General features: G+C 45.5%; 1 protein-coding gene across 1 annotated transcript; it reads right to left on the bottom strand.

Moving 5' to 3' along the window:
* Positions 1 to 1,378: 1,378 nt before the first annotated feature.
* CCDC92B (coiled-coil domain containing 92B) lies at positions 1,379 to 35,309 on the bottom strand. The gene is made up of 3 exons (XM_032216121.1): positions 35,172 to 35,309; positions 20,922 to 20,969; positions 1,379 to 2,133 (listed from the first exon to the last, which is right to left on the bottom strand). The coding sequence occupies exons 1-3, from the start codon at positions 35,299 to 35,301 to the stop codon at positions 1,379 to 1,381; spliced, it is 933 nt and encodes a 310-aa protein (XP_032072012.1). The 5' UTR covers positions 35,302 to 35,309.
* Between the last annotated feature and the right edge of the window lie 25,639 nt (positions 35,310 to 60,948).

Here is a 60,948-nt window from a genome sequence, read left to right as displayed (position 1 = left end):
GTATGACCGTTTTTTTTTTCACCCTTACAACTGTTGCAGCATCCTCATTTTGATCCTATGATCAAAATCGGCAACGGGTTCGTATTTATGACGGTTGCAGTGTCATGCAATCCCCTTTTGCAACCTTCTGACGAGCCAAGTCAGTGGGGCAGCGGGATTCATTTAACAACCGTGGGGCTAACATAACAACGGCAGTGGTTCACTTAACAACCGTGGCAAGGAAGGCCGTAAAACGGGGCAAAACTCGCTTAGCAAATCTCACACCGAACAACAGAAATTTGGCGCTCAATTATGGCCGTAAGTCGAGGACTACCTGTATTTTGCTAGAAATTAGGGATGCCCAATAGTTTTTGGTCCAGTGGCTGCCCTTCGTTTTTGAATGTGGCTGCATTGCAAAAAAAAAAGGCGGGGGGAGAGAATCAAAAACTGGAGTGTTGGGGGAGGCAAATCCCCCCCAAGTCAAATCCACTTAGATAAATTTATATTCAGCTTTCGGCTAATTTTAATTTACGGCGTTACACACAATTTGTACGATTTTTCTCCATGGCTTTAATCATTTCCCATTTCAGCCGCTGTAAGAATTGCAACCTGTTGACAAGTTTGAGCATCTCAAGCAGTGACATTGAAGGTTTTCACAACTATTGTAACCTTGGGCCTAAGATCGCACGCCCCTGCTTTGCTCAAAACAGAGATTCCAAAATACCCAATCCTTTCTTTCTATTTATTTGCAGCCTGGACTTGTTTCGTTATGAGATGGGCTGCAAATAAATTCAATCAACCAATCAATCAACCTCATTAGAAAAAGCCATCTTTTTTCCTCCTCCAGACACTCACATTCACCCTTCCTGGCCATTTTCTCCCGCAATGGTTGGTATTCTGCGCATAGGAATATCAAATTAAACCAAGCCACACCCAACAGAGAAGGGACCCATTGGGCTTAGGGGGCAACCCGACACTCGTTCCTGTTGATGAAAGGCAGATACCCGAATGCTGAGGGCAAAGCTTCCATCGGAGTTAAAAAATAAAAACGAAAACGAAAAACACAACGAGCAAGCAAGGCACAAAAACGTGACGTCCTCTTTTCGGAACCCTTTTCCGCCAAATGAGGGAGCAAGGTCGCTTATCGTAACTACAGCCAATAACTCCTGGGCCCTCCTGGGGTTGGGTCAGACCACTCCTGACTGACGCCATTCCCAGGGGATGCACAGCTACAAGCTCGTTGGTCTTTGAAGCAAAGGTAACAGTCCAAGATGATGGCTTTAGGAGTGGAGCATTCCCTGCCCCGTAGCTCTTGATGGACAGGTGTGTGCTCAAGACGGGGTCGGCTCCTGTAGACAAACTACTTCAAAAAGGGTGCCACAACTTTCTCTCCGGCCCTTCAGTCTTTTGCGGGGTGAGCGCTGGCGCTCTTTTGCTTCTGCGCTTCCCTTTTGGAAGATGGTGGCCGGCGGTGAGCCAAAGTCCTGATGTTATTTGCGGCTCCGGCAGGTTCTTCGGCGAGCTGCGGAAAAGATTTTTTCCAACTGCTCTTCCGGTTGCCCTGCTCGGGGCCTTCCTTGGAGGACAAATCCGATGTGCTATGCTCTGTTTTGTGACGACGGGACGGAGGCCGGGGCCGTGTGGTGTACAAAAAAAGAGCCGGGTCGGGCATGGGTTCGAGGTCTTCTAAACTGCTGAGCCGCTCGCGAGCCACAATGTCCTTGAAGGCGCCTTTGCATTGGAAAGCGGTGCTTGCCTGCCGACGGGTGTGAGACTTCTGAGTCCTTTTTTTGGGCCTGGTCTCAGCGCTGGGTTGGGGGACGGAGGGTTTGTCTGGGGGTCTCTCGGGCAGGTCGGTGCTTTTCTGACGGGTACCGTGAAGTTTCTGTTTGGTTGAATGAAGCTGGAAGGAGAGGTAAGCGGCCGCCTCGGTCTGTTTCTGCAGCTCCGTGTTGAGGACGGTCACTCGGTGGCTTCGCCTCTTGAGCTCTTCCAAGAACTTCCTTTCTTTGTTCCTCAGGTTGGATCGGAGGGCGGCCACCAAGCTCTCTTTATGCCTCAGCTCCTTGTGCAATTCCAAATTGTTCTTCTCTTTCTCTTTCAACCGGGCTTCCATGATTTTGCACTTTTCTTCCAGTTCCTGGTCTATGACGTCTAATGCAAGAGACAAACGAAAAGACAAAAGAACAGATTTGAGTTCAAAATTCACCACCAGCGTTCACCGAATAGGGTCTCAGGTAAGGACTGACAATCTCTAACACTGAGTACAGATAGCCCTGGACTTACGACCATTCGTTTAGTGACCATTCAGTGACAACGGCACTGAAAAAAGTGATTTATGACTTTGACATTTTTCATACGACTGTCGCAGAATCCTTGTGGTCCCTGTGATCAAAATTCAGATGCTTGGCAACTGGCATGTACTTATGATGGGTTGCAGTGTTCCGGGGACACGTGATCACCTTTTACGACTTTCTGACAAGCAAAGTCATAGGGGAAGCCAAAGTCACTTAACTACTGGGGCTACCCTTGAAGAGCACCCGGAGGCTTCAACTGGTCCAGAATGCGGCTGCGCAGGTTATCATGGGGGCACCTATGTGCTCCCATGTTACACCCCTTTTAGGCGGCCTGCACTGGTTGCCGGTTGTCTTCCGGGTGCGATTCAAGGTACTAATTATGACCTTTAAAGCGCTCCATGGCTTAGGGCCAGGATACCTGCGAGACCACCTACTGCCACCGGTAGCCTCCCACCGTCCACTGCGATCCCACAGAGTTGGCCTCCTCAGGGTGCCGTCGGCCAGACAGTGTCGGCTAGCGACCCCCAGGGGGAGACCCTTCTCTATAGGAGCGCCTTCCCTCTGGAATGAGCTGCCCCCGGAGCTTCGCATAATCCCCGACCTCTGGTCCTTCCGACGCGCCCTAAAAAGTTGGCTTTTGCAGCAAGCCAGCCTGGCCTGAACAAAACAAAATTAATTATTGATCATTGTTAATTTTAATTCGATTTTTTTAAAAATGTTATTGTTAATTCTAATTGGGTTTGTTTGGGATATTATGTGTTTCTTTTACTGTTGTACGGCGCCCTGAGTCCTTGGGAGAAGGGCGGCATATAAATATAATAAAGCAAACCACACTGTGTTTACTAATTTTACAACCGCAGCTTTTTGCTTAACAACTGTCTTGCTTAGCGACAGAAATGTTGTCCTCTGTTGTGCTCAGGACTACCTGATTTTTAAAAGAATCATATGATCAAAACTCAACCTTTTAAAATAGCTCCTTGATGCATTTCTCCTGTTTGTACCACAGTGTTGTTGGTAGTCCTCCATTTTTTCCCCTCTCCTTCAAAAAAACGTATTTAGAAGTTCTGTTAAGCCTATTTAGAAGTAGAGTCTCCCTCTTAATTCTGAAACATTTAAAGCAGGGTTCTCCAACATTGGCCATTTTATGACTAATGGACTTTGACTCCCAGAATTCCTCAGCTAACATGGCTGGCTGGAAAATTCTGGGAGCTGAAGTCCACAAGTCATAAAGTTCCCAAAGTTGGAGCCCCCAGAAAAACTGTTTCATGTATAATATAAAAGTTAAGCTGGAACATGTCCTGACTGCAGATAACAGTTCCAAGAGCTAGGTAGAGATCTATCATGCTACCATTTTTTTCATTTTTTTAGAAAAGGCTTTCTAATCCACGGGTCACATTTCTGCATTTATACCCATGCCTCAGAATTTACCTTTGCTCAAACTTGCCCAAATGGTAACCTCCCTTCTTCCTTTCTTAACATGTTCTTGTTCACCCAACCGCATAATGACATCATTTCTTCCCTTATGAAGTAGGGACCCATACATGAATGATTTCAACAATTGTACAAAGCAATGGTGGGATTCAATTTTTTTTTACTACAGGTTCTGTGGGTGTCGCTTGGTGGTTGTGGCATGTCTTGGTGGGCGTGACAGGGGAAGGACACTGCAAAATCCCCATTTCCTCCAGCTGGGACTCGGGAGGCAGAGAATAGATATGGGCGGGGCCAGCCAGAGGTGGTATTTACCGCTTCTCCGAACTACTCAAAATTTCCGCTACCGGTTCTCCAGAATTGGTCAGAAACTGCTGAAAACCACCTCTGGTACAAAGGCACCTTTCACTGTGTCAGAATAAAACAGGCAAGCAAGGCCCGAAGAAACGATGTAGGTTAAGAAACCACAGAGCTGTTAAGGGTGGAAGATAAAAACTCTTCCCAAGGGAAGGCTTGTCCAGTGAGTCAGCCATTTCTAAAGATGTCAGCAAAAGAATCAAGATGCTGATTCATCCTTTATTCTCCTTTCTTTTTCAGCCTACCAGGCCCAATTTAGGAACTTGAAGCAATGCTGAGTCATTCTGTCATCATAGGCCCAAGATACCGTGACAAAATAACAAGAGTTGGAAGGGACCTTGGAGGTCTTCTAGTCTAACCCCCTGCTCAAGCAGGAAACCCTAAAACATATCAGACAAATGGTTGTCCAATCTCTTCTTAAAAACATCCAGAGTACAAGCACCCACGACATCTGGAAGCAAGCTAAATTGTTCTCACGGTCAGGAAATTATTTCTAGGTTGGTCCTCTCCTATATAGTTTCCATCCATTGCTTCTTATTCTGCCTTCAGATACTTTGAAGAATAGGTTGACTCCCTTTTCTTTGTGGCACCCCCGCCCCCCCCCCCAATATTGGAACACTGCTATCATGACACACCTAGTCCTCCTTTTCATTAAACTAGACATACCCAGTTCCTGCAACCAGTCTTCATATGTTTTAGTTTCAAGTTATTTATCCTATTTTTTGGAGTATAAGACGCACCAAAGTTTTGAAGAGGCAAATTTTAAAAAAAAGTTTCTTCACTCTGCAAACACCCCCAAAATGACCCATTTTTTTGCAAAAACAGGCTGCTTTTTTTTAAAAAAAGGGGGGCATGAATAGCCCTTAGGATGCTTGTAGAGTGCTCCTGGGGGCTGGGGAGGGGGAATTGAGAAAAAATGGCCTTTTTTCTGCTCATTTCCACCCTCCCCAGCCCCCAGGAGCTCTCTGTAAGCCTCCTAAAGACTATGCACGGCAATTTTGGTGAAGGGGGCGGGATTTCGGGAGGCAAAAAATGCTGTATTCAATGTATAAGATGCACCCAGATTTTCAGCCTCTTTTTTGGGGGAAACAGGTACGTCTTATACTCTGAAAAATACGGTAATCATCTCTATTGCTCTTCTCTGCACTCTTTTTCTAGTGTCTCAACATCATTTTTTATATAGTGGTAACCAAAACTGGACGCAGTATTCCAAATGTGGCCTTACCAAGGCTTTATAAAGTAGTAGCAACACTTCATGTGATGTGGATTCTATCCAGAGGTGGATTCCTATAGGTTCGGACTGATTCGGCTGAGTAGGTAGTAACTCGGCCTGCCACACCCCCGAACCGATTCTCTCGGTGATACCATAGCCGCCACCATCTTGTTTTTTGCTTCTGCGCATGCACAGAATCATTTTTTTTAGAATTGCGTGTCCGTGCAGCGTGCCAGCAAAAGCAGCAACCGGAACCCACCCCTGATTCTATCCACACCTCTGCACACACATTCTGGAGAGAGAGAAGTTTGGTCCTGGTGACCGACCCAGATTAGATTCTGGGAAACATATATCTGCCTTCATTCAATTCTATACCTCTGTGGAGGCAACCTAGAACTGTCTTGGCTTTTCTGGCAGCTGCGGCACACTGCTGGCTCACATTTAAGCAGTTGTCCACTAGATCTCCAAGATCCTTCTCACAATTACTGCCATTGAACCAGGTACAGGAGCTTGAAGAATGGCATCTCAAGGATCAGACACTTGAGATGGCAATCTATAGTCCAATTTCTACCACTTCTGGAAGTCAGCAACCTGGAACTAAGGAGAAACTTCCCAAGAGTGAGAACAATTAACCAATGGCTGGCCTTCAGAGGTTGTGGGTGGAATGGCTTGTAGGGGAAGCCACCGTCCCTCCTGGAAGAATGAAATATTTTGAGGAATATTGAAAAGGCAGGATAAAATATTTCCCCTAAAATAGAAATCTTAAGGGAGACAGAAACGCAGAGGTTCAGCTCCCTGGCCCCGGCAGATATTTTGTGCCCATTAAGAAAGACTGGGCCAGCCTATCTACAAAACAGAAAACCTTCAGCTGCAGGATGATGGGATTATCTTTCAAGACATAATAGGATTTGCCCACTACCATTTAGCAGAAGAAACAGAGCTCACTACATTGCACAATCTCCTAAGGGTCTTTCCTTCATTGCATCACCCCCAGCAAACGTCAACCAAACCTGGGAGCTCAGACAACCTACAGAGCCAGCTGTGACCCCACGTAATCCCTACATGGCCCCATGGGAGTCTGACAACAACCAACAGAATACATGTTCTTGCACAGGAACAGGAAGCTCAATTGCAAAGCCCAAGAGAAGGTATAAGTACCCCCCCACTCTCAACTCCATGTAGTCACCTGCCCAGAATGATCCATGAGCTTCTGCTTCATCAATAAATGGACCCTCTTTCCAATCAGCCTCCAGCCCCCATTTTGTCTCCAGTACCTTTCTCCCGGGTTGGAACTGGACCTGAATATTTCTTCCAACACTTGCCTTCAGAAGTTGTGGGTGCCTCCAACACTGGAGGCTTTCAAGAAGAGACTGGACAGCCACTTGTCTGGAATGGTATAGGGTCTCCTGCTTGAACAGGGGATTGAATTTGAAGACTTCCAAGGCAGTGGTGGGTTCCTACCGGTTCGGAGTGGTTCGGCTGAACCGGTAGTGGCTGCGTGGCCTGGGTCACTGGAACCGGTTCTCTTGGCGGTGCCGTGCGTGGCGCCATCTTGTTTTTGGCTTCTGCACATGTGCAGAAACATTTTCATAGTACTGTGCATGCGCGCACAGCGTGCATCAAGTACACATGCGCATGACCACGAGCGACCCAGCTGTAGCGGTTGCCAGAACCCAACCCTGCTCCAAGGTCCCTTTCCACTCTGTTATTCTCTCCTGCTCTGACCCAAGAAGCTAAAAAGAGAAGCTGAAGATAGCAGCTGGATATGTTTTTATGACCCAGGCGTGTTCTCCCAGGCGTGGCCAGAGGTAGCTGCCTTGGGATGCTGCCATTTCTCTTGCAGAGACTGTCTTCCATCAGCATTCCATTCATCTGATGCTCTCCACACTTCCTTTGCTGCACTAACAGCCTCGCCTTTTTGCCCCGAGGCTGCGGGTGTAACCTTGCATGCCCAAATAAAACCACGGCTTTGCGGAGTGCAGTCGAAACCTCGAGGCCCCATCGTTCAGATCCCCTCCTCCCGAGTTTATTAGCTTTGATCTCTCATTTGATTTCTAGTTCTTACAACAGAAAACAGAAATACCACAATACAGGAATGTGCAGAGCAGTGTTTCTCAATTTTAGCAACTTTTAAGATGCGTGGACTTCAATTCCCAGAATTCCCCAGCCAACTTGCTGGTTGGGGAATTCTGGGAGTTGAAGTCCACACATCTTAAAGCTGAAATCCACATGTCTTAAAGTTGCCAAGCTTGGTCCTAGAAGTGGAGCTCTCGCCTCACAATCAGGAGGTTGTGAGTTCGATCCTAGGTAGAGGCAAATGAAGGGTCTCCTGCTTGGGCAGGGGGTTGGACTAAATGACCCGCAAGGTCCCTTCCAACTCGGTTAACCTGTTAATGATCTTCTGATGCATTGGGCGTGGTTCCTAATTTTTTGTGACCCAGGAGGGGAAAAAAAATGACTGACTACATGACTGGAGGGCTTACCATTTCGTGAAATGTAATTTGAAGATAATGCAAATGTAACAGGAAATGGGATTCAGTTTTAGTTTTTTGCTCCGAGCTGCTCCCTGTTTGTTGGGAGAGCAAGAGAGAGAGAGAAAGAGAGAGAGAGAGGGAGAGGGAGAGAGAGAGACAGAGACAGACAGACAGATAGACGGACGGATGTTCTGGATGGTTGCCCACCTTCAAAAAGAGGTTTACAATTAAGAATCTTCCTGCATCTGGCAGTGACATTGGAGCTGTGCAGAACAACTATGGTGTGTGTGTGTGTGTATATGTACGTGTGTGTGTGTGTGTGTGTGTGTGTGTGTGTGTGTGCGCATGGTTTGATTGCAGCTTTGCCTGATAGATTTGGGATATCTCTACCTGGAAGAGAAATTCCTTGCTTTAATGTGTAGGTAACCTCAAGCATAGACTTTCCAATATCTGCCACAAAGAAGAGGGAGTCAAGCTATTCTCCAAAGCTCCTGAGGGTAGGACAAGAAGCAATGGGTGGAAACTAATCAAGGAGAGAAGCAACTTAGAACTAAGGAGAAATTTCCTGACAGTTAGAACAATGAATCAGTGGAACAACTTGACTCTAGAAGTTGTGAATGCCCCAACACTGGAAGTCTTCAACAAGATGTTGGATAGCCATTTGTCTGAAACGGTACAGGGTTTCCTGCCTAGGCAGGGGGTTGGACTAGAGGAATCCAAGGTCCCTTCCCTCTCTGGAATTGCGAAGTGTTTTTGTGTTTAGCCCTTGAATAGCAATAGCAATACCACTTAACGTATATACTGCTTCACAGTGCTTTACAGCCCTCTCTATGTGGTTTACAGAGTCAGCCTATTGCCCGCAACAATCTGGGTCCTCATTTTACCGACCCTGGAAGGATGGAAGGCTGAGTCAACCTTGAGCCTGGTGGGATTCGAACTGCCAAATTGCAGTCAGCCGGCAGTCAGCAGAAGTACTGCATTCCCATCACTGCGCCACTGCAGCTCATGCATACATACAATACCTTAAGTACAGGTAGTCCTTGGCTTACGACCACAATTGAGCCCCAAATTTCTGTGGCTAGGTGAAACATTTGTTAAACAAATTTTGTCCCATTTTACAACCTTTCTTGCCACATGCGTAACGTGAATCACTGCAGTTGTTAAGTTAGTAACATGGTTATTAAATGAATCTGGCTTCCCCATTGACTTTGCTTGTCTGAAGGTTGTAAAAGGGGATCGCATGACCCCAGGACACTGCAACCATCGTAAATATGAGTCAGTTGCTAAGCTTCTGAATTTTGATCATGTGACCAAGGGTCGTAAGTCTGAAAATTGGCCATGTCACTTTTTTCTCTGCCGTTGTAACTTTGAATGCTCACAAAATGAACTGTTGTATGTTAAGGACTATTTGTATTTATTTTGAAACAAATGACCATTGTAAACTGACCAAGTTTCCTTCTTCCTTCAGTTTAAAATTACTTATTTAACTTCTATATTATGTCTGTTATGATTTTGGGTCTGCCTGAATGGATGTTTCTATTGTACTGTGAGCTCTCCAGACCCATTAAGGGATTGAACACTTTATAATCCCAACCAGCTGAGGTGGCGCAGTGGTTAGAGTGCAGTACTGCAGTCACTTCAGCTGACTGCTAAGCTGCAGTTCGGCGGCTCAAATCTCACCGACTCAAGGTTGACTCAGCCTTCCATCCTTCCGAGGTGGGTGAAATGAGGACCCAGACTGTGGGGGCGATATGCTGACTCTGTAAACCACTTAGAGAGGGCTGAAAGCCCTATGAAGCGGTATATAAGTCTAACTGCTATTGCTATTGCTATAAATCTTGCAAATGAATCTACAAATGAATAAATAAATGCGCTGTTAACAAAAACTTAATTTTGTTTGTTTTTCTTTGGACAGGAAGATAAGTTTTAGGGCGCTGCTTATGAATGCTGTACGGCTTGAGTCAAAATATTTATTCTTCCTTTGAAGAATAATAAAAATGATTTATTTATTTACATATGGCATTTATATGGCGAATCAGCTCAGACAAATGTGACTTTGGAGGACATACAGCCACAGAAAAAGAGCCAGAAGTTAAATACAATTAAAATTACCCCAACTGCATTTAATAGATGATTGGAAACTCTCAATGTGGCATCCTTGGTGCTCCCTGAACTTTGGGGTTGGCTTCAGGGCTGGGTTCCTACCGGTTCGCACCGGATCGCACGATCCGGTTCGTCGGTGAACCCGGAAGTAAGGAACTTCCGGGAACGCCGGTACCGGTCCTGGGCCCAGTCGCGCGCTCCCCCGCCCGTCTGGACTAAGCGCAGCCTGCCGTTCACTGTTTGGCTGGAGTCCAGCCAATCAGTGAGCGGGCTGGCTTCGTTTAAAAGTGTGGCGCCAACGGCTAACATTCCTCTTTTGAAAAGAATCTTTCTCTCAAAGAGTCTTTTCCAAAGGGTTTGTTTGTTGCCGAGACGCCTCGTTTCGCGCTTCACGCCTTCCCTTCGCCTTCCAGGAGCTTGCTGCTTTCCCCACAGGTAAGCAACCAAGCCCTGGCGGCAAGACTCGGGACGCTAGCGACGGGACTTCGGGTGGGCGGTGGCGACGGCAGCGGTGGTAGCGGCAGTAGGAAGCTGGGGGGGGGATAGGGGTGGCAACGGTAGCGGCCTAGGTTTCGCCAGGGAAGGCCTCCAGGCCTTCCCTCGTGAAAGCCGCGGCGTCGCGTAGGCCACGTGGCTGCCTCCGGGTGGTGGGGGCGGCGGCCTTGCTTGCGAAAGCCGCGGCCTCGAGTAGGCCACGTGGCCGCTTTCGGGTGGGGGGGCCGCCGGTAGCCGCCTAGCTTTCGCGAGGGAAGTCCTCCAGGCCTTCCCTCGTGAAAGCCGCGGCGTCGCGTACTACGCGTGGCCGTCTTCTGGTCGTTGGGGGGGGGCGGCCTCACTTTCGAAAGCCGCGGCCTCGCGTAGGCCGCGTGGCCGCCTCCGTGTGGTGCGGGCGGCGGCGGCGGCCTCGCTTGCGAAAGGGAAGTCCTCCAGGCCTTCCCTCGTGAAAGCTGCGGCGTCGCGTACTACGCGTGGCCGTCTTCTGGTCGTTGGGGGGGGGCGGCCTCACTTTCGAAAGCCACGGCCTCGCGTAGGCCGCGTGGCCGCCTCCGTGTGGTGCGGGCGGCGGCGGCGGCGCGGCCTCGCTTGCGAAAGGGAAGTCCTCCAGGCCTTCCCTTGCAAAAGCCGCGGCCTCGCGTACTACGCGTGGCCGCCTCCGTGTGGTGCGGGCGGCGCCGCCGCCGCCGCGGCCTCGCTTGCGAAAGGGAAGTCCTCCAGGCCCTCCCTTGCAAAAGCCGCGGCCTCGCGTACTACGCGTGGCCGCCTCCATGTGGTGCGGGCGGCGCCGGCGCCGCCGCGGCCTCGCTTGCGAAAGGGAAGTCCTCCAGGCCTTCCCCTGCAAAAGCCGCGGTCTCGCGTACTACGCGTGGCCGTGGCTGCGACCGTCTAGTTTTCGCTAGGGAAGCAAGCCCCCCACCTCCCCTCTACCCTCGCCTGGCTTGCTAAGCATGCCAGGCAACCTAAGTGACTTTACCTAGCCTTGTCCCTCCAGTCAGGTTTCTTACCTGTTCCTGCTGCCTGCCATCGCGACCAGGATCCATCCATCGCATCGGAGTGCTGCTGATTCTGCCTGCTGCTGGTAAGTGGCCCGGTTTTATTTAATTATTATTTTAATGTATTTTAAAATATTTTATTTAATGCATAGAATTTTTTATAATAGTTTTACATATAAGTATTGAGTGTAGAATACTTTAAAATGGTTTACTTTAATTTATTTTGGATATAATATTTTTTTAAATCGTCTTAGACGATTTAAAAAAAGATTCTATCCAAAATAAATTAAAATAAACCTTTTTAAAGTATTCTTCACTCAATACTTTGAAATGTATTGTGCATTGAATTTTTTATAATAGTTTTATTGTAACTTATTGTGTGTGGAATATTAGTAATGGTTTCATTTATGTTATTGTGTGTTGGCATAGTTTGAAATGAAATATGAATTATTGCTTGTGCTTTGAAATAATCCTAATGCATGAAACTAATTATGATTGAATAGTTTTACTGAAACCTTGGGATCTAACATCAAAATTTTGATCGCGTGGCCATGAGAATGCTGCAACGGTCGCTAAGTGTGAAAATGGTCGCTAAGTGTGAAACATGGTCATCAGTCACTGTTTTCAATGCCATTGTAACTTTGGTCACTATACCACCTTTCTGGCCACAGTTCTTAAGTGAATAACTGCAGCTGACAAGTTACTAACATAAGTAAGTGAATCTGGTTTCCCCATTTGACTTTGTCAAAAGGTCACAAAAGGCAATTACAGGACCCCAGGACACTGAAGCCAGCATAAATACGAATCTGTTGCCAAGCATCAAAATTTTGATCGCGTGGCCATGAAAATGCTGCAACGGTCGCTAAGTGTGAAAATGGTCGCTAAGTGTGAAACATGGTCGCTAAGTGTATGTATCCTAGAAAATCAGATTTAGTGTGTTTCACCCTCATTGTTTAGGTAATTCTGAGGTGGTTGATGGTTCTGTGAATGCCTGTCCTTTAAAATTGCCCGCAATGCCTTGATGGTTTTTATTCCAGTGGCTTTGTCTTTCCTGTCCTTAGGCTTAGGGAAAAAAAACCTGGTTTCATTCGCAGTCTTGGGGGGGGGGTTTGTTCTTATTTTTTTGTGTTTTCCATCATAGTTTGTGTGTGTGTGTGTGTGTAATGTCCCACAGTTATCTACGCATTAATAATGATCTAGTAATATTTCCTTATACATTTTAGGGACCTTTCTTTACATAATTGGTCTTTTCTTTCATACTTTTGGCTTTCTAATTCCTGTTTCCGTTAGTTGGCAATAGCTAAAACCAATCCCACGTGAAAAAGTATTCAAAGCCTTCTTGATTTTAATTGTCAATTTATTTATTCCTGCACATTGTAATATTTATTCATTTACATATCTCTGTTTTTCCACTGTTGTGCAAACACATCCCACGTAATCTACCTTTACGATTGCTCTTCTAACCACTAACTTCTGAATAGCTTCTTGGACCGACCTAAGTACTAATTCATAATTTCATATGCATTCATATATTCCTGTCTTTTGGAACTGAGAACTAAATTTCAGAAAAAGGAAATCTGTATTGCTCTGGGAATATGACATTCATTCTTGAACTATCTTCTTGGATGAAAGACTATATCTTTCCTGTTTGTTTATATGGCGCCATCGGAGCAGAAAGCGATTAAGTTCTTCCGTAGATATTCGGTGGTGAATCCAACTTTGTGCAAGCTTTCCATTGCTGCGGAATATATGGTCTCCGCATCTTGTCTCTCTAATTCCAGAAGCTCAACGAAGATGGTTGCTGGGCATTCTGGATCCTCAACTCTAACAAAAACTATCAGCACTGCTGTCATTGAAAGTGTTGAGGCTTCATCAATTATTAGGCACACCTTTCGATTATTTGCAATAATCGTTGAAAACACGGTGGTCTTGATCTGTTTCGCAATGAAGTCAATAATTTTTACTGCAGTTCTTCGTGAATGCAAGCCAACTCCAACATCCACTCCAAGCGTATTCAGCAAATTTACTTGCGCTTCGATGTCTGAGAATGGATTACATCTCTGCGCCAGATCGTAAACGGTGGAAAATATTGTGCAGGTACTGGATAAATGTTTCTCAGTTGACTTATCCAGGGATTTGGTGAAAGCTTCCTGCTCCTGTTGCCTAGATGTAATACGGTGGTGTGCAGAAGACCGGCAAGCCAGAGATGCTTCCCCTGTAAGTACCTGTCTTTATTGCTGGGTGTGGTGTGCTCTGTCTTGTCTTCCTCCTTGAGATAGTGAAGTGCCAGCAATTAAGGCGTTTCTTTCCGTGTCTGTCCTTTGTGCAGGTATTTGGAGCCAAGCAAAGCCAATCAGCCTAGATGTAATACGGTGGTGTGCAGAAGACCGGCAAGCCAGAGATGCTTCCCCTGTAAGTACCTGTCTTTATTGCTGGGTGTGGTGTGCTCTGTCTTGTCTTCCTCCTTGAGATAGTGAAGTGCCAGCAATTAAGGCGTTTCTTTCCGTGTCTGTCCTTTGTGCAGGTATTTGGAGCCAAGCAAAGCCAATCAGCCTAGATGTAATACGGTGGTGTGCAGAAGACCGGCAAGCCAGAGATGCTTCCCCTGTAAGTACCTGTCTTTATTGCTGGGTGTGGTGTGCTCTGTCTTGTCTTCCTCCTTGAGATAGTGAAGTGCCAGCAATTAAGGCGTTTCTTTCTGTGTCTGTCCTTTGTGCAGGTTTTTGGAGCAAGATGGTGAGGTGGTGGTGCAGAAGACGCAAAAAAGGAGAGTAATTTTCCTTTTCTATTATTTTGTGTGCTGGTTTCATCCCAATGCAGTGCATGCAATTAAGGCGTTTCTTTCTGTGTCTGTCCTTTGTGCAGGTTTTTGGAGCAAGATGGTGAGGTGGTGGTGCAGAAGACGCAAAAAAGGAGAGTAATTTTCCTTTTCTATTATTTTGTGTGCTGGTTTCATCCCAATGCAGTCCATGCAATTAAAGTCTTGCTTTCTGTGTCTCTTCTTTGTGCAGCCCATTCATTGGAGTCCGTGATTCTGAAGACTGGCAAGAACAGGCATCTTCCATCTGTAAGTAGCTCTTTTATTGTTTTTGTACTTATTTTAATCATATTGTAGTTGGGGGAAAGAATTCAGTGACATCGTCTTGGACACTCCCATCCGGTCACATGGGTGGCAAGCCACTCCCATCCGGTCACATGGGCGGCAAGCCACTCCCATCCGGTCACATGGGCAGCAAGCCACTCCCATCCGGTCACATGGGCGGCAAGCCACTCCCATCCGGTCACATGGGCGGCAAGCCACTCCCATCCGGTCACATGGGCGGCAAGCCACTCCCATCCGGTCACATGGGTGGCAAGCCACTCCCATCCGGTCACATGGGCGGCAAGCCACTCCCCAAAGGAGGCCACGCCCACGGAGGTGGTTCGAACAATTTTTGAAACCCACCCCTGGTTGGCTTGCAGATGTTTCATTACCCAACTAGATAACATCATCAGTGCTAGTCGGGGCGGGCTCTGCCTCCTGTTTATATGCTGCGGCTTTTGTATGATTCCTGAACTGCTTGATGATCATATGTGGTTCCAATAGAAGAAAATGTACTGTATGTAGCTCAGGATTGGTCTGTGGAGTCCTTGATGAGCAACACTTTTTAGCAGATGGGTTCTCCTATGATCCTGGCCCCAGAGGACCACGTTTTTAATAGCTCCTTAAATCCAACAGGGTCAGGGCTAACCACATATAGGGCGAGAGATCATTCCAGAGAGCAGGTAGCAATAGCAATAGCAGTTAGACTTATATACCGCTTCATAGGGCTTTCAGCCCTCTCTAAGCGGTTTACAGAGTCAGCATATTGCCCCCAACAACAATCCGTGTCCTCATTTTACCCACCTCGGAAGGATGGAAGGCTGAGTCAACCCTGAGCCAGTGAGATTTGAACAGCCGAACTGCAGAACTGCAGTCAGCTGAAGTAGCCTGCAGTGCTGCATTTAACCACTGCGCCACCTCGGCTCTTCAGGTGATGCAACTGAAAATGCATTAAGGGAAGAGGGAGAAATGGAATGGAATAGCAATACAATAGCGCTTACACATATACTGCTTCATAGTGTTTTACAACACTCTCTAAATGGTTTGCAATGTAAGCATATTGCCCCCCAATTATCTGGGTCCTCATTTTACAGACTCTCGGAAGGATGGAAGGCTGAGTCAACTTTCTAAGCACTGCGTCACCAGGGCAGAATAGAATGGAATGGAAATAGGAAATAATAATAGAATAGAATAGAATAGGAATTGAAATAAAATAGGAATGGAATAGAATAGAATAGAATTGGAATGGAATAAAATAGGAATGGTGTTCTGTCCCCCTCCTCCGTCCAGTAAAGAATGCCGAGACAAGCTTAACTGGAATGTCACAGCACTTTATTAGCAAGAAACCGAAACCTCGGTGGCTGAAAGCCAAGCATAACAAACAGATAAGAACCTTGGCAGCAACTCAGACTTCGACAGATAACAGCTTCTCTAGCGTTAGGAATGATGTTGAATCCTGCAAAACCAGGTTCCTCCCAGTCTCTCTTTAAATACTATCTTGAGAGGAGCCTAATTACAATCACCTGGGTCCAATTATCTTTGGTAACTGCGTAGCTGCTCTCTATGTCGATCTGCCCGGCGTTGGCGGGCATCCAGGAACAACTCCCTTGGCTCCTCCCCACTGCTCCAATGCATGATGTCTGGATCATACTCCCTTGTCACCTCCCCACTGGTCCAAGGTTCAGGCGCCTCCTGGTGGCCAACCAGCCTCTCTGCGCCTGCTCGGAGTCGGAACCCTGTCCAGGGTCCTCCACATCCTCCAGAGCCAACTCATAGGGCTCCTCGCTGTTGGAGTCTGGTGGCAGCTCCAACGGCTCCTGCTGGGCCACACAGAATGGAATGGAATATAATAGAATAGAATTGGAATTGAAATGGAATGGAATGGAATAAAATAGGAATGGAATGGAGTGGAATAGAATAGAAATGGAATGGAACAAAAATAGGAAATAATAATAGAACAGAACAGAACAGGCTGGAAGGGACTTTGGAGGTGTCCCAACCCCTTGCTCAAGCAGGAGAACCTGTACAATCTCAGTCAAGTGTCTATCCAGTCTCTTCTTAAAAGCCTCCAGTGATGATGAAGCACCCACAATTCCGAGAGGCAAGCTATTTCATTGGTTAATTGCTCTCACTATCAGGAAACTTCTCATTAGTTCCAGAAGGAGAAAAAGGAAAAGATGGAGAGTAGTAGTAGTAGTAGTAGTAGTAGTAGTAGTAGTAGTAGTAGTAGTACAGGTATAGAGAGTAGTTTGCACTGGGATTGTTGCACAGGTGAACAGGTCTGACTCCAATGCCATGTGACCTAATGTTAAACACCTTCTTTCTATGATCCTTCACTTTCTTGGTAGCTATGAGTACTGATAAATATGATGGAAGTGATAGAACAGTGGTGGCAAACCTTTTCGGCACCAAGTGCCAAAAAGGGAGCACTTCACGCGCAAAGGCCAGCTGATCATCACATGCGTATATGCACCAGAAACCCAGAAGAGGAACGGGCGATGCTGTACATGCTGGGCGACATGGCTCCATGTGCCACTTGGGGCACGCATGCCATAGATTCGCCATCACGGTGATAGAAAATACGTTAGATGCTTTGAAGGTGGAGAAAGAGAGGAAGCTGAATGCTAAGGACAAAGAGACGGGGGGAGGGGGGGAATGAAATGAAGAAATGGAGAAATTCAATGGAGATGAAGAAAGAGAGAGAAAAGGATTTGCTGGAAGTTGCAAGACAGAGGAAGTATCAAAAAGAGAGAAAAGGGCCACCACATTTTGTTTCCTATGAAGTAAGCATCTCCCAGGCCACCCTCAGAGTCCTGGATTCTAGGACTCACCCAAAATAGCATTTAATCAATAATAGTTCCTCAAATTACCCTCAATGGATCATGGACCTGGGCAACATTTCCTCCTCGCCCCTAATAACACTATAACAGGAGGGAAGCTTTTGAGATGATTTCGAAAGCTGCAATGCCACCTTTCAGACTAGGTCACAATTTCACGCCACTGGAAAAACATGAAAGTAGACAAAACCAGATGCAGAACAGGACAATATTCAACTGGGAATCCTTCCAAGTCTGGAAGATGCTGTGAGCAAAGGCGCCAGCTGAACAATATCACTCATGCCTGGTCAATTGGCACCCTCTACCGGCTCCTTTCAATTGGAGACTTGAATGAAAGGGATCATTCAGAGGAAGGAGAAAAGCAATTGGGAGCCAGACCAAGAATCCAGTAAACAATACCCCAATTAAGAAATTGCCAAAGAAGCTGGAATTTCACCCTGAAAATCCATTGGAGTGAAGAAGAAAATAAGCAAGGGCAACAACGGAAGAAGGGAGAAAGAGGAAGGAAAAGAAGAAAGGGTAAAGGAGAGGAAGTAAGGGAGGGGTAGTAAGAGCGGGAGAGAGGGTAAGAAGGAGAAGAAGGGAGCAGGAGTGGGGGAGAGGGAGGGGAAGAAGAAAAGAGGAAGGAGGGGAGGAAAGAAGAAGACAGAGAAGGGAGGCCGGGAAGAAAGAAGGAGTAGGGTTGTTGCAAAGTAAGATAGATATATGGGGTGCAGGGATGGGTTCCTGCCAGTTCTAAGCTCTTCTATAGAAGAGGTTCCACAAATCTACCATGCCATTTAGAACTGGTTCCAGCTCCACCCCTCCACCCATCCGCACCACACTTGCCCTGCCTGCCGCTCACTGATTGGCTGGCTCATCAATCGCCCCACCCGCCTCTAAGAGTCCTATTCAAGTCTTAAAGCTGTCAAGTTTGAACATCCCTGGGTTTTTTTTCTAAAGGGTTAGGGGTGCAAGGGTCTTGACACTTTTAAGACTTGTGTGTTTCAAATGCCAGAGTCCCTGAGCCAACATTTTGGTTGCTAAGCAAGAGCGTTGTTAAGTGAGTTTCACCACATTTTACAAGTTGGCCACCCCCGCCCAGTCACATGACTGCCAAGCCACCCCCACCTGGTCACATGGCTGGCAAGCCACTCCCACCTGGTCACATGGCTGGCAAGCCACTCCCACCTGGTCACATGGCTGGCAAGCCACTTCCACAAAGCAGGCCACACCTACAGAAGAGGTTCTCAAAAAATTTGAAACCCACCACTGATGGGGTGGCAAGAAAGCGACCCCGATTGTGCTTTTTATATCCTTAAGCAGATTGTAATAAATGCTAGAAGTCAACAGATAAATGTTAACAGTACCTATGAGAATGTGTATTTGTATATGGAAAGAAAAAATAAAACTTTTTTTTAAAAAAGAAGCCAACAGTAAAAAACCCAACCAAAGAATCTCTAAGACCACAACCACAGCACCAATAGGCCAAGCCACTAGAACAGGGTTGTCAAACTCAAGGACTGGACCGGATCCAGCCAGCGGGGTGTTTAGAACTGGCTCACGGGACGGCCCTGGAAACAACAAAAGATTGGCCCAGGGTGCCTCTGCCAGTGAAAACACAGCTCCATTTCCACTGGCAGAGGGTTGCAAGAGGCTGCTGTAGCCGAAACGGAACCTGGGAACCCGTTTTTGATGGCAGAACGCTAGGGGCCACCACAGACGCCCCCAACACAAGTGATGTCGAGCTGGCCACACCCACCCTGGCCATCCTCCTCTGCCCCCCAAGGTCATACACCAGAGGTGGGTTGCTGCCGGCATTACTGCTGGTTTGGTTCTCACACGTGCACAGTTGCCCATAAATAGATCTGTGCATGCACAGAACATTAAAAAAGGAAAAACAAATGCCACGCCGACCAGGGAACTGGTTCCAGCAACCCAGGCCAACAAACCACTGAACTGGGCCGAACTGGTAGGAACTCTCCTCTGTCATACACAACCTTGATGCGGCCCTCAATGAAATCAAGTTTGACACCCCTGCGCTAGAATAGACTGTGACAGCAAAACTTCACTTCTTACTAGCACTGATGATGTTACCTAGTTTGGGTAATAAAATGTCTGCAAGAATACAAGCAAGCTCAGAGAACACCAGGGATTCCTCAATCTGACTTCCTTAAACAATTCATTTCCTCCAGAGGTGGGATTCAGCAGGTTCTGAACAGTTCTGGAGAGCTGGTAGCGGAAATTTTGAGTAGTTTGGAGAACCGGTAAATACCACCTTTGATTGGCCCCGCCCCGATCGAGGTGGCGCAGTGGTTAAATGCAGCACTGCAGCTGACTGCAGTTCTGCAGTTCGGCTGTTCAAATCTCACCAGCTCAAGGTTGACTCAGCCTTCCATCCTTCCGAGGTGGGTAAAATGAGCACCCAGACTGTTGGGGGCAATATGCTGAGTCTGTAAACTGCTTAGAGAGGGCTGAAAGCCCTATGAAGCGGTATATAAGTCTAACTGCTATTGCTAACTGCTATTCACTGCCTCCTGAGTCCCAGCTGATCAGGAGGAAATTGAGATTTTACAGAATCCTTCCTCTGCCACGCCCACCAAGCCATGGCACACCCACCAAGCCACGCCCACAGAACTGGTAGTAATTTTTTTTGAATCCCACCGATTTGCTCCCCTTATTCTACTAAAATGTATTTTAAAAAAAGAAATCAAGTTGGTTAACAAAAAATCCTTTACTGTTATATCTATTTTCTTCTCATCAAACCAACATATATGTATACCTTATTGCCCTTATCTATTATTTATTTATTTAACATAACCATCTATAAGTTACTAAATTACTACTTACTAATTATAAAACTTGGTTAATTTTTTTGTTATCTACTTTTATATATCCAATAACACTACACCTTTATAACACATTCAAGGTAAGAATTAATTAATTAAATTAATTAAAAAATGGAATGATAAGGATAAGGGATACAGTTAATGATATATATATGTACTACCATAACTGGACACAAATTGTAAACAGTGATTTTGGGGGGAAGGACTTAGAAATTTTGTCAACTAATTTTTGTTTAGAATATGTTATAAAGGTTTAAGGCTATTGGATGACTCTGTAATAATTAATGAAATGCCATTAGGTGGTTGTGTTTTTAACTATGGATTATTCTAGGCAAAAGGACACGAAAACAATTTCAGCCAAATGAGAACTATGATATGTTGAACGTAAGATTCATTAAGAACTTTGACATTTGATATGAATGTAAGTAATGACTGTGGAAGAGATGCACGAAAGCTAATTATTACCAATCAACACACTTTCTACAAGATGTAATGTAAGATGATTATTTTGTGTGTGTGTTGTTTGTTTAATAAAAATAAAAAATAATTTGTAAAAAAAAAAGAAATCAAGCTGGAACTACTTTTGCTCTTACAATTTACTGAACATCCAAGTTCTCTCTTTTCCATCTTCACATCCACCTTGTTAGATTAAGAGGGAGTATAGTAGACAGCTCAACTGCTAGCATAATCTCAAGAAGAACCATGCTGGATCCCATCAAACTTTAAATATCTTTTCCATAATGGATCCAATGCATGTGTAGATCATAATATATTATCCCTAGTTTATGTTTGTTATTTCAGTTAAAAAGAGGGAAAATTATCTTCTGACTTACCTTGCTGTTTGGCTTCCAACTCTTTCACTTCCAGATCATGGGTCAATTCTAAAAGAAGAGAAGAACGAAGCAGGAAGGTTAAACATAACCATTGTTTATTATTTGACAGATCAATGCAAAGGCTTGTCAGATCGGCCACAACTTAAACCTCTAAATAAAACCGATCCTTTGCTCCGTTAATTGAGAAAGGTAGACAATTTATTAGAGATCAAGTATATCGCAGGAGTGCAAAACCAGAACTAAAAATCGTGCACCCAAATCCCTAAATTCTATTATGAATTTGCTGAACTGGCAAAATTGACTGTTTGGTCAGGGATAGGAAAACAAATACGTTTATAAAAGACTGGGAAATTCATACGGATTTTATTTTTTATTTTTTGCTGAAAATGGGGGGGAAATGTGATTTATGGATGTACTGATTAAAAGGATTGAATATAAGGAGAAAACGTATGTAGTCTTAAAGAGACAATAAGTTTGTAATTACCACTGTATAAACCAGCTTGGAAGTACCGTAGTTTATTTATATATCTTTTATTTGCTATCTATATTACTTTCAGCACTTTCTTCTTTTATGTTTTCTTTTTCTTGTGTTAAAAATTAAATAATTTTGTGTGTGTGTGTGTGTGTGTGTGTGAGTGAGTGAGAGAGAGGGAGAGAGAGAGGGGGGGGGAGAGAGAGATTTTTCTGAGAAGGGATCTGATCAATTTCATTTGACTCTGAATGAAATCCATGGTACAAAAAAATCAGGATCTGCTGTTCTAAACAGAAATTAAATCTGTTACTACCTGGTTTGTGTTACGTCAAAACCCGGATGGTAATGCTGTTTATGTTCTGAGTTGCAAAGTTTTTATGGCTTCAAATGCAAAATTTTAGGGATTCTGTTGACGTAGTCAGGTCGGTTTTATTAGGTTTATTTAACGGGTTTAATTAAGACCTTTTAATTAAATGGTTTCAGTGGGCTGCTGCAAACAGGTTTTAATTAAGAGCTTTTAATTGAGTGGCTTCACATTAGAGGTTTGTAAACTGGTTTTAATTAAGGGCTTTTAATAGAGAGGTTTCTAGGAGGGGATTGTTTCCACTTTGGCACTGTAAAAATAACAATGAAACAAGACAGGCAGACATGTTGTAAATATGCACGAAATTAAATCAATCAATCAATCAATCAGGGTTTTGTTCAAAAAGTCAGACTGAAAACGAATGGTGAGACAGTAAGATTCAATCCAGTCCAATCCTTTGTTTTGACCTAATGGACAGAATCTTGCTAGACTAAAGCTGTAACATGCACACTTTCATGGCTAAGATGGGACTTGAACTCATGGTCTCTTGCTTTCCAGCCTGGTGCCTTAATCACTAGACCAAACGTGTTCTCCATGATCATGCATTTTTATGGTTAAGTGTCATGTCTGATGACTGAACACAAAAGTGGGATAAACTTGAAAGCCCAAAGATCTCCAATAGGTAATCAAACTCAAGAATCATCATAACTCTAACCTAAAAGCTGTAAAAAAGGTTTGGGTATATATTATTATAATATATAAGGTACTAGTTGGTAATCTATGACTTTTCAGAGTTTGGATTTCAATTGTTCATTGAAATGCAAGGTTTTCGTTGCAATATTCACTTTGGTTCTCAATTTCCCACATTTTTTAACATTGTCTTTTTTAATTAGTTTGTAATATAAAATACAAAAAAAAATAGGGAATTAGGGGAAGGAGGAGGGAAGAGAAAAGTGTGGGAAAAAGAAAGAAAAGGCATTGATTTCTGACTCCCTTTCATGCAGCAAAATAAAATAATAATATCACATCTCAACTTTTTACTTTTACATAATAGTATAAACAAGCCATTTCTAGAACTTTGGGTGAAACCCAAAGTCAAACTTTCATTTTTTTTCCACCACAAGCACAAAGTCCAGAAGTGGTTTCCAAGTAGAAAAAAAAAGTAATTGGTTTTTTTAAATAACCAAAGCAGTCAAATTTAGCCATCTCTGCTAACCCCCCATATTTCCAAGGCCATTAACAGTTTCTTTTTTTTTTTCACTTTGTGCTTTTCTTTTGAAAATCAATAAAGTTATATGAAAATAGGGCATTGGCAGATTATGATTTTTTTTTGAAGAGTTCATTTAATTCTATTTAGAAAGAGAAAGCTACCAAAAGCTTAAAAGGAAAAAGAAAAAAACCCAGTGAATCATTGCAGAAATCATTGCGTTTTCTGTTTTTTTAAATAAATGTTCACACTGAGTCCAGTCTCAGCAGGGACAATAAGAAGTCTTCGGTCCTGCCTCTTATAAACTTATAAATCAAGTACAGGTAGTCCTCGATTTACAACAGTTCATTTAGTGTCGGTTTTGAAGTTACAACGGCACTGAAAAAAGAGACATGACCCTTTTTCACACTTAACGACCGTCGCAGCATCCCCATGGACACGTGATTTACATTTGGATGCTTGACCGTTGACTCACATTTATGACGGTCACGGTGCCCCAGGGTCACATGATCCCCCTTCTGTGACCTTCTGACAAGCAAAGCCAATGGGGAAGCCAGATTTACTTAACGACCTTGTTACTAATTTAAGAACTGCAATGATTCACTTAACAACGGTGGCAAGAAAAACCGTCAAATGGGGCACAACTCACTGAACCCTTTCTCACTTAAGCAACATAAAATTTGGGCTCAATTGTGGTCATAAGTTGAGGACTACTTGTAATAGAATTTTCTCAGGGATCTTTCATCCCCAATCTTCTAACATTCTCACCAAAGTATTCAGGGCTTGAAGCGAGAGCAAAGCTCCTCACAGCTTCTGTTTCTGCAAGTGAAGGCTAAATTAACAAACCCCTGATGTTAAATTAGGCTTAACGTTCCTGCTCCTGGTTGTAACAAAGCTGGTGTGTTCTTTAAAAAGCAGCGCTTCTTTCTATTTTGCAGAGGCTGGGAAATTTGTTCCCCCGAGACACAAGAGGATGTCTTTATTTGTAGGGAAAAAAACATTGCTAAGGAAGACAAAAAAAAAGAACAAATAATTCTGTATGACTTAGGGAAGAACCAATCCCCCTTACCAGAAAAAGCCCACTTGCCTTTTTTTTTAAAGAACCAATCCGCCTTACCAGAGGGAGCCCTCTTGTGGAGTACCGTGAAACCGTTACCATGGCAACTGTGCTGTACAGTAGAAGCCATTTTAAGGCACAACAGGCTGTATCTTAACAGACCTCGAATCCAAAATGCACACCATCACTGTCAAAAGTACTGTGATTTGACACTATAGATATAATTCATTCCTTTTCATTTCAGCAGCCCAGACATTCCAGAGTTATGCTGGAACACACACCCACAGACACCCACACACCCCAAGGAGTGTTAGGGGCGTCTTACCCCCACAGTATTTTTTTCCAGAGAGTAAGTCATCTGTGCACCAAGTTTGGTTGAAATTGCTCAAGGCATTCCAGAGTTATGCTGTAACACACACACACACACACACACACACACAGAGAGAGAGAGAGAGAGAGAGAGAGAGAGAGAGAGAGAGAGAGAGAGAGAGAGAGAGATTTATATATATAGAAGAAGAAGATAGAATAACAGGTTAGAAGGGCCTCGGGAGTCTTCTGGTCCAGCCTCTGCTGAAACAGGAGACCCTGTATCATTATAGAAAAATAGTTGTCCAATCTCTTCTTGAAAACCTCCAGTGATGGACCATCCACAATTTCTGGATGCAAGTTGTCCCATTAATTAATTGCTCTAATTATAAGGAAATTTCTCCTTAGTTCTAGATTGAATCTCGCTTCTGTTACTTCTTGTCCTGCCCTCTGGTGCTTTGGGGAATAGGTTGACCCCTTCTTCTCTGCGGCAGTCCCTCAAATGTTGGAAGACTGCTATCATGTCACCCCTAGTCCTTCTCTTTGTGAGACCAGAAATACTTAGTTCCTACAACCATCCATCGTACAATTAGCACAAGCCTTCGCCGTTTATTTGTTCCTAAAATATCAAGCGTGCCAATTGTTTCCTGGTGGAAAAAAAACAGTCTTGTGATTCATGAGCCAAGACTTTCATTTTTCTTTGTACGGGGGCAACAATTAATGTACACTAATTACCCCACTGAGACTGCATCGTCTAGACTCATCCAGCATCTCAGAAATAATGGGATAAAAAGAAACAGTAAAGCGAGAATATTCTGCATCCCTTTATGGAGAATGGGAGCTGAGCCAAATTCTTTCCTGCGAAATGTCAGATTAATTTGCACCAAAAGCCTCATTCCAACATGGGTTAATAGTGCTTTCATCCCTGTAAAACAGGTAGCTGGAGATATCAGAACGATAAAAAGCTTGGTGCCCTTGTAATTTATGCGTTTATTTTATTCTTTTGGGTGGGGGGGAGCATTGGAAGGAAATTATGTAAACTGGGTTGGTTCTGCCTGATTGTTGGTGCAGTATCTTCCAGAAGACTGGCTAGAATTCAGTGAGTCCTTAATTTACAACCATTTCATTTAGCAACTGTTCAAAGTAATGATGGGGCTGAAAAATGTGACTTACAACCTGTCCTCGCATTTACCATTGTTGCAACCTCCCTATAGTTATAGATGTGTGCCTATCAGTGGTGGGATTCAAAACATTTTTTACTACCGGTTCTGTGGGCGTAGCATGGCTTGGTGGGCGTGGCTATAGAAGAATACTATAAAATCTCCATTTCCACCCCATTCCTGGGCAAGGATGCTGTAAAATCTCCATTTCCACCTCACTCCAGGGAAAGGATACTATAAAATCTGAATTTCCACCTCACTCCAGGGCAAGGATACTATAAAATCTGAATTTCCACCCCATTCCAGGGCAAGGATCAGTGGTTTCAAATTTTTTTAGAACCTCTTCTGTAGGTGTGGCCTGCTTTGTGGGAGTGGCTTGCCAGTCACGGGACTGGGTGGGCATGGCCAACTTGTAAAATGTGGTGAAACTCACTTAACAACGCTCTTGCTTAGCAGCCAAAATGTTGGCTCAAAAACTCTGGCATTTGAAGCACGCAAGTCTTAAAGCTGTCAAGTTACAAGACCCTTGCACCCCTAACCCTTTAGGAAAAAAAACCCAGGGGTGTTCAAACTTGACAGCTTTAAGACTTGTGGACTTCAACTCCCAGAATTCCTCCTCTCGTTCTTCATCTTGATGATGTGCGGACGGGCGGGGGGAGGGAGCTGGAACCGGTTCTGAATGGCACTGTAGATTTGTGGAACCTCTTATATAGAAGAGGTTAGAACTGGCAGGAACCCACCCCTGAAAGGGAGGCACCACTTCAAACGATCCTTGAAGCATTTCCTTAGCAACCTGTTTAGGTCTGTGATTATTTCAAGGGCATTTCACTTTTCCTATAAGGAGCTGTAGAGCCAATGCGGAAGACCATTGTCATCCTCAGCAATTTAGGGACCCTTTGTGACTTTTCCTTCATATTCAGAAAATGGAGCTTGCTCGATTTCACTTTTATTAAAGGGAAATAAATGTATTTGTTTACTAAACAAAGGAGAAAGGGAGGGAATATATTCATGCTGGTAGTCCTTGAATTACAACAGTTCGTTTAGTCCCTTTCAAAGTTACAACTGCACTGAAAAAAGGGACTTATGACCAGTTTTCACACTTACGACTATTGCAGCACCCCTCTGGTCACATGATCAAAATTCGGGTGCTTGGCAACTGGCGTGTATTTATGACGGTTCCAGTGTCCCAGAGTCATGTGATCAGCGTTTGTCATCTTGCCAGCTGGTTTCTGACAAGTGAAATCAATGGGGGAATTCATTGACTTTCCTTAAGATCCCCTTTCCTTAACTGATTTTAATAATTGGCTTTAATTCATTGACTTTACTTAAAATTCTCTTTACTTAATTGACTTTAATAATCTGAAATGCAGGGACAGATGCGTTACGTGCTGGCTCCGCCACCACCCAGCTTAGCGAAGGGGGGGAAAGTCCCGATATGTCACGTGACGCCGCGAGTTTGACCCGCTGCTATAGGGTTTCCTGCCGAAGCAGGGGGTTGGACTAGAAGACCTCCAAGGTCCCTTCCAACTCTGTTATTCGATTCTTATTTTAAATTGACTTTAATCCGTTGACTTTACTTAAGGCTTGCTAAACAACTGCACAATTCACTTAAGCACTGCGGCGATTCGCTTAACAACGTTGGCAAGAAAGGTCGTAAAATGAGGCGCAACTCATTCAGCAACTGCCTCACTTAGCAACAGAAATTTTGAGGTCAGTTGGGGGTCATAAACCGAGGACAATTTGTATTGTGGAAACTGGCCACACTTGGGATATTTTTGCTGTCGTTAGTAAGGAGTTCCTGGCAGCTTATAAGAAATTTGAGCATCCTCTCGGCTTAGTATGTACCCTTTTTATGTTATGCTTTTAAATCTATCTGCTAACAAGGAGCAATGGGTGGAAACTAATCAAGGAGAGAAGCAACATAGAAGTAAGGAGAAATTTCATGACAGTTAGAACAATCCATCAGTGGAATAGCTTGCCTCCAGAAGTTGTGAATGCCCCAACACTGGAAGTCTTTAAGAAGATGCTGGATAACCATCTGTCTGAAATGGTATAGGGTTTCCTGCTTAGGCAGGGGGTTGGACTAGAAGACCTCCAAGGTCCCTTCCAACTCTGCTATTGTATTGTATTGTTTGAACTCACAATAAAATCCCTTCTGCTGTGCTTTTTGTCTCTGAATCCAAAAATTACCAATTGCCCGGCCACCTGATCACTGCCCTGACCCTTGGCAAAACAGGAGCTCAGAGCATTTTTTTGCTTGTCCACAATCTTCCAATTCCACTATTTCGAAAAGCTATATTTCCAAATGAACGGATGAGTCACACTTATTATAAGATCTCATGCAGAAGAGTACAAAGATGGCGGTTAGCATATTGCTGCGGTATGAAATCTGTGGCTTCGAACGAATGGGAAAGCATCAGGAAGGTGTGTATTTTCTTTTCCTTCCTTTATTTTTCACACTGGAAACATCTTTCTGCATCACGAGTTGGATTGGGTCAGCAAATACTTAGCTTGTCAGGTCCAGGAAAAGAAACTGCAGATGGGCAAAATGCCCTGAGTAAGGGGGAAATGGCACACACACACACACCCCGCCTCATTTTTCAAAGAACGGCACCTGCATCCGGTTGGAAATACAGGTAGTCCTCGACGTACGACCACAATTGAGCCCGAAATTTCTGTGGCAAAGTGAGACAGTTGTTCAGTGAGTTTTGCCCCATTTTAGGGCCTTTCTTGCAGTTGTTAAGTGAATCACTGCCATGGTTAAGTTAGCAACATGGTTGTTAAGTGATGCTGGTTTTCCCCATTGGCTTTGCATGTCAGAAGGCTGCGAAAGATGATCACATGAGCATGGGACACTGCAACTGTCACTTGCTAAGCATCCAAAGTTTGATCATGGGGTCGTGGGAAGGCTGCAATGGTTGTTAAGTGTGAAAAACAGTCATGCCACCTTTTTTTTTACTTCCATTATAATTTGAACAGTCACTAAACAAACTGTTGTAAGTTGAGGACTACTATCCATCCATCTAATCTCTCTATCTCTTTCTATTTATCCATCTATCCATCCATCCATCCATCATCCTATCCATCCATCTAATCTCTCTCTATCTATTTATCTATCTCTATTCATCCATCTACCCGCCTATCTATCTATCTATCTATCTATCTATCTATCTATCTATCTATCTATCTATCTATCTATCTATCTATCTACTATCTATCTATCTATCTATCTATCTATCAATCATCTATCTATCTATCTATCTATCTATCTATCTATCTATCTATCTATCATCTATCTATCTAGCTATCTATCTAGCTATCTATCTATCATCTCTATCTATCTATCTATCTATCTATCTATCTATCTATCTATCTATCTAATATCTCTCTCTCTATCCATCCATCTATCCATCTGTCCCTCCATCCCTCCCTCCCTCCCTCCCTCCATCTATCATCCATCCATCTATCTAATCTCTCCCTCTCTCCCTCCCCCTACCTACCTACCTACCTATCATCCATCTAATCTCTCTCTCTCTCTCTCTCTCTCCATCCATCCATCGATCCATCCATCGATCCATCCATCCATCTAATCTCTATCCATTCATCCATACAACCATCCATCTTCTCTCTCTCTCTCTCTCTCCCTCTCCCTCTCCCTCTCCCTCTCTCTCTCTCTCTCTCTCTCTCCATCCATTGCTTTAGTCCATTTATGCAATGAAACTTCTAAGTGGCAGAGGAAAAACACATGCCTACAATTTTCCCTAATGGGTAATTTTCTTCCCTAGCTTTTATCCTAACGTTTTTGTTCATGTACTGTACTTAGAAGCTAAAAGGAGCACAACATCTAAATCTCGTAATTCATGTGGTAATATACCCTCGTCAAAAGGTCTTGTAGGAATAAGGTCGGGAAACTAGCATTTTCTAAGAACCATCCTGGGTCCTATTGTGGTCTATCTTACATGGTATATGAGTGGTCCTTGACCTATGGCTACCGTTGGGACCAGAATTGCCACCGCTAAGCAAGGCAATTGGTAAAGGTGTCATGCCTGGTTTTACAACTTTCTTTGCCATGGCAGTTGAGCAAAAACTGTGAATATGCAGTCGTTAAATGAACCCGACTTTCCACATTGACTTGGCTTATCAGACGTGAACTGGGAAGGTCGCAAATGGTGATCACATGATCCTGGAATGCCACAAAATACATGCCAGTTGCCAAGCGCCCAAATGATGGTCATGTGACCATAGGGATTCTGTGGTGGAGGACCGTCTCTTGCTGGTCCCATCTACCTGACTCACTAGAGCAGGAAGGCAAGGAATGTTGTGGGTCCCGTCCCCTAAGGAGATACATCTGGTGGGCCTTAGAAGAAGGGCCTTCTTCGTGGTGGCTCCCTCTCTCTGGAACATCATCCTCCCCCCTCTTTCGATAGCTCCTGTTGACGTAGTTCTGTCAGGAGTGGGATGGAGCCCATTAAATGGCTAGTATGAATGTGTGTTGTCGGTGGGGTAGGGTGGGTGAAGGTTATTATTTTATTATTTTATTATTTTTCTTTTTATTTTATTTTATTGCATTCTGTTTTTATATGCTTGTAAGCCACCTTGAGTCCCCAAGTGTGAGTAGGCGGCATTTTCTAAATAAACAAACAAACAAACAAATAAAAATGCTGGCTGGGGAATTCTGGGAGTTGAAGTTCACAGGTCTTAAAAGTTGCCAAAGTTGGATGGTCCTGTCTTAAGGTACCGTATTTTTTGGACTATAAGACGCACCGGTGTATAAGACACGCCAAGCTTTTGAAGAGGTAAGTAAAAAAAAAAGGTTTTGCCTTTCCTCAGCCCCCAGCAGCACTCTGCAGGCTTCAGCAGAGCTGAGGGAAAAAATGCCCCAGTTTTTGCGAAAAATGGGCAGAAAACAGGCTGTTTTTCACAAAAATGGGGGCATTTTTGCCTTTCCTCAGCCCTACAGAAGCCTGCTGAGTGCTTCTGGGGGAAGGCAAAAATGCCTCCGTTTTTGTGAAAAATTCTTTTTTGCAAAAATGGGATGTGGGGGTGGGGCTTTGGGAGGCCAAAAATGGTTGTATTCAGTGTATAAGACACACCAACATTTCCAGGCTCTTTTCGGGGGGGGGGGGGAAGGTGCATCTTATACTCCGAAAAATACGGTATGTTTTTTTTCCCCTTTGTCACTTTCCTTGATGGATTTTACCTGTCTCCCTCAAGCTCATCTTCCTTTATAAAAGCTACTTCAATTACTAATTAGCCCCTAATTAGCATCTATTCTTTTTTTGAGATTTGTTGGGATTAAAACTAGCCTGATTGTGAATCCACAGAGATAGGACTCTGGGAAACATAATACATAATGTTAAGCAAGATGCCACGGCATACCAAGCCCGTTGATTGAGTGCACAGGTTGTATCAGTGTGTTTGTTTCTTACTTAGAATAATATATGGGAACCTACCTAGCATCATGGGGGCCACTTTCATATAGTAGTTAAGGTGTTAAACCAATTTGGTGTAGTGAGGGTGCTGATCCAGAGTTCTAGTTCCATTTTAGGCATGAAAACTGACTGGGTGACTTTGGGTCAATCACTGAGAGACTCTGAGTTCTAGTCCCATCTTAGGCACGAAAGCCAGTTGGGTGACTGTGGGTCAATCACCAGGAGATGGAGAACCTTAAAAGTCCATGTGCTCCTATACAATCTGAAGTGAAAACTAGTTTTATGTAGTGATTAAGGTGCTAGCCTATAAACCAGGAGCCTGTGAATTCTAGTACTTCTTTGGGCATGAAAGCCGACTGGATGGCTTTGAGCCAATCACCGGAAGACGGAGAGTTCTAGTCCCACCTTAGACATGAAAGACAGCTGGGTGATTTTGGGCCAATCAACATGAGACAGTGAGTTTTATTCCCGCCTTAGACATGATATCCAGTTGCATGACCAATCACCAGGAGAAGGTGCTGAGTTCTAGTCCCACTTTAGGCATAAAATCCAGCTGGGTGATTTTGAGGCAATCACACTCTTAACTCAACCCATCTCACAAGGCTGTTGTGGGGAAAATAGGGAATAGGAAATTTAGGTATACTCACTGCCTTGAGTTGAATGAAAAAATATAAAAAACAGGATAAAAATCTAATAACAATGATCAAGACATCTTCAGGCATGACCAAACGAAGAACTTCAGCACCCTGGACAGCACTGAGCAGATTTTACTGGCCCGGGGATCTACTTTCATGGAAGAAACTATTCAGAACAATTGCTTCATCATGCATAGAACTGCAGAATCTCATTAAAGCAGTCACTTCCTTTTTCAGCTTTCCGTGTGAGCCTGAACATCTCTTAAATTATGGCTGTCTAATGAATCAACTAATGGTAACTTAGCCACCAGAACTCCTTTCTGATTGCAACTGCAAAAAGTGGGTGGAATAATAATTTTTAAAAATCATTTTGAGGTGGGAAGCATAAGGAAACATTATGCAAATCTGTTTAAAAGGATGAATTAAACCAGCGTTTCTCAACTTCAGCTGCTTTAAGATGTGTGGACTTCAACTCCCAGAATTCCCCAGTCAGCCTTGCTGGCTGGGGAATTCTGGGAGTTGAAGTCCACACATCTTAAAAGCTGCTGAGGTTGAGAAACACGGAAATAAACCAAATCCCTAAAAATAAGCAACCAATATGTGTCACATGACCTGACTATTTTCTATCTCATGCTGGCTGGGGAATTCTGGGAGTTGAAGTCTGCAGGTCTTAAAGTTGCCAAGACTGGGCACCCCCTGCTCTAGGAATTCTGACTTGCCCAAATGTTGTCTAGTTTTATAATGAAATGTTTGCAAGAAATCAACCAAACTCAGAAAGCATCAAGGACCCCCAACAATCCTGACCTGCTTCGCAAGGTCTGGTTAATGGACCAGTTCTAATATTAGACAAAAAGTAGGTTATTTTTGGAAATAAAGTGTCAGCTCCTGGAAATTCTGGAAATAAATCATTAATGTTGAAATTAAAAGCTTCGGGGCCGTTTTCTCAACACTCCCAGTTCTATGGAATGCAAGCCAGTGTTTCTTTCCCATCATTAGCTGCTGTAGCAGTAATGAAGATGTGTTGAATCCAACCCATGAGCCTTACATTGATTGCATTCCTCCTTAATATGGTCAGGGAAAACTTAAATCCAATTGATGCAGTACGGGGGCGTGTATACAACACGTGGAAGGCAGTGGTGGGATTTATTTATTTTTTTATTACCGGTTCTGTGGGCGTAGCTTGGTGGGCGTGCCATGGCTTGGTGGGCATGGCAGGCGAAGGATACTGTAAAGTCTCCATTCCCTCCCCACTCCAGGGGAAAGTTACTGCAAAATCCCCATTCCCTCCTGATCAGCTGGGACTTGGGAGGTCTAGAATAGATGGGGACGGGGCCAGTCAGAGGTGGTATTTACTGGTTCTCCAGTAAACTACTCAAAATTCAAACTACTCAAAACTTCTGCTACCGGTTCTCTGGAACTGGTCAGAACCTGCTGAATACCACCTCGGATGGAAAGATAAACTAACCAAATGGCTTGGATTTTTATAACATGCTGATCAACCAATCCCTTTGGTTAAACTTTAATACTCACCCCATGTTCTGCAAGTGTAACTGCTAGGCCTTTAACTGACTTGGCATGTTACGGGAACACAGCATATGTTGGCGGATTGCAATGGCTTATTGGACAAAGCTGGAATATTGTGGCACCAATGTCGAGAATCCAACTCCCCCTGCAGTGAAGGCCTTAGGGCAGGGGATGGGGGCGTGGCCAGGGGTGTGGCCAGATCAACGTCACTTGTGTCGGGGGTGCCTGTGGTGGCCCAAGTGCTCTGCCAACGAAAATGGGCTCCCGAGCTCCATTTTTAGCTGTGATGGCCTCCTGCAATTCACTGCCAGCAAAAACGGACCTTGGTGTGTGTGTGTGTGTGTGTGTGTGTGTGTGTGTGTGTGTGTGTGTGCCGTCCTGAGTTCCATTTTCACTGGCAGAAGCACCACGGGCTGGTTCTTTGCCTTTTCCAGGGTGGCCCTGCGGGCAGATCTAAGCACCCCACAGACTGGATCCAACCCCCGGGCCTTCAGTTCGACACCTCTGCCTTAGAGGGTTATTATGTTAAAAACAAGAAGCCCCCCTTCTACAGTGTAATGGTATGTGGGAGTAAGCTTGGGAGAAAGGAGGAAGAGTCACAGACTAGGGAATGGTCAGATAAGAGGTAGCTGAGCCCACAGAAGGAATCAGGCATGGGGTTCTGACCCAGCGATGTAGATTGGCTGGGGCAGTGGTTTAACTCCACGCTTAGGACATTCTTTCCGACCAAGTTTATTATCAGGCATCCTTAATAGCAAAACTTACAATTCAGTGTTAAGATTCTTCTGACTTTCCATAATCTGTCCCATCACGTAGTGTAAAAATCTGTGGTCTTTCTATTCCCTTGGTAAGCAATTGGCTGCCATCCCAGTTAACAAAGGGCGATTCAAAGAGTGACCAGTAATAAATCACTTTTCCCGGGCAGAGTAACCTAATGCCCAATCAGGGAACACAGATGTGGTCACATGTTATGGAACTACATTTCCCACAAGGCAGTTCTACCTACATTTCCCATGAGGTGGCTACATTTCCCATGAAGTAGTTTCTTAAAGGAGACAGTTCTTAATTCCTACACATTAGCTATATACTGTTGGGGCAGCACACATGGCAAACATCTTAGAGCAGGGGTCTCCAACCTTGGCAACTTTAAGACTTGTGGACTGCAATCCCAGAGTTCCTTATCCAGCTGCCTGAGGAATTCTGGGAATTGCAGTCCACAAGTCTTAAAGTTGCCAAGGTTGGAGACCCCTGTCTTAGAAAGAACCCTCCCTAGCTTCTTGGATTGTGAAGATGAGGGGGAGAGCTGTCCTTTCAAATTTGCAAGCTTTTGTTAACGTCATCTTACAATAAAGACAGAACTAGTATTTTGGGAGGGGCTTCTTGTCTGGATTAGGAGGCTGGCATCATCTAAGTTTGGGAGACTCAAGATAGAGCAGGACTGACCTTAGTTTATTAATGCTACGCTCAGGGGTGTCCTTCAAAAAATTCAGCAATGGGTTCTCTGCCTGGTTGCTGGGTGGGCATGACCATGATGGGCATGGCCTAGTCGGCCTCCTGCACCATGGCTGGGGAGGGGGGCACATTTTTGCTTTCCTCAGGCTCTGGAGGCCCTCCTGAGGCTCATTTTTTCCCCTCCTCCTCCTCAGGAGGAGAACCGGTAGCAGAAATTTTGAGTAGTTCAGAGAACCGGTAGCAGAAATTTTGAGTAGTTCAGAGAACCGGTAGCAGAAATTTTGAGTAGTTCAGAGAACTGGTAGCAGAAATTTTGAATAGTTCAGAGAACCGGTAGCGGAAATTTTGAGTAGTTCGGAAAACCAGCAAATGCCACCTCTGGCTGGCCCCAGAGTGAGGTGGGAATGGAGATTTTGCAGTATCCTCCCCCTGCCACCCCCACCAAGCCACGCCCACAGAACCGGTAATAAAAAAATTGAATTTCACCACTGCAGCCAGGGGTGGGATTTGTAGGTTCTTCAAACCGGCCATAATGTGAGCTACAGATTCTCCCAAACCCGGGCGAACCCATAGTGGCCCACCCTTGGCTATGCTGACCCTCTCCGCATGGGGCTCCCCCTTTTCAAGTTACCTATCAGTCCATGGAGCGGAAGGCTTCCGATCTCTGCCTCCTTGGAGGATACTGTAGATGCGGGACTCACCTGTGCAGTATTTTTGTAAGCGCAGGATCTCCAGATGCAAATCGTGGAGAAGTTTCATCTGCTCCTTTTTGAGGAAGGCGATGTGTCTTTGCACGCTTTGGATCTGATGCTCCAGGGACAGAGTATCCATCGCAACACAGTGAAGAGTCTAAGCCTGGAGGGAACAGAGGTGAACTTGTGAACTGCCGGTTCTGCAGCAGTGGGGGCATGGCCCTGTAGCCGTTGCTGATTTTCACCTTGCCTTATCCATCAACATATAGCAATAGCACTTAGACATATGCCGCTTCACAGTACTTTTACAGCTCTCTCTAAGCGGTTTACAGAGTCAGCCTATTGCCTACAACAATCTAGCTCCTCACTTTACCCACCACAGAAGGATGGGGGCCTTAGTCATCCATGAGCTGGTCAGGATTGAACTCCTGACTGTGGGCAGAGTTAGCCTGCAATACTGCATTCTAACCCCTGCATTTTCAGAGAAGGAGGGAGGAAGGAAGGAAGGAAGGCAGAACAATAACAATAGCACTTACATACCACTTTACAGTGTTTTTACAGCCGTCTTTAAGCGGTTTGCAGAGTCAGCCTATTTCCCCCAACAATCTGGGTCCTCATTTTACCGACCTCGGAAGGATGGAAGGCTGAGTCAACCCTGAGCCTGGTGAGATTCGAACTGCCAAATTGCAGGCAGCCAGCAGTCAGCAGAGTTAGCCTGCAGTACTGCACTCTAACCACTGCGCCACCTCAGCTCCTATTGATTGATTATCAGCATCAATCAATCATAATAGAGCTGGAAGGGACCTCGGAGGTCTTCTAGTCCAACCCCCTGCTCAAGCAGGAGACCCTATACCGTTTCAGACAAGTGGAAGTGCCCAGGCCCTTCCTAAAAAAACCTCCAGTGATGAAGCATCTACGACTTCTTCTTTTACATTCGTAGTTTTAATAATTTCTAATATGACATACAAAAGGAATACCAAAGCAAATCTTAGGTAAATTAGGAAAGGAAAAAGGGAAGTGGATAGTGGGGGAAAGCAAGGGAAAAAGGGGGGGGGGAAAGGCATTGATTTTGAAAGGAGGCATTGACTCAGCAAAATAGGGAATTAAGATCCACCCTCAACTTTTTACGTTTTCATAATAATATAAACTAGCCATCTACAGCTTCTGAAGGCAACTTCTGTTCCACTGGTTAATTGTCCTCATTGATAGGAGGTTTCTCCTGAATTCCGGCCTGCTTCTCTCCTTGATTGGTTTCTATCCTTTGTTTCTTGTCCTGCCCTCTGGTGCTTTGGAAAAAAATGTTGATTCTCTCCTCTTTGTGGCAGCCTCTCAAGTACTGGAATACTGCTATGATGTCTATCAAGCATTCCTACCAAGCCTTTTCTTTCCCGGAACGCCTCCATCACTGGGCCAGAGCCACAGGCTATTTCTGTTTCTGCTTTGAGGCTTAAAATCTAGGCTGCTGATCTTTGCATGGATAAGTTTTAGTTTTGAGTGGAAAAAAAATACATCCTGGCACCTCAAAGTGAAGTTCTAAGTTTTCATGGACTGCCAACCCTTTCATCCAACCTACGATGAAGCGGGTTACACACGCCATGAAAGCTTCTTCTGGAATTGATGTGTTAATTTTTTTTTCCAAAAGACAACAAGATTTTGAGTTATTTGTGCTGCAAGAGATTTAAACAGAGCTGCCGTTCTGGAAATGAATGGGAGGAAGATAAAAATAGTGGAAGGAGATCAGCCCACTCAGGTCTGGGGACGTCTAGAATCATGGCATTAAATTTTATTGATTTCACTTGATGTTCACAGCACTACCCAAATCTTTCAGGGGTTTGCAACAAAGAGACCTTTAAAACGGGGACATGTTGAAGCTAATAACAAAATAGTCATGGAAAAAACTAGCAAAAGCCACTAAGAGCTGCGGTGGCACAGTGGTTAGAGTGCAGTACTGCAGGCTACTTCTGCTGACTGCCGGCTGCCTGCAATTTGGCAGTTCGAATCTCACCAGGCTCAAGGTTGACTCAGCCTTCCATCCTTGCAAGGTGGGCAAAACGAGGACCCAGATTGTTGGGAGCAATAGGCTGACTCTGTTAAAAAAAACCACTTGGAAAGGGCTGTAAAGTATTGTGAAGTGGTATAAAGAGCCGAGGTGGCGCAGTGGTTAGAGTGCAGCACTGCAGGCTACTTCAGCTGACTGCAGTTCTGCAGTTCGGCTGTTCAAATCTCACCGGCTCAAGGTTGACTCAGCCTTCCATCCTTCCGAGGTAGGTAAAATGAGGACCCGGATTGTTGGGGGCAATATGCTGACTCTGTAAACTGCTTAGAGAGGGCTAAAAGCCCTATGAAGTGGTATATAAGTCTAACTGCTATTGCTATTGCTATATAAAGTCTAAGTGCCAAAATAGGAGTTCATTATTAAAATGAGCAGCTAAAACTGGTGGTTGAAACCCTGTACAAAAGAACATAGAATTCTAAGTTTGGAAGGGACCTTGGAGTCCCTCTGCTTGGACAGGAGACCCTGTTCTATTCCCTAGAAATGGCTGCGTGGTCTCTTTTGAAAACCTCCAATGTTGGAGCACCCGCAACCTCTGGTGGCCAGCCATTCCACTGATTAATTGTTTTAACTGTCAGAAAATTCCTCCTTAGTTCTAGGTTGGGCCTCTCTACATCCTGATGGTTTCATCCAACTGTACCAATTTACTTATATATATTTTTATAAATTAGAAAGAACTGTCTGTTTCAGGGAGTCCTGGATGAGCTAACATTAGTATTAGGGATGGGATTCTACCGGTTCGGGCGTACTGGTAGCTCCGAAGATCACCTGAAAGTGAACTGGTTCACTCCGACCTTCAGGTGGCCCACCTGCCCGCCCCTGGGCTATACTCACCTATATTTCCTTCTTTTTTAGACCAGCTGATAGGCCGGCAGAGCTGATTGTCGTGCGTCAGCTCTTTTGCTGTGCCTCAGCTGCCGTAGAAGGTACCGTATTTTTCGGAGTGTAAGATGTACCTTTCCCCCCCTAAAAAAATGTTGGTGCGTCTTATACACCGAATACAGACAATTTTGGCCTCCCGAAGTCCTGCCCCCGCATCCCATTTTTGCGAAAAATGGGCTGTTTTTCGCAAAAACAGAGGCATTTTTGCCTTCCCCCAGCCCCCAGCAGCACTCTGCAGTCTTCAGCCTCTTATTTACCTCTTCGAAATCTTGGTGCGTCTTATATTCTGAAAAATAGGATACATTTTTTAGCTTTGTTTCAACCCACTGTGTGAGTGCTCAGCGAACCGGTTGAATCACAACATTGATTAGTATGTCTAGTTTAATGAAAAGAAGGACTAGGGGAGACATGATAGCAGTCTTCCAATATCTCAGGGGTTGCCACAAAGAAGAGGGAGTCAAACTATTCTCCAAGGCACCTGAATGCAGAACAAGAAGCAATGGGTGGAAACTAATCAAGGAGAGAAGCAACTTAGAACTGAGGAGAAATTTCCTGACAGTTAGAACAATTAATCAGTGGAACAGAAGTTGCCTCCAGAAGTTGTGAATGCCCCAACAGTGGAAGTCTTCAAGAAGATGTTGGATAGCCATTTGTCTGAAACGATATAGGGTTTCCTGCCTAGGCAGGGGGTTGGACTAGAAGACCTCCAAGGTCCCTTCCAACTCTGCTATTGTATTGTATTGTTCTGGATCTTCTTCACTTCAGAGTACTTCGGGAATAGTATACCTATACCTAGTATACCTATAAAGAGTGCAGAGAAGAGCAACAAAGATGATTAGGGGACTGGAGGCTAAAACATGAAGAACGGTTGCAGGAACTGGGGATGTCTAGTTTAATAGAAAGAAGAAATAAGGGAGACATGATAGCAGTGTTCCAATATCTCAGGGGCTGCCACAAAGAAGAGGGAGTCAAACTATTCTCCAAGGGACCTGACGGCAGAACAAGAAGCAATGGGTGGAAACTAATCAAGGAGAGAAGCAACCTAGAACTAAGGAGAAATTTCCTGACAGTCAGAACAATTAATCAGTGGAACAACTTGCCTCCAGAAGTTGTGAATGCTCCAACACTGGAGGTATTTAAAAAGAGATTGAATACCATTTGTCTGAAAATGGTATAGGTCAGTGATGGCAAAGTTTTTCTAAAAGCATGCCAAAATTGCCCCAAGAGGGTGGGGGGAGTTCGACCTTCCTGGGCTCCTGAGGCTTTCCTGAAGCCTGGGGAGGGAGAAAACGGCCTCCCCCATCCCTCTAGAAGGCCGAAAATCAGCCGGGCGGTGTGCGCATGTGCGCCGGAGCTGAGGGCTGCTATGCTGGCAAATATGGCTCCATGTGCCTCCCGTGGCATGCATGCCATAGGTTCGCCATCACAGGTATAGGTTTTCTTGCTTGAGCAGGGGTTGGACTAGAAGACCTCCATGGTCCCATCCAACGCTGTTGTTCCCTTAATAGACCTCCAAGACACCGAAACTTGGCCCTTGCAGAAATGGGTTGCAGCCCCCCTTGTCAAAATTCAGGATATTTGGTTAGTTCAATTATCCCAATGAGGGATATTGGTATGGGGAGCATTCTTTAATTTTATTGGACTCAGTAGGCAAGGCGATGGGATTTCTACACTTCTGAATCTGAATGAGGAGCTGTCTCACCCAAATAGGAGGGGTTCCATTCACTCCAGCAGAACAGGCATAGTAGGGGTCCCATTGGTCAAATAGTTTTGGCTGGTGTGGTCCAGCAGAAGAGCCTTTTCTGCTGTGGCCCCTGCCCTGTGGAATATTCTCCGGCTGGAGGTGAGGTTGACCTCCGCTTTCCTGGCCTTCTGGAAGAGCCTTAAAACCTTGTAGGAAGAGAAGAGACTGAACTGGAAGGCGGGGTTAAATGTGTCATCAGCTTAGAGTCATTGCGTTGTCACAAGAGACTTAAGTTCAACCCATATATTCCGTTGACCCTTATCTAGCATCAATTGAGCTTTGGCCATTCGTTGATTAGGCTCTTGTATTGGAGGTAGCAATAACAGACTCTTTCTGGGCTTTGAACTCTATGAATGCTCTTGGGTGCTTGTGCCTGACCAACCTGACTTGGCCAACTGACCTGGATTCCAGTGATGCTGCTCCACCTGCTAGGAGTGGCTGATGGGGCAAAGAGAAGATTCCCCACCTTTGTGTCACCCATCCTCCCTTAGTCTCTATTCTACCTCTCTTAATTTAAAAGGTGTTTAGTCCTTATTTAAGGGAGGAGATGGCTCAGTGGCTAAGATGCTGAGCTTGTTGATCAGAAAGGTCGGCAGTTTGGTAGTTCGAATCCCTATACCACCACGTAACGGACTGAGCTCCTGTTCCTTGTCCCAGCTTCTGCCAACCTAGCAGTTTGAAAGCATGTAAAAATGCAAGTAGAAAAATAGGAACCACCTTTGGTGGGAAGGTAACAGCTTCTGTGCGCCTTTGGCATTTAGTCATGCCGGCCACATGACCACGGAGACGTCTTCGGACAGTGCTGGCTCTTTGGCTTTGAAACAGAGATGAGCACCATCCCCTAGAGTCAGGAACGACTAGCACATATGTGCAAGGGGAACTTTTACCTTTACCTGGTCCTTATTTACTTCTTCTTAATTTTAATTATTTTATACTATCTTTTATCACTTGGTAAGCTGCCCAGAATTGCTTCCTCAGTGAGAGGGGTGGAATATACATCAAACAAACAAACAAAGAAAGAAATATAAATTGAGCAGTTTCCTCACAAATTAGGCTTCCGTTGGATTCCAGCAGGAATTTCTATTGTATTTGTGGGACAAAATTGCCAGTGAATTTGGTACCCCCGAGGTCTCTTGGAACCACACACCTGTAGACCCATGCACACTAGTGGTGGATTCCTACTGGTTCAGACTGGTTCGGCTGAACCGGTAGTGGTTTGGCAGCCTGGGTAGCTGGAACCGGCAGCAACCCAGGCCTGCCATGGCCCCAAACTGGTTCTCTGGTGGGGCCAGAGGTGCCGGCATCTTGTTTTTTTGCTTCTGCACATGGACAGAACAATTTGTATTGCACTGTGCATGAGTGCGCAATGCGCATCAAGCACACACACTTGCGGGCAGTAGTGCCCACCCATGAACAAACAGACAGTAGTGCCTGCCGGGACCCACCCAGAGGCACAAATGCACTAATAAACACACACACACCACGGATGCCCTCAAAGGTTTTTAAGCCTTACTGTTGCAACTCCTTGCATTCCTGCTCACTGGTTATGCATCAGCTTCTGAAAGATTCCAGGTTTTGTACTCCTGGGTATAGGGCAGGCTCAAGTGACTCAATTAAAATAATCTTAGAGCTATATTGAAGCTCAGCACTTCAACTGTTTGCCTGAAACTGGGCAGGTCTGGTGGAAAATACTTGGAAGAAATCAACATAGAAGCAGGCCAGCCCTTGGGATATTCTCATTATTGCATTAAATTCTGTATTGTATGCAAAAATGGCAAAAAACCCAACAACCCCACAACCCTCTGAGGACATACAGGTAATCCTCGAGTTACGAACACAATTGAGCCCAACACTTATGTTGTTAAGTGAGTTTTGCCTCATTTTACGACCTTTCTCGCCACAAGTGTTAAGTGAATCATTGCACTTGTTAAGTGAGTAACCTGGTTGTTAAGTGGCGTCCCCACTGATCTTAGCTTGTCAGAAGGTCGCAAAAGTTGATCATCTATGACTCCAGCACACTGCAACCGGGTTAAACATGAACCAGGATACTGCAACGGTTGTAAGTGTGAAAAAAAAACCGGTCATAAGTCACTATATTTCAGTGCTGTTGTAACTTTGAACGGTCGCTAAATGAACTGTTGTAAATTGAGGATTACTTGTACAAACCACGTCCTTTCAAGGTAGCCAACTAATCCCCAGAGGGTGAAATTTAACTTCCAAATAGACCAAATCCTTCATACCAAGGGTCACCAAGCTTTTGGACCTCAGATACTACTAAAGGCATAATTTTAAATCCCATGGACCACTTATAAGATCTGCCTAATAACTGGCTGGGTAGGCGTGGCTAAATAGTCGTGTGACTGGGTGGGCGTGGCCAACTCGGTGTCACTCATGTTGAGGGGCACCTCACTGGCCTCTACTCGCTCCTCCCCTCCCAGCCACTCCTTGCCTCCCCACCTGGGCTCCTTAGGGCCCCAACAGGAAGCAGTTGTTGGAGCTAAGCAGCCACCATGAGAAAGAGTTGGCAAAACAGCTCAGTTCAAATTGGATCTGCCTGAGGCTCGGCAGAAGCACCTCACTTAGGACTATAAGCATAGGCTTTCCAAGCAGAGGGAAGACCTTGTGGGAGTTCAAGGCCAAGTACCGGGCGCCTGGAGGCTCAGTGGGCTGAGATGGTCAGCCAGTTCCAGGCCATGATGCAGTCCCACTGGAACAAGGCCCTCCAGCTCTTCGCCACAAGCGGCACTTCCCTCCAGCCTTCGCCCAAAGCCCCGCACCAGGAGCCTGAAGCAGACCCCAAGTCGGAATTTCTGTCCCCCTCCGACCCACACAAAAAGACCCCAAAGGGGAGACTCTGCAGCAACACAAACAATCATTGCAATTGTCCAGTCTAGGGGCCGTAGTTTGAGGACCCCTGATTTAGTGCAATATAAAAAATGCAAATAATTTTTCTGTGGACCACCAGCATTTTCTCGCAGACTACCAGTGGTCCACGGACAAGCAGTTGGTGACCACTGCTTTATAAGACTACACAAACTCTACGTAGGCCCTTGCATCGTGTTTATTGATACCTCCAGGAAAAAGAGATGCCGAGAGAGAGCGGCTGAAAAAGAAGGTCTCTCCATTACAGAACACTCTGTCAAGAACTCTCGGAACAGCACATTTCTCAAACCCCAGGGGGCTGCAATAACCAAGCTACCCTTAACTGCTGTTTCCCTAACGAATGATGAAGAAGCTAATGATGTCATTAGGCCTTGTGGATGTTGTCCTCACAGACAAAAAAATCAAGAGGCATTCTGGGAAAAACATGGTTCCAACAGAACCAAGAAAGTGGTTTTTCGATCCATCAATTTTTTGCGTCCCGCTGGAATTGCTCATTAAAAACACGGAATAATAGCTTGTAAGGGACCTTGGAGATCTTCTAGTCCCATGATGGCAAACCTATGCCACGCATGACACAGGTAGCATGCGGAGCCCTCCCTCTGCTGCACCGTGAGCGCCTCCCACTGGCCAGCTGATTTTGGGGTCCCTGCCACGCATGCACGGGGGACACATGTGGAAGATGCGTGTGCATGCTCAAGGAAGCGTGCATGCATGCACGGCGGGTGATGTGGCGTGGTCCCCCATGGCTCGTTTTTGCTCCCAGTTGGCTGCAGTGAGGCCTACTAGGCCCAAAACGGGGCACCGGTGGGGGTCACATGCCCATGCGCGGGGGGGAGGAGGAGCACAGGAGGGGTTGTGTGTGTATACGCGGGGGCCGGAGGGTCACACACGCATGCATAGGGGAGTGGGGCAAACAGGGGGGTCGCGAGGGCACTGCTTTCGGCACGGGACAACGAAAAGGTTAACCACACCTGTTCTAGTCTGCTCAAGCAGGAGATTTGACCTGATTGACTAGGTAACTAATAAGTTAAGCAGGTTATAATCAAAGGGCCGTAGAGTCCCCTTGTTTTGCCATTAGACTACGGAGGGTTGCTTTGACATGAAGGGGAAATATACAGTAGATCAGGGGTGTCAGGCTCACGGCCCGCGGGCCGGATTTGGCCCACGGGGTGTTCAGATCTGGCCCTGCAGGGCCACCCTGGAAACAGTGAAGGACTGGTCCTCAGTGCCTCTGCCAGGGAAAACAGGGCTGGGGAGGCTGAGACGGCCTCCTGCAACCTTCTGCCAGCAAAAACAGTGCTCGGGAGGGCCGCGCGCGCGGCCCTCCCGAGCACTGTTTTTGCTGGCAGAAGGTTGCAGGAGGCCGTCTCAGCCTCCCCAGCCCCGTTTTCCTTGGCACAGTGCTTGGGCCACCACAGCTGCCCCTGACACGGTTGACGACAAGCTGGCCATGCCCACCCTGGCCACGCCTACCCAGGCCCCAAGATCAAACACAACCCTGACGCGGCCCTCAACGAAATTGAGTTTGACACAGTAGATGAACCCTTGTGTACCGTACGCGTGCCTACCTTCAAGGCGTTTTTCACTTCAGGAGACTCACCGCCTAGACCCGCGATGGTGAACATATGGCATGCGTGCCCGCCTCCCACCGGCCTTTTGGGGCCTGTGCCACGCATGCGCAGGGCCCGGGGTGCATGTGAGAGATGATACACACGCATGAGCAGGGGTGGGGATGTCACATACACATGTGCACGGTTGGGGGGTGTAAACACACGCATGTGCAGGGGTGGGAGAGCATGGCACGGCAATACCGCGCTGGTCAAAATCGCGGCGATAAAATCGCGGCGCTAAAGCCGTGACATCATCACCACGTGTCATCGCTTCCGCGACAACAGTGCGGCAACAGAAGGGAGCTTTAAAACGGCGCCACGGCAGAAAGCCGACTTCAATTAAGGTAAGCGTTAGGATTAGGTTTAGGGGTTTGTTTTAGGGTTAGGTTTAGGTTTAGGGTTAGGTTTAGGGTTAGGTTTAGGGTTAGGTTTAGGGTTAGGTTTAGCGTTAGGGTTAGGTTTAGGGTTAGGTTTAGCGTTAGGGTTAGGTTTAGGGTTAGGTTTAGGGTTAGGGTTAGGTTTAGGGTACTGAGTGCTTGGGAATGCGCGATTTTGCCCTCCGCGATTATGTCATTGCGGTAGGGTCGCGTTTTTCCCTAGCGCTTAGAACGGCGTGAATTAGTCTTCGCGCTTATGTCTCCGCGGATTTGTGGTGGGGGAGAATATGGGGGGTGCAGTGCACCCTGCCGCACCCCATTTTTGGTGCCAAGTGGCTTCAGCATGCTGCACTTCTTCCAAAAAGCAACATCAAGTGAAAAAAAGTGTCGTAGGAAGGTCGAAATAATTTTTTAAAAACGGATAATCAAGTAGATGAGAGGAATGTCTATGGAAATTCTCAGCCATCCAGGTGATGGTTCTCCCAAAGGTGCTTTTTTGAGGCACCTGGACTTTCTTCTTTTTCTTTTTGAAGACGTTTCTCTTCTCATCCAAGAAGCTTCTTCAGCTCTGACTGGATGTTGGGAATGGAAGGATTCATCTTCCCTGCAGACAGCTGGACATTTGCAGCTGACCTGGACCCCCAGGGACCCAGATAAACCTCCAAGTGCTTCCCTCCTTCTCTAAAAGAATGCAAATTCTTCAGAGCTGAAGCAGCTTCTTTGAAGGTCTTCAAAGACAAACCAGAAAGTCCAGTGGCCTCTCTTGAAATAAAGCACCTTTGGGGGATAGATCAAAGAAAGAGCAACTTCTGTGATTCAGAAATGCAGATTTTTGTTGCCCGTAGTCAGACTTGACGTGGGCTGTAAAATGACACGGGTCTCCAGGGAGATGTCAGTTTCGAGGGGTGTGTGTGTAAAAGTAAAAAAAAAAAAAAGGACTCCGTTTCCCCTCTACTTTCTCTAGGCAGGCAAATCCTAGAAGCGGTGGGTGGTTGAATGGCTTTGCTGCAGCAAAGAGAGAGAGAGAGAGAGACTGACGAGGAAGGTTGAAAGATGGAGAGATTGCTCATCGCCTCGGATGCGCTGTGGATCAGCGTCTCCGTTCTTTAGATCCACCAGGGGTTTCCTTTCCCAGAATTTGAAATGCAGCTGCTCCTCACAGGAAGGCGGGGTGGATGTGGGTGGGGGGGAGGAGGGGGGGGAGCCCAACGAGCCCATCGCGCATCATTATGGAGCCTTCCCCCGGCCATGGCAACTCAACCAGATAGTTCCCTTGAGGCTTGCAGCCTCTTCTCCAACAGCAAAGAGGTTCATCTGCCCAGCCAAACTTCTATTGGACCGGTGTGCATTTATATAAACAGGAATACAGAATGCCGACATCCCAAATCAGGATAGTTTGGATCTCCAAGCCAGGATAGGCAGCTGGACAAGAGAGCCTGCGTTTGCTTCCCCGTAGTTGAGCTCTTTCCGGGAGGGGAAGGGGGAAGGGGTGATGAATGGAAAATTGAACCTACAGATCCAGGCAGGTAAAGGTGATTTTCCTCCCTTCACTAGAAGCCTGCTGTTTTCCGCCACCCCCTCCAAAGTTGGTGCTAAATCCACGCAACCCACTAGGGGAGGACACAGACTAGTTTCAGTCTGGCCAGTACAGGTAGTCCTCGACTAACGACTCAGAGCTGATCCCAATATTCCTGTGGCTAAGTGAGACCTCTGCGAAGTGAGTTCTGCCCCGTTTGACGACCTTTCTTGCCTAAGGGAATCACCGCAGTGGGTTTAAGTCAGTGGAACATGGTTGTTAAGCAAATCTGACTCCCCCCCCTCCTTTGACTTTGCTCGTCAGACCCATCACAAAAGAGGATCGCGTGACCCCCAGGAACACCACACCCGTCATAGGTGTGAGTCCATTGCCGAGAGGCTGGGTTTTGGTCACGTGACCATGGGGGTGCTCCAAAGGTCGTAAGTGTGAAAAATGGCTCTCAGTCCCCTTTTTTTAGTGCCGCCGGAACTTCGGTCACTAAATGAACTGTTGTAAGTCGAGGACTACTTTTACCTGTGACCCCTCTCTAAAAAAAGCTACTCTTCTTTTGGGATATGGACTCAGCCCACTCATTTGGGTTTTCCTGGAAGCAAAAACTGAGCCTAACTAGGTGGCTCAGTGGCTAAGGCACTGAGCTTATCGACGGCAGTTCGGCGGTTCGAATCCCTAGTACAGATCTCCTGCAGGGGGTTGGACTAGATGACCTCCAAGGTCCCTTCCAACTCTATTGTGGTTTTACTGTTTAAAAGTACCAATTGTTACCGTAACCCTTCCTTGGCAGAAATCAAGGAGGACTTCCAGAACTGATTCAAACCAAACTTCCCCATTCCTATGTTCACCCCCTACATTGGGACCAGAATTCCAGGGAATCCCTACCTTTAGACTGACCCAGGCTGAAACTCTAGCTTTGGTACTTCAGAGGGAGTTGATGACCTCCAAAGCCCCTCCTCCCATCCCCGTCTGTAGCTCTGGGGTGGCTCTCCTAGATCAGGAAGCACAACGTCGCCTCCTGAACCCCTTCACTTCCCTTCCAAAACAGATGTCCGATCTAGTGGGTCTTCTTTTCCGCGCCCCCCCCCCCCGCTGAATCTGCTCTTCTCCCCCTCCCTTCCAAATCCCAAATTATCCACCCCTCTCTCCCCTCCCGCTCTTCCCTGGGGCTTACCTGTGCAAAATCAAGAGGCGGCAGCAAGAGGCGAGGGGCAGAACTTGGGGGTCATCAAAGCATCAAAGCCTTCAGGACAGCCCAGGGTGACTTCCGGAGATCCTCCAAGGGCCATCCAAGCACCTTCTCTCTAGACGCCAAGATTGAGAATCCGGGAAGGGGGGGGAGCAGGAGGGTGAACACAGAGGGAGGCAGAGGGAGACAGGACCCCCCCCCCACCCGCCTGATGCTGGTATGCTCGGCTTTTTCTCTCTCTCTCCCTCCCTCCCCCTTCCTCAAAGCATCCTGCTGCAACGGGGAAAAGGACAGCGGGTTGAAAGTTGCGGCCTCTCAGCTGATGGTTGGTTGGCCAGCCCCCCCCTGTCTCCCCCCCTCGGCGAGGATGGGGTGGGAAAGACGGAGGCGGCGGCGGGTCGAGGTGCTTTGCAGCCGGCCTTGCTCGGTTGAAGGAGAAGCAGATGAGAGAGAGAGAGAGATGGAGCAAAGGCGTAAACACAGAATAACGTGACCGGAACTGGTGAGATCAGCCCCCCAGTTGGTTTGAGCAGCAGCAGCAGCAGCAAACTGGAAAGGAGGGAGGAGTTGAATGGAGAGAGAGAGAGGAAAAAAAAAAGAGAGAGAGAGAGATGGATTCGCTTGACAAGACAGAGACGATGAGATCATCTCTCTCTTTTTTTTCCTCTTTCTCTCTCCATTCAACTCCTCCCTCCTTTCTCCCTCTCTCTTCCTCTCTGCCTCTCCCGACGTGATACCGATTCAGCTCAGAGCTGGGAAAGAGCCTGGTTTAGTGAAAAGCATCTGGGAATGCCCATATCCAACCTTCTTCCTCTCTCTTTCTCAGGTTTTTGTTCACACAGCACAATTAAGCCGGCCTGCTCAATCTGTCCACTTTCCAGATTCACACTTTTTTGAGTGGGTTGACTCAACCCATTTAAACCTGGTTGCTGAACTGCCCCTCCCCCCTTCCTGGTTTTGCATAACCTGATGAACAAAATAGGCTGAATTTGCACTAGCTCCCATCTCTTTCCTCCCACCCTCCCTCTACCTATCCCCCCCCCCCTCACACACACAAAACTCTAACCAACCAAGACCGACACTAGCCAAGTTTTCTATGATGTGGGAATGCAACCGACTCGGTAAAAAGTCCTGCAAGAACAAAGCCTATAAATTGCTTAAAGTCAGAACCTGTGCATTGTATAATACTCTTTTTAATCTTTCCATCTGATCAGTCAAAATGTCACGGTTCCAAATAGCATCCAAAAATAAATCAGAGTTCAAGACAAAGTATTGCTCAAAGTTCCAATTGATTTAAGAGAGCCATGTTGGTACATCTGGGAAAACCCGAATCTGAAAGGTTCCCGGTTTTCCCCACCCAAGTTCAAGATCTTGCCCCCACACCCACAAATCCATCACATGGTCCAATCTTCCGCTGCTATGCTGGCAGTTCCACCCATGCAGCTCTGGTCAGGTGCAGAGGTGCAGAGACAAAGGATGACCTTGGCTTTCTAGAAAGAATTTTGTTATGGCTACATAGCATCCAACTCTGTACAATCCCCCCTCCCATTTTCCCACAATAGAAAAAAGGCATAGTAAAATAATAGAAAGTGTAGCAGGCCAAAGATCCAAACGAAAAGATGGCTGCAGGCCTGACTCAAATAACAATAGGAAATCTTTTTCTTCCAGATGCCCCCAAAGCAGAGAACAGTGGCAGACTATTTGCTAAAAAGAACCCGAGTTGTAAACTGGCACCCATTGGCATGAAAATCCCTCCTAATCAAATCTCCATCTAATGGGCATGACATATTTGATACCAGTGCAAGATGGGGGGAAATCACCTATGCGATTGGTATTGATGGGTGGCATGCTGGCTTCAGAGGGTAAAGGCATCCAAAATTGAATCACATCTTTGTTAAAAAGGAAGATGAAAGGTTTGGCATTGTGGATCAATAAAAAAAGTGTGTAAGCCCAGAAACTTACACAATCGTCTGTAAAAATAGAAGTAACTTGAGCACAAATGCAATTGAAGTCAGTAAGATGTCCTTTTGAGAGACATCTGCGGAATTCTGCTGGGCATCAATTGTAGTCAATCTTACTCCATTTGAGGAGTGTAAAATGATCACCATCATCGTTGTAATTTAGTGATAAGGAACTCAGTTCACTTTCCTCTTTCACAGGGGCAGGGGGGAAGGGAACAACTCTTCCTGTCAGGGTTCAAATAGCATCCAAAAGTACATCCAAGGCAAACTATTGCTCAAAGTTCCAATTGATTAAGAGAGCCATGTTGGCATACCTGGGAAAACCCGAATCTGAAAGCTTCCCAGTTTTCCCCACCTAGTTGAAAGTTCAAGATCTTTCCCCTCACACCCACAAGTCCCTCACATGGTCCAATCTCCCACTGCCATGCTGGCAGTTCCACCCATCCAGTTCCAGTCAGGTGCAGAGGTGCAGAGACAAAGGATGACCTTGGCTTTCTAGAAAGAATTTTGTTATGGCTACACATTAAGTAACTCCGTACAATCCCCGCTCCCATTTTCCCACAATAGAAAAAAGGCATAGTAAAATAATAGAAAGTATGGCATGCCAAAGACCCAAAAGAAAACTGCAGGCCTGACACTTCCCTCTTTCAACCTAGCCAACTTTCATGTCAGCTGTGGTGAAGAGTACGGCTTCCTTCTTAATTTTGTTCACCCAACCTTTCAGAGTAGTTGCCATGCAGGGAATAAAACAAGCCAGTTCCTTCCCCGAAGCTTTTTTTATATTATAGAAGTGGGTGGGAACGAAGAACAGAAACACAAATGCATCCACCACTTCTGCAAAAGGTGTGGCATCTCTCCTAAAGGCCAACTGGAATGGAAATCCTCTTTGGCATCCAATCAAACAAAGGCGATGGAAAGGTTGCTTCCAAATGACGAACGCTATTCTGAGCTTCTTGGAGGAAAAGGAGAAAACATAGCAAAGGGAGAAAAAAATAGCCCAATAACAGATTATAACACCCCAAAACAGCAAGGATAAGAATATCTCATCTTTCAGCTGATGTCCAAAACTGGCTATGGTCTAACGGGAGCTGTCTATGGTACTGAAAACATTCCCCTCATCTGCAGCCTTCCAGATTCATTACAGTAGACCAGTATTTCTCAACCTGGGCCATTTGAAGATGCGTGGACTTCAACTCCCAGAATTCCAAGCTAGCATAGCTGAATGACAGGAGTTGTAGTCTACTGATGGGAGTTGTAGTCTACTGCAGTGTTTCTCAACCTGGGCAGTTTGAAGATGTGTGGACTTCAATTCCCAGAATTCCCCAGCTAGCATAGTTGAATGACAGGAGTTGTAGTCTACTGATGGGAGTTGTAGTCTACTGCAGTGTTTCTTAACCTGGGCAGTTTGAAGATGTGTGGACTTCAACTCCCAGAATTCCCCAGCTAGCATAGTTGAATGACAGGAGTTGTAGTCTACTGATGGGAGTTGTGGTTTCCTGCAGTGTTTCTCAACCTGGGCTGTTTGAAGATGTATGGACTTCAACTCCCAGCATTCCCCAGCTTGCATAGCTGAATGACTGGAGTTGTAGTCTACTGAATTCCCCAGCCAGCATAGTTGGGGAAGCTTCTGGGAGTTGAAGTCTGCACATCTTCGAATGGCCCAGGTTGAGGAACACTGCAGTAGACTACAATGCCTGTCATTCAGGGTGTGGCCAAGCCAGTTTTGAATGATGAGAGATGTAGTATCAGATAGCTGGATGATATCAGGTTCAGGAGGACAAGCCATTCTACCTGTTTTGCCTTGAATTTTGGACAAAGCTTCCATAACTACATTGACACACTATACAAAAAGTGGCCTTCACTTTCTGCTTTGCTTTGTATATTGTGACTTGGAAACACTCTAGGGTAAATAAAGACATCATGCTAGGACAAAATGACAGAAACACACCTTTAGATTCCCACATGAGTGGCAGCTATTACCTCCAGCTGATAGAAGACTTTAAAAAGACAGCATTATTACTAGTAACAAAAACACACAAATACTTTCCCAGCTTGCAGGATATGAAATGCACCCATTAGTGCGATGACATCCATGGGAAAAATGGGGGTTAACGAGGAAAGAGCAACCGGGATTTTTGTGCTTCCTTCTCAATCACACAATAAGTTGAGCTCAGTAGTGAAGCTCCTGTTTTGCACAGCATAAAATCCAAGCCAACATTTGACCTTGTGCAGAAGCATTTGAAAATGCTCTCCATCAGCAAACCCATGGATTGGAATGATCCAATCAACCTCACACTCAGCTCACAGCATTGCACCCAGGTGCACAATCTCCTTCAAGCGACATTTGGCATGGTGAAACACCCTCCTCCATACACGCTCTTGTGCTATTTGTACTTGGCACAGAGAAGTCTGCACTTAGTTCAAAGCCACACTGAACTATGTAATAGCCTGCCATTTTGCATCTGATGAAAGGAATAGATTGTATTCTAAGTGCAGTTAAATTTCTCGTTATAATGTTTGAACAACTTTGATATGGACTTTAAATATCTCTGTTCCCGTTCTCTTTGAGAGTATTTTGATGAAACCGACTATATCATACCTTCACAGGACCTAGTCAGGTGGGAGCATGAGGTATTTTGAATAATTTATTCAACCTAATCCTCTTATTGACAATGAATAATTCAACCAGCTCTATTTAAATCTTAAGACCCACTTCTCGTTCTCCTTGAGACCCCTCTTAAGTTACGGTGGGAAGATCAAAAAAATTGCAGCCGATACTGCAATATTTTCTACAACCTGCTAAATGTTTTATCATTGCAATCCATTTTTTTCTTTCTGCTGAGCTAAAATGCTTTTGGTGGACAGGATCTCGTGAATGCCATCCTTTAATACTGTAAAAAGCTATTCAGAAGTTTCAGCCTTGAAGGCATCACATGTTTTAATATTAAGGATGCTGGTTTGACATTGTTGAAAATCAGTGGGAAGGTTAGTATGAAAGAACCATATGTCTACTTTTGTAAACCCAAGTTGTGGGCATGACTCTAGTGATTGATTTGTGTCCCGATCAATCATAGAATCATATAAGCAAAGAACAGTAGAATTATATGGTTAGAACTCACTTAGGATGACTTAATACCCAGCATGTCTTAATACAGGAATATCAGCACCCAGCGGTATTAACCCTCTGCCCAAGGTTATTAACACCCAGAATGCCTCAAATCATTACCCACCATATCCTGATGAATCACAGAATAATAATGTTGAGGTAATAATGATTTAATCATCATCATAAAAAGAGATGATGCAATGCAAAGGAGTCAGCAGGGTTACTGCCACTTTAAGAGGCTGTGCATATAAAAGAGGCCCTGTGAGGGGAGTTTTTCTCTCCGTGTGTGCTTCCATGTTATAGTTAAAGACTGATTGATTGCTTGGTTTTGCCATTTGTCTGTGTGTGTATGTGTGTGTGTGTGTGTATGTGTATGCCTTCCATATAAACCACTGTTTGAAAGATGAAACCTCTTTGTACTGTATTTTGCTCCTAGAGTGTCTCAAAATAGTAGTCACACTGTGCACACTCTGACAAATAAAAACAAAGAATAATAGAATTATCTGGTTGGAAAGAATTTTAAATCCTTACTCACGGGTCTTAACCCCGTATGCAGGGTGTCCTAACCCCTTATCCAGGGATCATAACGCCCTACCCAGGGTATCTTAACCCCTTACCCAAGAGCCATAACATATAGGGTTCTTAACCCTCTTCCCCAAGTGTCAACTTCTAGGGGGCCTAAACTCCTACCCAATGGTCTTAACACCTGATCCAGAGGTCATAATACCCAGGGATTTTAACTCCCTACCTAGAATGGCTTAACACCTGTGGGGTCTTAACCCCTTACCTAGGAATTCTCAGGCCATCATCAGACCATTCTAGATAAACGGCTGTCCAAGCTTGGCTTGATAATGTCCAGTGTTGATGACCTCCAAAGCCCCTTCTCCCATCCCCGTCTCTAGCTCTGTGGTGGCTCTCCTAGATCAGGAAGCACAATTCCATGATTCCATGAACTGTCCCACTATTTAGTGGCTCCCACAGTCAGCAACACACTTCTTCGGGGCCGTGGTGGTGCAGTGGTTAGAGTACAGTACTGCAAGCTACTTCTGCTGATCACCGGCTGTCTGCAGTTTGGCAGATCGAATCTCACCAGGCTCAAGGTTGACTCAGCCTTCCATCCTTCCAAGTTGGGTAAAATGAGGACCTAGATTGTTGGGGGCAAGAGCCTGACTCTGTAAACTGCTTAGAGATGGCTGTAAAGCACGGTGAAGCAGTATACAAATCTTAAGTGCTATTGCTATTGCTATTTTGAGGTTGGCTCTCCTTCTGTAAAGCTTCCACCCATTTGTCCTTGCCCTTCACTTCAGTGCTCTGGAGAATATAACCACATTCCCTTCCCTGTGACGGTCCTTTTGGGAAGGCTTTTTCCCTGCCTTCTCTTCTTTAAGCTGACCATACCATCTCCTTCTAGTATTCTTCAGTTCTCCAAGCCTTGAAAGAGATTTTCTTCTGCAAGGTCATTTTCCTATGAGTAAAGACCAGGTTATGGATAAGACCCTACTGATGAGAAAGGTTCTTATTTGGAAAAGAGCCTGCTTCGTTTGATGGTTCTATTTCTCTCTCCCTCCCCCCCCCCAACTAATTCTCATTTGAGGAGTCCTTGCTACTCTCTGAGCTTGGTTGTTTTCTTGCAGATGTTTCCTTACCCAAACTACCGTAGGTAATATCACTGGAGCCCTTCATTACAAGTGGTAATGAAACACCTTCAAGATAACAACCAAGCTCAGAGAGCACCAAGGGCCCCCTCATTTCAACCCTGAGCTACAAATGTTCTCCTTTATTCATTCTCATTTGCTTTAATGAACATGAATTTACTCTGGGTTTTTTTTCCCCCAAGGAGGAAAGAACAGCAGAGGGGCATGGGTATGCGCAGGGAGGTTGTGGAAGCCGAAAATGGAGCTTGGGACCCTGTTTTCGCTGGCTGAGTGCTTAGACCACTACAGGCGCCCTCAAAAGAAGTGACGTCAAGCTGGCCACACACACCCTGGCCACACACAAACACACACACACACACCCTGAGGTCAAACACACCCCTGATGTGGCTCTCAATAAAATTGAATTTGACACCCCTGGTCTACAGCCTCCCTGGCTCCCCATGTTTCCGTGAAATGTCCAGCGGGAAAATCTTTCTCTAGTCCAGATTGTGACTCTTAAAGGGAGGAGTCTTACTTAAAGAGTCCTACTTTAAAAAAAAAAAAGAGAGGAATTTTTTGTCATGGAGAAGGTGTTGGAAACGTTTAACCCTTTTCGTTGCGGGGTTGTAACCGTCCAATTTCTCTTCCCCAAACTTGATGGGAAAATTTACAAAACCTGTTGGGGTCCCTGTCTGCTACCTTGAGTGATAAATCACCTGCCTTATCGTTTTCAGCAAGGCTGTGAATCACTGTCAGGATCATAGAGATTTGGAAGGTAAGGGTTGGAAGGCTTTAGGGAGAATCATCTGTTCCAACTCGCCGTGGAGGAGGTGGTTGTTGTTAGTTGCGAAGTCGTGTCCGACCCATTGCAACCCCATGGACAATGTTCCTCCAGGCCTTCCTGTCCTCTACCATCCCCCAGAGTCCATTTAAGCTAACATCTTCTGCTTTGGTGACTCCATCCAGCCACTTCATTCTCTGCCGTCCCTTTCTTCTTCTTTTGCCCTCAATCTTTCCCAGCATGAGGCTCTTCTCCAGTGAGTCCTTCCTTCTCATTAGGTGGCCAAAGTACTTGAGTTTTCTCAGCTGTCATGAAAGTAGGCTAGGTTGAAAGAGGGAAGTGTCAGGCCTGCAGTTTTTTTTTTGGATTTTTGGCCTGCCACACTTTCTATTATTCTGCTATGCATTTTCTATTGTGGGGAAATGGGAGGGGGGATTGTAAGGAGTGAGATGCTATGTAGCCATAACAACATTCTTTCTAGAAAGCCAAGGTCATCCTTTGTCTTTGCACTTCTGCACCTGACCAGAACTAGATGGGTGGAACTGCCAGCATGGCAGGAAGTTTGGACCATGTGATGGACTTGTGGGTGTGGGGGCAAGATCTTGAACTTTCAACTGGGTGTGGAAAACCGGGAAGCTTTCAGATTCGGGTCTTCCCAGATGTGCCAATATGGCTCTCTTCATCAATTGCAGCTTTGAGGAAGTTCTTGCTTGGAGTTTGATCTGTTTGAGGTTGCTATTTGGAACCCTGACACAGGGTTGATCTACTCTCAGACTGACTGGTTGGATCGTGACCCGTCAAAAGCGCGAACGTCATAAGTGCGCCGACAACACCGCGGCGGTAAAACCGCGATGTCAAAAGCGCGCCGACAACAGCGCGCACAACAACAGCGCGCCGACAGAAGCGCGATTTAATTTGGTAAGATTTAGGGTTAGGTTTAGGGTTAGGTTTAGGGTTAGGTTTAGGGTTAGGTTTAGGGTTAGGTTTAGGGTTAGGTTTAGGGTTACGTTACAGCGCGCTTCTGTCGGCACGCTTTTGTCGGTGCGCTTTAGGGCTAATTCGTCGCTCATTCGTCGCGCGGTTTTGTCACCGCGCTTTAGACACCGCGGTTAAGTCAGGCACGCTTTTGTTGTGCGCGCATTTGTAGTGGAACCGGTTGGATCGCCTAGCAGTCCAGGGACTCGCAGAAATCTTCTCCAGCACCATAGTTCAAAGACCTCTATTCTTTGGCGCTGAGCCTTTCTTATGGTCCAATTTTCATAGCCATACATTGCAACTGGGAAAACCATAGCCTTGACAATATGCACTTTTGTTGGCAGGGTGATAGTATGCTGCTGTGGAGGATAGGAAGCCCTAAATGGTTGGGGGATGGGGTTGTCATTCAAATGGTCCAGCTTCAGATAATATTGCAACTTCCTTTGCAATTGGGTCTCTGTTATTCCTCTTTTCCATCTGAAAAGTCCAGTGCTCGTCATTTATCTGTAGAGATTCTAAAACCATCCAAGTCATGGCTATCCCAAAGGTGCATTTTTCAGAAGGCAACTGGACTTTCTTGTTCTTCTTTTTGAAGACCTTTCACTTCTCATCCAAGAAGCTTCTTCAGCTCTGACTGGATGGTGGGGAATGGAAGGATTTCTATTCCCTGCAGACAGCTGGTCATTTGCAACTGACTTGGACCCCGAGGACACCTCCAAGTGACCCTCTAAAAGGATGCAGATGACCAGCTGTCTGTAAGGAATATAAATCCTTCCCTTCCCGCTCTCTCCTGTCAGAGCCCAAGAAGTTTCTTGGAATGAGAAGTCAAACGTCTTCCAAAGAAAAAACAAGGAAGCCCAGTTGCCTCCTGAAAAAAGCACTTTGGGGACAATGCTCAGCATTGTTATTCATAGTTGATTGACAGAAGAAGAATCTATTACCATAGCAGCCCCAAACCTTTCAGGCACCAGGGACCAGTGTCATGGCTAAACAAAAATTTCCACAGATGGGGCGCATAAGTGTGGTTTCACACCATGACCCGTCAAAAGCGCGAACGTCATAAGCGCGCCGACAACACCGCGGTGCTAAAACCGCGATTTCAAAAGCGCGCCGACAACAGCGCGCCGACAACAGCGCACCGACAGAAGCGCGATTTCATTTAAGGTAAGATTTACAGTTAGGTTTAGGGTTAGGTTTAGGGTTAGGTTTAGGGTTAGGTTTAGGGTTAGGTTTAGGGTTAGGTTTAGGGTTAGGTTTAGGGTTAGGTTTAGGGTTAGGTTTAGGGTTAGGTTTAGGGTTAGGTTTAGGGTTAGGTTTAGGGTTAGGTTTAGGGTTAGGTTTAGGGTTAGGTTTAGGGTTAGGTTGAGGGTTAGGTTGAGGGTTAGGTTGAGGGTTACGTTACAGCGCGCTTCTGTCGGCGCGCTTTTGTCGGCGCGCTTTAGGGCTAATTAGTCGCTCATTCGTCATGCGGTTTTGTCACCGCGCTTTAGACACCGCGGTTTAGTCAGGCGCGCTTTTGTTGTGCGCGCATTTGTGGTGGAACCGTTTCACACATGCTACCTAGATCCCACAGATGTGCAGATGAAATTCACTCACTTGTGATGCCCCCGTGTGACCAGATAGAACCTTTGTTTGATTATCATCTGTTAAATAGAGTTCGTTCTCCTTTTCACACTTTGATAATTCACACACACACACACACACACACACACACACTCCTATTGCTGAGACATTTGTTAAGTGAGTTTTGCCCTGTTTTACGACCTTTCTTGCCATAAGTAAAGGTAAAGGTTCCCCTCGCACATATGTGCTAGCTGTTCCTGACTCTAGGGGACGGTGCTCATCTCCGTTTCAAAGCTGAAGAGCCAGCGCTGTTATTTGGAACTGAACCCAGAGGAAGATTTCTTCCAACAGATCCAAAGGAATAAGCTCCCCTCTGCGTGGGGGTCTATTCTTAGCTTCTTACATGCCTGGCCTGTTTATCCAGATGTTCCTTCTCTTCAGCCTTGTCTTGCCCTTGCGGTTCCTTTCTTCTGGGAAAAATAAAAATAAGAATCAATTGGGGTGAATGGAAGTGGAAAGGGAAGGCCAAACGGAGAAGCATAACTTTCCCGATGCAAAGCTCTTTTATTGCTGTTCATTGATTTTTTTTTCAGTGCCTAAAAGAAATAAATGAAAACATGAGCACAAATAAATCTCCGATTACCCAGTGAGTGCAGATCTCTCTTTCTTCAAGCGGAGTCAAGAATCTGTCTGGATGCTATTGATGCCTGCCCAGAACAGAGGTTGTACCATGATTTGATGGCCTATGTGCCCCCATTCAATTCCATGATTTATTCATTTATTCCATCTTTAGAATAAAGATTTTAGAAATAACCATTTTAGAAATAACTCAAGTCAGAGAAAATAGCGTAGGAAGTTAGCATCCACCCGTCTCCTAGAAGAATGAAATGTCCTAGGAAATATTGAAAAGGCAGAATATTGTATTTCCCTAGATAACAAATGGGGAAACACTATTTTGGGCAGGAAACAAACTCACTCTTAATAGCCCCCACCTTTGTCAATGGGCCATTAAAATGCCTGTGCCAGTCTATTCTACATAACAAAGATCTCCCCCTTCAGCTGCAGGGTGATGGGATTAAGGCATGATAGTATTAGCCCTTTACCCATCTCACCACCGGGCGCCTGGGAAGAAGCAATGCTCAACCAACATGGACTCAAAACACAGCCTAGAGAGTTGCCCCTGCATGGCTCCATGGGAGCCTGACAACCAATCAGAATACATTTCTTATATAGGAACAGGAAATAGAGAGGTGGGACCAAACAGAGAGTATAAAGAACTCAGGAACTCTCAGCAAGCCCCTTCTCTTTCTTGTTTCTTCTTCACCCAACATCTATGAAGCACATGATCACCTTTTTCCCCAGGACCTCAAGCCATGTGGTCCTTTCCACCATTAAAACCATCTTTCCAAGCAGCCTCCATGTTTCCAGTGTCTTTTTCCCCACTTGGAACTGAACCCAGATGGACATTTCTTCCAACAATACCTAATACTCTTTCCACCTCCTATTGTCTCCACAACAATAATCCTGTGAGGTGGGATCAGTGGTGGGATTCAGCCAGTGCGCACCTACTCGGGAGAACCGGTTCTTAACTTTCTAAGAGGTTCAGAGAACCGGTTGTTGGAAGAAATCTCCTTTTGTTTTTTCCCCCACTTTACAGGGCTAATCCTGTAAGGAAGGCAGGAAGGAAACATTCTGGTGTTGTTTCTAGCCTGATCTTTATTGCCCTGCTTACAGAAACTGCCTCTCCGGTTGACCCTTATTACATTGTAACAGCTAAGGCAAAGTGCCCATCGACCTGAGTAATGTCGAGTTAGCCACGCCCACACAGTCACATGACCACTAAGCCCCGCCTACCCAGCTGGTCATTAGGACAGAGAACCAGTTGTTAAATTATTTGAATCCCACCACTAGGTGGGATGGTGACCCTTGCACCCAGCTAGCGTTGGTGCCTAAGGCAGAACTAGAACTCATCGTCTCTTGGTGATTGGCCCAAAGTCACTCACTTGACTATGATGACTAGAACTTACAGTCCCCTGGTTTTCTTAACCACTGATCTATGTGCTCATATAAAAGTGTTTCTCCATCTTTGCCACTGTTGGAAGAAATGTCCTTCTGGGTTCAGTTCCAAGTGCGGGAAAAGACACTGAAAACACAGAGACTGCTTGGAAAGATGGTTTAATGGTGGACAGGATCACATGGCTTGAGCTCCTGAACAGAAAAGGGGGATCACATGCTTCCAGATGTTGGGTGAAGAAGAAAAAGGAGCCGAGATGCTGAAAGTTCCTGGTTTTATGCACTCTCTGGCCTTTGATCTTGATCTTGTATTCTGATTGGTTGTCAGGCTCCCATGGGCCCATGCAAGGACAACTCTGTAGGCTGCGTTTTGAGTCCATGTTTGGTTGAGCTTCGCTTCTTCCCAGGTGCCCTGTGGTGAGATGGGTAAAGGGCTAATACTATCATGCCTTAATCCCATCACCCTGGAGCTGAAGGGGGAGATCTTTGTTACGTAGAATAGATTGGCTCCGGCCTTTTAATGGCTCATTGACAACGGTGGGGGCTATTAAGAGTGAGTCTGTTTCCTGCCTAAAACATGTTTCTCCATTTCTTATCCAGGGGAATATAATATTTTGCCTTTTCAATATTTCCCAGGATATTTCATTTTTTGAGGAGAGGGTGGTGGTGGTGGTTAACTTCGTACACCACAAAGATGTGTGGGCTTCAACTCCTAGAATTCCCTAGTCAACATGATACTTACGTTCTTGCAAGTACCTGGGTGCCAAGCCATGAAGGGCTTTATAGATATAAACCATCATCCGCTTGAATTGGACTCAACAACCATAACAGAATAACACAGTTGGAAAGAACCTTGGAGGTCTTCTAGTCCAACCCCCTGCTCCAGCAGGAAACCCTATACCATTTCAGACGAATGGCTATGCAATCTCTTCTTAACCTCCAATGTTGGAGCATTCACAACTTCTGGAGGCAAGTTGTTCCACTCTGATTAATGGTTCTCATTGTCAGGAAATTTCTCCTTAGTTCTACGTTGCTTCTCTCCTTGATTAGCTTCCACCCATCGCTTCTTGCCCTGCCCTCAGGTGCTTTGGAGAATAGCTTCTTTGGGGCACATCTTCACATATTGGATCACTGCCATCATGGCACCCCTAGTTCTTCTTTTCATTAAAGTAATCTTCCCCAATTCCTGCAACCATTCTTCGTGTTTCAGAGTGCCACTCTTCTTCACACTGCCTTGCAAAGCTGTCTACATGGAAAGGGGGAAGCCTTTAGAACAGTGTTTCTCAACCTTGGTGACTTTAAGTCCCATGGACTTCAACGCCCAGAATCCCACAGCCAGCTGGTTGGGGAATTCTGGGAGTTGAAGTCCACAGGACTTAAAGTCACCAAGGTTGAGAAACACTGCTTTAGAAACTACATCACTGTGTTTTACCAACAGCATAGTAAAATTTTGATGGCCTATTATAAAATTCTTTTTCTTGTAGTCC

This window comes from Thamnophis elegans, chromosome 4 (genome assembly GCF_009769535.1).
Source record: "Thamnophis elegans isolate rThaEle1 chromosome 4, rThaEle1.pri, whole genome shotgun sequence".
Taxonomy (NCBI): domain Eukaryota; kingdom Metazoa; phylum Chordata; class Lepidosauria; order Squamata; family Colubridae; genus Thamnophis; species Thamnophis elegans.
Note: the sequence above shows the minus strand (reverse complement) of the source record. Positions and strands in the feature narration are given on the sequence as shown.

What these genes read in the sequence shown, in the direction of transcription:
- CCDC92B (XM_032216121.1), bottom strand. Translation starts at nt 35,301, where the DNA reads ATGGATACTCTGTCCCTGGAGCATCAGATCCAAAGCGTGCAAAGACAC. An exon ending in CTTACAAAAATACTGCACAG is followed by an intron (nt 20,970 to 35,171) that starts GTGAGTCCCGCA and finishes CTCTTCTTTTAG; the next exon opens with AATTGACCCATGATCTGGAA. An exon ending in GTTGGAAGCCAAACAGCAAG is followed by an intron (nt 2,134 to 20,921) that starts GTAAGTCAGAAG and finishes CTCTTGCATTAG; the next exon opens with ACGTCATAGACCAGGAACTG.